Consider the following 72,089-nt stretch of genomic DNA (forward strand, 5'->3'; position numbering starts at 1 on the left):
GTTCAATGCTGTCTTTTGCACCTATACATTATACACTTTTACCTCATTTAATATGGCTTATTTCTATTTTTTTTCTATTTCCTTTGGGTTATTTCATTCAGGATTCTGTAAACTTTTCCTTTATCCCTTCTGGTTAAGTGTTTATTAAATATACTAGGCAATATTCTATATACTAAATGTGTTTTTGTATTTTATTATTTCATTATTCTTTTGGTTTTAGAATATACCTCTATTCCTACTCCTCTAACATGCTAGGTGGAAAAGCTTTCAACCTAGGTGAAAAGCAAAACTTTCTGGTTACTTCATCACTGTGTTCATAAACACAGTGTACTATCATAGTATTTTTAAACTGATTATGAACATTACCTGACCATTAATGTGTGTTAACAGAGAAATTGAGACTAAAATTCAGATTTGTCCCAGTTGTGATTGTTGTTTCAACGGTGCATCTCTGCACTTTGTCTGCAACTATTTGTTACAAAGTAACCTAAGTATCATACTTGGAACATAACATCTTAATTGAGTTTTAATAACATATTCTGTGAATTAAAGTGATTATCCAAGCACACACCATCAAGGTCAACTTCTGAAGCAACTGCTTGAGGTTTCTGGATGGATGGCTTTATTCCTTTGAAGCGTTTTTGTCACACTAAGATGTCTTTTAAAGTACCCTTTTTATACACTCTAAACCCCATATTCTTGTATGTAGATATGGATGTTTATGGATACACCAATCCCTAGTATACTTTGTCTGACTAAGTCTCAGTCCCAAATCAATCTGGCTACCAGAGCCAAAAACAAGGCAGGTTCCCAGCAAGAAAATGGTGTCATTTACATGTCTCCCATATTCAACAAATGCAACAAATACCCCTTTTAAACTCAGTTGTTGAGGTTTAGATAGTGACTACCTCCTAAGTAATCAGGAGCAATGTTAAAAGGAATATTCACTATTAATCCCTCCAGCCAGTCAGTCCACCCATTTGAGACTGAGTGTATTTAGCTCTTTGGAATAGTGCGTGTGAATGACTGAAAAAGATATCCCCTCACTTGTTCGATATGGATAGTATATAGGAAGCATTTTTTTTTTCTCCCCTGGTTCTCCCCTCCCCATTTCACTTTGAAAATTCCAAATCCAGAAAAGAAAATGCAGCTTAGTTAATGTTTCCATTTACCTTATTGGCATATTCATTCAAACTTGCCACAAGTTTGCTGAAATCAGTTATCAGAATTCGTATGAAATACTGAGCCAAAATTAAATCATATTATGACTTAGTATTTTTATAAGCCAGAACACAAATAATCCTGGATAAGTTAATAGTTGTAATTTAACTCCTTTGCACATAACAAGCTTTCATCTAAAAGATCCTTGTTTATATCATTAAATTTAAAACAAATTTAGGTTATATGTTTTACATATAGATTACCTTCTTAAGAATCTGGCTTTTCCAGTCAAAAGCATCACATCACCGTAGTGCAAAAGCTAGGCAGTGGTTTTGCAGATCTACTGCCATTCCATGAACCTATGCTGGAATTCCTTATTCAGCCTCTTAATAACCATTGTTCAAGAAAGCTCACCAATGTTGTGATCCATGCACTACCGGTAAATATATACTTATACAAAATTATTCTCCTCCTTCCGCAGGACCTCATGCCAAAATTCACTTGTTTTAACTAATGAGGGATGTTTAGATTTGAACTATTAAATGAAACTAAGGTCAGCATGTAAAATATATATTTGAGACCAATGGCAATTAAGCAATTACCACAATAGTTCAAGAGACACATAGTTGCAATAGTTTTCCTGTCTCATTACGTCTACTAACCAGTTAATAAGCAGTGTTAAATGCACTGTTTGCTGCATCTGAACACTGATTATTTTCTATTATGGATGACCATATAAATGCAGATAAAACTGCTCCAAAAGCAATTAATTGTACTATATACAAGACAAAGTTCCATTGATTAATTTGCTATATAGAAATCATTCAGTTTTATATTTGTGTTATTCCAAAACTGATATTACAATATTGTAAACAGAAGATAGGTTTTAGCATATAAATTCAAATATATACTAAGTTCAAACCAGTTTTTATGGCAAACTGTCAAATACAATACAGACATTTCCAAGGTGACTGTACCATTTACAACAGAGTTGGTTAAACTCACAATAGTTTAAAAACTTATAGCAGAGCCATGGGCATCGTTAGAGACACTTGGGGAATTATGATAGTTTTTCCCCTTTTTCCAGACTGACAGAACCCTGGCAGATATTGGATCAAAATGCTAGAAAGTGATTTGTCTTTTTCCTGAATTGGAAAACTGAATTAGTTTGTAGTTTTATTTGTGCTTTAATGCTCACAGCCATGGTCAGTGATCAGGGTCACTTAGATTTAGCTGTAGAAACATTCATGCAAGTGAAAAGCATCTCAAATGTAGTACCTGTAATTTTAAATGTTCATGCTGAAGAGAACCATTTTCTATAATGATGTTCCTCTAGCAAACAGTGCATTTTAGCTCCACTAAATTGAGGCATAAACATTCTATCCATTGGCACTAATATAAAATGCATTTACACTTGGCAGCCCATTTCGCATCACCAAATTAGATATACAAATTCCACTTTGAAATTGACTTGGTGCATTTCAAAAATAGCTACCAAGACCACTAGGTTAGTAAAATAAATTAAAATTAAAGTATAGGAAGAGTCTAAGTAATAATGAGTAAAAGCTTCAATAATTTCTATATTTACTGCTGTAGTTTCTCCAAATCTAATTATATCCTATTTTCAGAATTATGGTCTTGCTTTCAAAATTCAAAAGAACAAAAACTTAATCTTAAATCAAAATTTCAGAAAGCTCCATACCTACACTCCAATTTAGTGCTATACATTTATTTTATTTTAGCCATGATTTAATGTTCTGCCAATTGAATCTAAAGTTTTTTCAATTTATCTTCCATGTTTTTGTACTTAAACTATCATTGTTGCTTAGACTTCTTCCCTGTTAGCTCCAGAGAACAGTAAAATCTACACAAAATTTTATTGCATTCATACAAGAGAGGGAACAACAAGGGTGAAATACAACAAATACTATGATGCAATTTTACATTTATTAAACTACAGTTCAAAGCACAAATTTACACATTCTAAATATACTAACATTGCTAACGAATTCACACTTGTTTCCCTTGATATTTCATATATCTGGGGAAAGACAACTTTACAAGACTTTCTAACAGAAATCCTTAGTATAAAAACTGTACTTGTATGTATGTAAACTGTTTAACAGAGAACCCAAGTGATGGGTTTCCATCTCAACTAAGTCATCCATTTTGTTGCATATTTTGTTTTAACTATTGAGGGATTAAATGATCTGACATTTCGGGATGTTTATTATGTAAGCTTTACTCCCCCAGTGAATTTAGTTGTAGCTGGTTTGCCTGGTCCCAATTGATTTCAAGTTTCAATAATTCATTCAAGATTGTTCCACTTTTCCTTCACTCTGGAATGTTGTGACCAGACAAGATTATAGACGAGCAACTGCAAGGCTAAATGTAGCATTAGTGCCTGTTTAAGCTGCAATAGAAAAGCCATCTTCAGAGCTCAGCTGAATGCAAGAAGGCACAAAGCAGAAATTCTTCATCAGTGTGTCAGAGATAAATCCAGCATCTTGCATCTCACACCTGAAGTGAAAATACATAGATTCAAGGAACAACATTGCAATACAGCAGGGTAAACATTCTTATTCAAAGAAATTTTGGAATATTCGAGTGATATTGTGTTCCAACTTTAAGATGGACGTTGTCTTACCTGAACGTCCCTTTTCTGGGCGCTGCGTACACTATCCATGCATGGGTTAATCCTTCAGTGCTTGGCAACAGCTGAGTGAAAACAAAAGGCTTTTGTTCCCCTTTCCGGCTCCCAAGCCACGCCTCTGGTCCCATGATCCCCCAGTCTGAACGAAGGCGCAGCAGGAAGGAATCCATACTATAGGTAACTTATAACTCAACTTTATTAACTCAAATCAGCTTAAGGAAAGAAGGTAAATTCAGCCATAACGGTGGCAGGCAGCCCTAACGGGCGGGATATGGATAGTGTACGCAGCGCCCAGAAAAGGGACGTTCAGGTAAGACAACGTCCATTTTCCTGTGCGCTGCTCCCACTATCCATGCATGGGATATACCCAAGCTTAAACTCCCTGGGTGGGGAGCTGACTGCCTCCAGAGTCCTCTTCTGTCAGTACTTTCTGCAGGACTTTGCGGCCAAAGGATGCCTCCGCCGAGTTGTACTCATCAATCTTGTAGTGGCGGATGAACGGTGTGAGGGACGACCACGTCGCCGCTCTGCAGATGTCCACGATCGAGGCTTGGGTGGACCAGGCCGCCGTGGTGGCTGCACTGCGCGTCGAGTGCGGTAGGATCTTGTCGGGAGTTGCTATGGCATTCAGGTCATATGCCAGGGCGATGCAGGCCTTGATCCATCTGCCGACTGTGGCTGCTGATATCTTCTGACCCATGGACTTCGGGTTGAAGGCAACCAGGAGTCCCTCTGTACGGCGGAAAGGAGCAGTCCGTCGGATGTAAGTACGGATGGCACGTCGCACATCTAGGGTATGCCACTTCTCCTCTCTGGGGTCACGAGGTGAAGGGCAGAAGTCCGGCAGTATGAGCTCCTGAGCTCGGTGGAACCATGAGTTGACCTTCGGGATAAATGCCGGATCCAGGCGCAGGGTCACCGCGGATTCGTGGAAAATGCACAAGTCTTTGCGGACTGACAGGGCTGCTAGCTCTGAGACCCTCCTTGCTGAGGTGATTGCCAGCAGGAAGGTCACCTTAAGCGATAGGTACTTCAGAGATGTTGAATCTAGGGGCTCGAAAGGGGGTCCGGTCAGTGCCCGCAACACTAGAGGTAGATCCCATGAGGGGTATCGGTGAACTGTGGGGGGTCGCAGGTTAGTGGCCCCATGCAGAAACCCCTTGATGCGCGGGTGTTGCGCGAGGGATTGGTATGGAGGGCACGCGATGATTGTTGACAACGCCGCTGTCTGTCTCCGTAGGGTTGCGGGGGCCAAACCCTTGTCTAGGCCGGCCTGTAGGAACCGCAGGATGTCCTGAATGGTGGCTGATGTGGGGTCGATGTGCTGTTGGGCGCTCCATCGACAGAACGCCTGCCATGACGACTCGTAGATGCGGGTCGTAGCTGGGCGTCTGGCCGCCTGGATAGTGGCAACCACCTCGTCTGGTAGGCTGTCCTTCTTCAAGATGACCCGTTCAAGTGCCAAACGGCTAATTGGAGCCACTGGGGCTCTGGGTGCGTGACTGCTCCTTGGCACAGGACGAGCTGCTGTGGAGGGATCAGCCATGGCTGTTCTACGGACAGTGCTACAAGATCGGCGAACCAGGGTCTCCGGGGCCAGTTCGGGGCTACCAGGAGTAGGTCGGCTTTTTCTGCCAGTAGCTTCCGAATGAGTCGCGGGAGCAGCGGGACTGGTGGGAATGCGTACAGGAGACCCTCGGGCCACCTGCAGCGCAGCGCATCGTGGTCCTCCGCTTGTGGTGTCGGGTAGCGTGACACGAAGCGGGGAAGCTGAGCGTTGGTCGGGGTTGCGAAGAGATCTACGACCGGGCTTCCGAAGCGTGAAGAGAGTTCTTGAAACAGGTGAGGGTGGAGCTGCCACTCCGCTTGATCTATTGTTTCGCGGCTGAGCCAGTCCGCCCTCACATTCGCTGCCCCGGAAATGTGATCTGCTCTGATCGAGAGCAGGTGTCTCTCTGCCCAGCTGAACAGCTCCACGGACTCCTTCATCAGGGTACGGGACTTCGTGCCCCCCTCCCTGTTGACGTGTGCCTTGGCCGAGATGTTGTCGGTCAGGATTAGGACGTGATGCCCCTGCACCGTCGTCTGGAAGCTGCGGAGTGCCAGTCTGATCGCTCGAAGCTCTAGGAGGTTGATGCTGCGTTGACGTTCTTCTTGCGACCACCGACCTTGTGTGACTAGGTTGTGGAGATGGGCTCCCCACCCCTGAAGGCTGGCGTCGGTGGTTAGTATCAGCCGGTCTGGCTCTAGGAAGCTGGAGCCCTTGAGGAGCGACGGTGACGTCCACCACCCGAGGGACCTGCGGACCTGTAGAGTGAGGCGAACCTCCCTTTTGGAGTTGGCCCTTCCCGTTCGCTGGAACGGAAGGAGGAACCACTGCAGGGGCCTCGAGTGTCTGCGTGCCCACGGTACGATGCCGAAGCAGGATACCATCTTCCCGAGGAGGGTTGAGAGGTGGCTCAGAGCAACTTTCCTCCTCGTCAGGCACTGCCGTGTTAGGGTTCGGATGCTTTGGACTCTGTCCGGTGATAAAAATACCTGCCCGCTGGCCGAATCTATCTGTGCCCCCAGGTGGAGAAGTCTGGTGGTGGGCATGAGCTGACTCTTTGCAAAGTTTATGGTGAAGCCGTGATCCTGGAATACCTTGATCACCATCTCCATGTCCTTGTAGGCTTGGTCGGGCGTGGACGACAGGACCAGAATGTCGTCCAGATAGCATAGCACCCGGATCGGGACGGCCCGGAGCTTGGCCGCCACCACCGCTACCAGCTTGGTAAAGGTGCGCGGGGCCGAGGAAAGTCCGAATGGCATCGCCCGATATTGGTAGTGACGGCCCGCGTACGTGAACCTCAAGTACTGCCGGTGAAGCGGGTGAATCGGCACGTGCAGATAAGCCTCCCGGAGGTCGACTGATTGAAGGAGGTCGCCCTGTCTCACTCCCGCAAGAATGGTCTTGAGGGAGTGCATCTTGAACCTGTGGTATTGTACCGACAGGTTCAGGCGCTTTAAATTCAGTATGCCCCTCCAGCCTCCGGAATTCTTGGGGACCAAGAAGAGGGTCGAGTAGAATCCTGAGCCCCGCTGGCTGTGCGGAACGGGCTCTATGGCCTCGACCTCCAGGAGGTGGGCGATCTCCTGCGACATCAGGTCCTGAAGCTCCGAGGATCGAGGGGTTGGACAACTGACAAACCGGTGGGGCGGCTGGCCGGAGAATTCGATGGACAGACCTAAAGAGGTCGTACGCCTTACCCAGGAGTCCGAGGTCGATCTGGCCCATTGTTGATGGAAGTGGATGAGCCGTCCCCCTATGGGCCCCGAGGGCCTGAAGTCATTTTCCCCTTCTGGCGGGCTTAGGGCCGGCCCCGCGGAAGTTGCGTTTGGGCTGTTGGTGTCTTCCTCGGTCTCGGAACTGTTGTCTGTCGTTGAATCTGTCTCCCCCTTGGTAATGGGAGCGGTGCGAGGAGGACCCCCTGGGTCCGGCGCCTGCACGAAAGGGCTGATGGAGCGGGTAAGGCGTGTACCTGCGTTCCTGGCGCCTGTAGGTTGAAGGGAGGATCTTCCTCTTGTCCTTCCCTTCAATGAGTAGGGGTTCCAGCGAGGCACCAAACAGATCTGGTGCTTTATATGAGGAAGCCGCCAACTTCCATTTGGCCTTGAAGTCGGCTTTCCAAGGTCGAAGCCAGAATAGCCTCCTCGCTGTAAGGGTCGAAGCCAGCGCCCTTGAGGCGAACTTGGCTGAATTCAGGGAGCTGTCGGCGGTGTATTCGGTAGCAGCTATTATCTTGTTTAGATCCTGATGCAGTCTAGTGTCCTCAGGTGGGAGCCTGTCTTGCAGGTGCCGAAGCCAGATAAGCGAGGCTCTGTTGAAGAAGGACGAGGCTGTCGCGGATCTGATTGCCCAGCCCACGGCCTGGTGCGCTTTGCGGAAGGCCCATTCCATCCTCTTTTCCTCCGCCTTGAGCGAGTCTAGAGGGTCGGTAGAGATCAGGGAGCTGGCAGCTAGGGTAGCCACTGGTTGGTCTACTGAGGGGAGCACCAGCAGATCTTCTAACTCTGGGGCTGAGCAGTAGAGTTTTTTATCGAGGTTGCTGGGTGTTGCCATGGAGGCCGGCTGCACCCAGGGGTTCTGAATCACCTCTGTAAATAGCTGCGGGCAAGGGATGTAGTCCTTCTGCGGCTTTGAGGACTTGAAGAGGGCGTCGTGAGGGCCCGCCGTTGAGGTGGAGGGCACTGCGATATCTCCTGGCACTCCAAGGTTGGTTGTAAGTCGTGCCTTGTGGAGGAGCGACTTGAAAAGGGCTGGGCGGAAAAGACCTGTAAAGGCCGGGGTGTCCGGCGCTAGTCCTTCGTCCTCCGATAGCTCCATCTCCTCTGGGCCCTCCTCTGCTTGGTCTGATTCGTCTGAAGAAGAGTCCCGACTTCGCTCTGGGAGGGGCTGGGGCTGAGGATGGACCGGCCGCGCCTGACTGGGTGCGGTTTGTATGGGCACCTGGGCCGCCTGCTGCATTGTTGCGGTGAAGAAGGATGATAGGGCCGCCGAGAACATGGCCTGGAAGTCCACTGGGGGTGGCAGGCCCAGTCCGCCCTGACCCTGTGGGTCTACCCTTGAGGGTGTGGAACTTGCCTCCCTGGCCCGGCGGTGCTGACTTGGCGCGGGGGAGGCTGGAATCTCCCATCCGGCCCTTGACGCTGTCTCGTTGCGAGGCGTTGTGCGAGCGGGCCCAAACCCCTCCGGGGTACTGGGGGTGAGTGTGATGTCGGCCACAGATGTTAGTCCCCGTTCCGCCTCTCTTGGGGAGAGGGGAGTAGGCTCCCCAGGTGCAGGGTCCCTGGACGTGGTTCCTGCAACCGCCTTGTGCGCCCTCTCCCACTGCCGCTCTAGGGTGTTATGCCTCCTCGGGGCGTCCCTATCCTGGAAGGGTAGGGAGCCTTCTGAGGCCGCCTTGCTGGCCGAGCTGAGGTGCCTCTTTTTTGATTTCTTTTTCCCCCTTTTTTCGTTTGTGCGTGGGGGGCTTAGCTCCAGCTCCATGTCTGACGATGGGGGGGAGTGAGACATGGCTGAGGCGGCTGGGAGATTGAATTAGGAGCCTTGTCCTGCAGCTCACGGGTGATCGCTGAGTGAGCGCCCCAGGACCTTACCAAACCTCTTCAGACGGTGGTGGTAGAGGTGGTTTGATGCCCCTCCAGCTGTGTGGGGAGGGGGGGGTGCAGGTCTGTAGCTGGCTCCCCGTGGGTTGGGGAGGCACGAGCTAGAGGATCTCGCCCAGATGGCGGCCCGAAGGTCCACCAATATGGCGCTGCCACGTGGTGCAAGGCAGACCTGGCAGCGGACTTACAATGGCGGCCCGAGGGTCCGGCCAGACGCCGCGCAATCCCTTAACGAGGGGCTTTCCGTAGTGCAGGGAGGGCTGCCTCCTTCTTCCGGCGCTTTCCCTGTCTCGCGCCCTCGCTCCGTTGCAGCCCAGCGACGCTCCGACTTCAGCGGCGGCTTCGGATCTTCGCCGCGTGGGCGGCCCGCGCTTCCGGCTCCGCCGGCCAGCTGATGAGCGCGGCGCCCTCTATTTGAATTTCGGCGCGTGGGCGGCCGGCGCTTGGGGCTCCGCCGGCCAGCTGAAGAGCGCGCCGCCGCTAGCCTCCACGTGGGCGGCCGGCGCTTGGGGCTCCGCCGGCCAGCTGATGAGCGCGCCGCCGCTAGCCTCCACGTGGGCGGCCGGCGCTCGGCGAGCGGATGATTCCGGCGTGGGGCGATGAGCCACAAGCTCCCTGTAGCTTAGCTAGGAGGCTGGCGAGCGAGCGTGTGAGCGCTCTGCCCCACTCCCCCTCCTACGCTCCAATCGCCCCACACAGCAGTCAAAAGAAAAAAGAAAAAAGAAACAAAAAACGCGAGGGGGAGCTACTCAAAAATAACACAACAACCTAACGCTCAAAGGAAAGGGGAAAGCCAAGAAGTTTATAGAATTAAAAGGAAAGAAAGCCCCCACAGACTCACCAATACCAGCAATCTGTGGAGCTCAAAAAATCACTACAGTGTTTGCCAGCAACTGAGTGAAGACTGGAGGATCATGGGACCAGAGGCGTGGCTTGGGAGCCGGAAAGGGGAACAAAAGCCTTTTGTTTTCACTCAGCTGTTGCCAAGCACTGAAGGATTAACCCATGCATGGATAGTGGGAGCAGCGCACAGGAAAATGAGTCATGCAAAAGCTGTCAAAAACCAAGCAAATCTATAATTATTTCCAGCCATTATGCCAGGAAGTCATTTTTATTATTTATTTATTGTAGCATATAGAAATAATTTCCTTCGAAGGAATTTTTTTTTTGGTATTTTGTGAAAAGTGATTCCAAGGATAGACTTGTAAGATTAGCTAAATGTGTATTTAGATAATCCTAAATTTCAACTTGTTTCTTGTGAAATCAGTGAGGCCAAAAAAGCTTACCTGTGAAAGTGAATCATGTTTCAAACTGAATGGAAATGTAAAGAACTCAGCATTGTAGTTACTATTCTAAAGCTGGAATCTTTTAAAAATTGATTGCTACAAAAATGCCATACTCTCCTCCCAATATAGCTTACATTGTTCAAATGTAAAAGGTGTAAAACATTTCATCAGTTTATTTAATACATGCCATATATGTATGGGGGGGGATAAGGGATCCTGTCCAAAAATTGAAATATAATTGAGGAAACACATCAATTATCATTTAACTTTTGATGTAACAATGCTAGAAATCTTTTATTCTCACATAACAGAAATATACCTTCTTTTAATTTACCAACAGCAGCACAATAACATAATGTAAGCTTACCAGTTACGGATTGACATTACATAGTAAATGGGTGGCCTCTGGAAATCATTAAAAGCAGGTTGTTCACCCAAAGAACCAGAACCCATATTGTCAAAGAGCAGCCAGTCTCCAATATTCAGCTCAGGGAGTAGACAGCTTTCCACAATTTGATCAAGCTCATCACAGGATGGACCCCAAAGACTGCTTGCAAACAGAGGCTCATCTTCCTTGTATTTCTAAAGAAAAACAATTCTGGCAGTTATATATTACTCAGAACAGCAATTGTTGAGCAACTTACTTATGACTAGTGCAAATGATAGCAAAATGTAGTCCAAAGTAATTTACTGAAGACTTTTGCCTGTAGCATATAAGTGTGCCCTTACCTTGTGAACCTCTGGAATAGTAGTCAAGTTCTCAGATAGCTTGCTTCCAAAAGAACCATAAACCCCATCATTCATGTAATAAAAAAAAACTGGTTCATCGTTCTGCGTTTGTTCCACTGTAAAATAAGCAACCAAATACAAACTGCATAATAAATTTCAATTTATGGTGGTGCTTTGTTTTTAAAAGCTATAATGAATGCATGTTACATGAGTACGAAAAGAGTTAAGAGATTTAGAAAAAAGCATGAACTTACCCAAATATATAAAAAACATTTTACAACAAATGGTTAGGTAACGCATATAAAACTTATTTGTTGCTTAATACTATCTGATCACAAAGATGGGTTGCTTTTTTTCAAGTGGTCTTTTGTACATTTGCATTTATGGGAGCCACATCTCCACAAATTCATCATTAGAAACATCTGATATCAGATTTTTAGGCAGGAGGAATATGTTATGCATACTCCCGGTTCTTGTGCTTCCCCATAATAGTACTAAACCCTTTAGGTGTTGGTCAGGCTGGTCAGAAAAGGTACCTGCCAAGTGCAAGAAGTAAATGCACAGATAACTAGTTGAAAAACATAAGTAAGCAACTTATTCATCATCATCTCTGCATCCTAATATAGGCAATTGGCAAGCTTACTCAATGTTGGGCAAGAAGAACTGAAAAGAGTACAGCCCTCCCAAACAGTGTAGTTACCTGTGGTCTGTATATTTATCAAATAATGTTCTATAAAACTGGATGGTTAAAATATTGTGACTTCTTTTCATAAGCCAGTATAGGGAACACCATGAAAGGCGACAATACAATCCTGGTTGGCTTTTCCCAAAATGTAAAATTTCTAACCAGAATCCCTACTTCTGGAAGACTATGTTGCAAAAATATCACAGGCACAACATAGCTAAATTAGTTGCTTTATTGCAGAAAACAATTAAGCAATATAGTCATAGAAGATCTCACCAAGTGCAATACACAAAAATCAGGATATGTCTTTGTTTCATTCCATACAAAAACATTGCTCACTGGAATGTATTGATTTAGGAACCTTGAAATGTCTGTAGTACAACAGAAAGAGATCCTGGATCCATTGGGTGGAATACAGAGAAGAATTTCCGTAAGGTAAAGGGATTCAGATAAGCAAAATGTGGGGAAATCAATCCACTGAAATATGTGACAGTGCAGAATTGAAAACAAACTCAGCCAACGCAAAAGGTGGTACTTTTTCCCTGCCAAGGTTAAATTGCAACCTAAAAAAGACCCAATGATTTTAAGTAATCTCATGCTAGAAAATAGCTACTAACAAAAATACAGGTTTGAATCATCATGGTTAAGCCAAAGCAAATGCTTATTGTTACACAGTACTTCTTTCTCACTGAAAGGATGGAATCTGGGATTATTATATAATTGTAGGGAAGATTACAAAGGCAATCTGCTAAAGACATTACAAACTCCTTGGCTATGCAAAAGTTGATGCAGATAGTCTAAGGCATAATCAATACCAAGAAATGGAACTAGAGAATGACAATTTAATGCCCATTTTCTTTATGGTGTTTCATAACTCTGAATATTTAAGACTGATGAGATTGTGTACTGATTTGTTATTTCTTGAGATATCACAAGACCTATAAATAGGCATGTCTGCCAAGGCCTCCACTCCTGCCAAAACAGTTGTTACAACACTATCCTTATATTTTTGGATCTGTTACTTCAAGACATCTAGGGCATACACAAAACCCCCCACATTCACTATTTTATTTTTGTTCTCCAGTAAACATAGTCTATAAGTGGCCATTTTATCCCACAAATAAGAATGGTAAAGACTCAACATGCACAAAAAAGGTCAGCTGCAGCATAAATTTAGAGTCCTGTGGCATCCGACTTTGTCTTTCTTCCTTGTCTGTCAGCATGAAATGAGGATAGTTATACTGATAATCTTGCTTCCACTATAATTAGTAAGGAGGGAGTTCTGAAAAAATGACTATAATCACCCAAAAAGACAAAAGAGGCTTTCTAGTCTCCCAAGAAAAAAATAGGAATATTTTTGCCATAGCTATTAAAAGCATTTAATCAAACTAAAACTGCCAGAGCTTCTGGTGAGGGTCATGGCAAACTTGACATCCTTGAAGCAACAGGAATGGCATTTACAGTGGAATCAGCAGCCAAACTGGTCCATGCAAATCTTTCCAGATAAAGGAGAAATTCTGAGATTGCTCACTTGCACTCCAGATAGCTGCTCCTCGTGAGTAAATACACGAGTTGAGGTTTCTAGCTCATAAATTGGGCAGCTGGGAGTTTTAAGGATTTCAACCAAGCTCACAGCCTATTATGGAGCCCATTATACAGACACAAAATTGAGCCAAACCTCATTTCTTAATCACTTTTGGATGCAATTAATTTGCAGCTTAAAAGGGATTTTCTAAGCAGCAGGATAAGATTCCATTTAGTGAATTCCAATAGAAAAGGTTTTAAGGACTTAAAAACTCTTGGCAAAAAGCTAGCAACAGTTATTGTAAAATATAAAATGGGTAAAGGGAGAAAGATTGTTTTTGGTGAAATTGCTTTTGAATAAATATGGAATTAAATTAGACAAATAAACCAGCCCTTTATGGGAATGTTTTTTATTTACTATTACTGAGTGCAGGCAATTGATGGATTTTACAAAAGAGAAGATAAAGATAATGTGAGTCAGACTTATAGCTGACTATAGCTCGTAGATTGTAGATAGCTATGTAGATTGTAATGCTAATTTTAACTACGGAATGCCATTAGAGAAGAAAGTATTAAAGGCACAGTATAAGGACAGAGGGAAAGTTTTCCTTTCCCTCTCTCGTTTGAGACACTTTTTGGATTACAATATTATAACGGCAACCAGAAAAGTGGCAAGAATGAAGGGGAAGATTGCTCCAACAAGCTGCAGAGAGAAGAATTACACAGGATTTGCCACAGAAAATGTTAAAGGAATATTAAATTAACTAAATCACTTGATACTAAACTGACAGCTTTTAAAACAAAATGGATGAAAGATTTGCAAAGATGAAAGACCCTGGAAAGTTATAATTATATAGTAAGAGATGAACTTATAATTGTATTTATAACTGCTGCAAAGGAAAATGGAGGCACATTCTTTTTTTTCACTTTTAGCTTTCTCATTTTTTCTTACTTTATATTAAGTTTATTTTTTAAAAAATATCTTTAATAAAATTATATTTTAAAAACCCTGAAAGATCTGCAAGACAATAAATATCAAGGACTTATCGAACCCTGAATATTTTCAATTACTGAGTCATCCAGCATGGTCAGCTGTATTTCCAGCCAAGGGCACTTGTCCTTTACAGCAATTTCTCCATATAGAGGCAACTCTCATATGAAGGAAACTGTGTTGATTGCATATAGTGGCATCTGATGAGGAAAAGGAAGGAGTATCAGATGATACAGAATCAGATTACTTTATGAGGATACATATGGGTCAGCCGAGTTTCAGTAATTCCAAGGCAGTGATCGCAAAGATGACACAGGAACCTATTACAATAGGTACAGTTGTGATTTTAATACTGCTGATCTTGAGCTACATGAAAAATCACAGATAGTAGACCAGATGAAGTGGCAGTAATTGAACAATGCTTATCAAAGTAGTTGTGGGTTTAATAGGGATCATGAAACTACACAAGTAATCAAGTGTGGAGTATAAGGATGAGGCAGAATAGAAATCTTCACAGCAAAATCAAGAAGCCAGATAAGCAACCTAACGATATGAATGAGATCCCTAATTATAGATGAAAAAGATCCAAGCACCGGAGAAGACAACTTAAGAGACCATTGTTCAATTAGCTACATAACTGCTTCTTTTATTTTGCTTTGCTTCAGAAAATATTTGAAAAATCTTTCTGGGAACAGGCCAGTACAAATTTGATATATGGCTATCAAGGCAACCGAAAGTTTCAAAGAATGCTGTTGAATCAGATAATCAGTCCCCATCTCTATCCATTCTAGAAGCAAGGGCAATAGAAGACCAGGCACACTAGCAGACATATCACTTCCAAGGAACATTTTCTTCCAAAGGAAAGGTCAAAGCCAGGAAAAGTGCTTAATTACCAATGAGATAGCCTCTGACAAGGAAGACAAGGGATAGCAAACATTAGGTGGCAAAAGCTAACTGTTGTATTTCAAGGAATTTGAAAAGAGCTTGAGATGCTATAGTCCAAATAATTAGCAGAAGTTTTGCTAAGAGTTCATTGATGCTGAAGAACAAAAATGAAGGTGTAATAATTTGGCAGGGAGGATGAGAATGAAAAGACAAAAGTAGGCAACAATTAAAAACAAACAGAATTTTCTTCCACTGAAAAAAAGACACAGAATAAATGAATGCTACTACTGCTGCAATGAAATATAGAATGTCTCCCAGAAAAAATGTCCTCAGGTACAGAAAGTGCTTGAGACTGCCACTGCCAAAGTGATGCATACATAAAATGCAAAGATGAAGAAAAATTATTTTACAAGGAAATTATTTACAGATTTAAAACTTTCAGCCTGAACTTTTTCCAAGTATGACCTAATTTTCAAGTAACTAAAGAAAACAATTTAAGGACTGTTTTCTTATTAAGCTAAGTAAATGGGCCCTTTGTTCTACCAATTACCTCCTACAAAGCTACTGAAAGAAATTTAGCTTTCTGGAAAACTTCCTATAGATTGATTCTGTCATTCCTTTATAGATGCTTATCTTAAAATACTGGTACTCTATAAACTTGGACAATCTAAAAGGGGAGTTGTATTTGACAAGCTAGGATCCAGAATAGTGATTAATCTTTACAGTTTTTACACCAATTTAAATATTTGCCAGATTTTGCTTACATTTATTGAGAAGACGGTCACCAGATTGAACAGCTTTCTTTGCAAAAATATTAACTGCTAGAGTAAATGCTGAAGAAACATAATAACATCCAGGCTCTGCAATCACAGTTACACCAGATTCTTCAGGAAAGTAGGTACCAAGCAGCGGAATGATAACACGATTAATCTAAAAAATAAAATATGAACATTTGAAAATTCTCTGCTAATTTGGAACAATCACAACTTGATAAAATTGTGGAGTCCTTGGTACTCTGAGCTATGATAAGATAAAAATATATACGCTCCCTGGTGGGAAATTAACTGAAGAAAATATGACTATCACAACTTACTCTTCATGAAGAAAACATCGATCAGTGGTTATTAGTATTATGACTACATGCTAGATAGATCCAGCATTTGAGGTGGAGAACATAGTTATGTGACACGGTTGTTGCTTAAGGCAGTAATTGATTACCAAGATTTTGTCTGCTCCTTTCAAAGTTGCAGCCCAGAGATTGCACCAAAGCCATGCATGTTCAACAGAGTAGCTTGCTGCTTTACCCAGTCATTCTACACACATTGTTTTAAAGAGATCTCAGAGCAATACATGGCAGCTACCTTACACAATGTTCTTGCCAGCTCTTGGCTATCAACCATTATTTAGCCATATATAACTAGCAGTTCCTGACCCTGAGCAGTTTTAATAGCAACCAATTATTCTTGGGTTTTTTCTCAACAACCATATTATATAAACTTCTAGAATGATTTTCCAATCAGAATAAACAAAAGTTGGAGCCCATCAACAAACTGATAAAAAATAATGGCTTCCCTTTCTGGCTTATTCTACCTGTACATTGTTAAATCACACCAGTTTCACATGTTGTAATGATGGAAAACAATGAGATTCTAGTTACCTTTGAAATAAATGTGATACAAGCCAATGGGAAATATTAAAAACTCTATCACACAACTATTTATAAAACCATACTACATTTTGTCATACTGCAGCAATTCTAAAAAATGATTCTACAAATCTTTTGCTTTTTTAGCTGCGATAACCCACACATCTTGAGTCCAACAATTATTGTCCACAACCAGATTTACTTCCTTTTTGAAGGTGCTATAAAATTAGATTTTGTTCATACAAATTACAAAATACATATTATTTTATTTAATGGTTGCATTTTGTCCAGAGTCACTTATTATGAAAATGCGTGGCCATACAAATTGGATAAATAAGCAAACAGTCCATGCTGTACTGTAAGTGAAACTTCAATATTTGTTGATAGTTGCCAAAGTAACCTTATAGTTTACATTCATAGTACTGTAAACAGAAGTTGAACTGAATAAAATGACAGGCCAATTTCTATAAGAAAAGAATCTCCTTTATTGGAAAAGGATCTAATTTCATACCTCTTCCAGATCAAGTTCATGATCAGTGAAACCACCACCAATGTTCAACATATTCAAGGTAAAGCCAAATTCTTCCTAAAATAGAAATGCAGAAAGTTTGCAGTTTATAACACATTATTCTTTTCAAATGTTTACTCTTCATATATATAACTCCTCAACTAAGTACCGTTACATTGCTACAAGCATTATTATTATTATTATTATTATTATTATTATTATTATTATTATTATTATATTATTGGATATACATCAATATTATATGAACAGTGAGGCATCTGGGTATCATTCATTTAAATACAGATAATAGTAATACTAATATTTGTTATATTAATCATATTTATGTAATCGTGGTATTATACATATTTGTATTAGTGTGTGTTCATTGTTTAGTTATTTTTGTGCGCCATTCTAATAACAATCACAATATCATTTAAGCCTACATAGTGATATCATCTTTCAACATCTAATCTTTACATCTAGCTATTACTTTTAGTATATTATATAAAAATATGTATAATGATATTCCCCCTTGATCTTGTTTCTACCTCTATTCTAGCTCTCAATAAAGCCAATCTTATATTAAACAGCATTCCCTTTCTAACCATCATCTCTTGTCCGCTTTAGTATTTCAATTCTTATTCATTTTTTGACTTGCGTTCCAAACTCCTCCCTTGGGTCTTTATCTCTGTCTACATCCTTCCTACTTAACATAAATATTTCTTCCATCTCTGCTCTCTTTTGCTGCCATACCTCCAGAGGATCTGCTCAAGCCCCTATCTTTTCTTCAAAAATATCTTTCTTTATATCCAATCCCATTTTTTGATCTCTTAATATATATTGTCCAGTGGTGAAATCCAAAGTTTTTTACTACCGGTTCTGTGGACGTGGCTTGGTGGATGTGGTGTGGCTTGATGGGCGTGGCACCCACCCCATCATGGGAAGGATACTGCAAAATCTCCATTCCACCCCACTCCAGGGGAAGGATACTGCAAAATTCCCATTCTCTCCCCATTCCTGGGGGGCAGATATTGCAAAATCTCCATTCCCACCCCACTGGGGCCAGCCAAAGGTGGTATTTGCCAGTTCTCCAAACTACTCAAAATTTCTACTACCAGTTCTCCGAACTGCTCAAAATTTCCGCTACTGGTTCTCCAGAACCTGCTGGATTTCATCTGATATTGTCCCTTATTTGATTCATAAGTCTTTATTGTCCTCTCCTGTTGTTTTCTCCTTCTTCTCTTCTTGTTTTATTTGTTGATTTATCTGTTCTGTCTCTTCCTCTGGTCTTTCTATTAATCTCCTCTATTTCCTGTGTTTTATGATCTTTATTCATTGTCCCTTGTTGAACATTTTCTGATTTCCCCATAATGTCATGCATTAAGTCTTTTATCTCCCTGTGGTTCTTTATCAATATCATAAGTACTTTGGAGCATCAACACCATTTCTTTTTGAAATCCACTCATCTCCCCCTGATGCAACATCTTGTCTTATTTTGATAGGTCCAAATATTGCTCAATAGCCTGTCAGTAGTCTGTCACCGCCCCAAAGACAAAATGTCTATGATCTCAGAAAGCCAGTTTAGAAACCATTTGCTCAATATTAAGAGTTGCTCCTCAAGGGAATGCAATAGTTATAGTTGTGTCCTACAGTTAGTCAATTAGTTCCATTTAGGTAATCCAGGAAATTTTCCAAATGTCTCCTTAAATCCACTCTGTAAATTCAGTCATATATCTTGGCATTTAAAAATTGCTTTCTTTAGATAAATCGCTTTCCATAATCTCACAGTTAAACCTCCAAAAACCATGAAGTAGACAGATATACAGTAGAACAGTAGATAGCACAGCAATCCTCCAGGTGTTATTTCCACTTTTTTTTCCCCTTTGTCTTATCAGTACTTCATCAGCAGGAGTTTATTATATATTCCATTCACCAGTAGATGGCGCCTTCAGCTTAAATTTCAATTTTGCACAAAATCTGACATTTATTTCAGTTTTTTGCAAATAGTCAATATTCAGACAAATAATTCCAGCATTTTAAAATGTCTTACCAAAACATTGCCAATAAAGAAAATTCAATCTTTCTATATTTTAAAGTTTTTGCGCTCTCTCTTTAGTTTCTTTTCTTTCAGGTCTATAATTTTTCTCTCTGTAATTATTCGCCGCTTTGACAATCATTTCAAAGAGTCTCTTTTCCAGGGTTTATTTTCTTTGGGGTTAGGTTCTAGGTAAAAAAAGAATCACCTCCAGTTCCAATTACTGTTCATCTATACCGCTCAGGCACATACTTTGTTTCTTCGAAAAGCCCCAGCTTTTCATCGTTGGATGGGAGGGAATCCCTGGGTCCAGCTGGAGAGCCACAGCTCTCCGCGACCTGCAGAGTGCCCTTCCTTTCTTTGTCATCCTCAGAGGGTGACTTTAGCCCCTTGGGGGGGCCCTCCAACGAGGAGGATTCGGTGTGAGTTCGCGGAGCCCCGCTCCTTACATCTGATCTTGACGCGATGTCAAACCAGAAGTCACTACAAACATTTCTATAGTTTAAAAAAAGAACTAAAACTTAACAGATGTCAAATAAAAAGAAAAATAACTACCTATATTAAGTATGAAACTAATATTGTAAATATTGTAGCTTGGATCCAACAAATGGCTAGTGGAACTCCAGTCACAGCATACAGGTTTCTCATTTCTTACTTTCTATTGTACTACTTCCTAGTGCACCCTGAAAACCATTTCTAAGGCTTGGACAACTTCCTGAAAGATCTCACTTGTGATCTGTGACTTTATAACAGGAAAAACATCTTCTTTTGTGCACTCAGATGTGCCTTTCAAAATAGCTATCAACCACTGAAACCAGTCATTGTAACAGAAAAAAACCCCATGTTTAATGTAGAAATGTGACATTACCATAAATTTTAAATAAAACAAATTAACATTTAAAAAAAGTTTCTTGTAGGGAAGTGTAAAACTTTCTATGCTCTGTGCACACAACAGCCAATATGGTGTGTGTGCATTTCTGAACTGGAGCATAACCATGGCCTACACCAGCACAAAACTCTCATATCCAAGCCTAACTATTTTAAGATGGGAAAATGAGGAAACGGCAAAACCACTTAATAGCAAAGAGGAAACAGAGAAAAGAAAAGCTTGGAAGATCCTGTCCCCCAATAGCAAGATATGCTGTACTTGAAATCTAGGGTAGTGTGGCACAGTGACTCTTAGAACCCTTGACTTCAAATATAGTATATATAGCTGGGAAGCCAGGGAAAAGGGCAGGCAGGCTGATAGTACGCCTCCTCCTTGTATTTGCTGCCACTATAATATCCAACTAGTCCAGTCACTTGAGAGGGACAGGAAAACACACAGGATATACTGCATTTTAATTCAAACTGACAACAATTAAAACGAATAAGAAAGAGGCCATGTGGACACGAAGGAAGCAAGCCATCCCCTACTAGTTCCCTTAAACATCTCTTGAATATTTTTTTTTCATAACACACTCAAAATGTTTCTGTTTTAGTTTGGACAAACCATGAGTTACTCAGTCCAGAATGGTACAGCCAATCTTCCAAACACATTTCTCACTCTGGACAAATTCCTAGCTTTTTATATCAAGAAGATCTGAACTTACAGATACATATACTCAAGTTTTAGTGTACTTACAGCCATATCAAATACACAACGAGCATCAGAAATAGCATCTTTGTATGCTTGAGATTCCATGCAAGGGTTTGACACGTGAAACCTTTTATAAAAAAAAAAGAACTAGAAGTTACATGACGTAACTTTGCATTGTTACAAAGAAGTTTTAGCTTACATTAAGGTACAGTGTACAAAAGATATCTTTTAATTTCTCAAATCCATCAAATAATGTAATAGCTAAAATATTAATAAAAAAAGAATATTGTGTAAACATAAGTTAAGAAGTAATTAAACTAAGTATCAGTGTGGGTATTGTTTTTCAGTATTTTTTTTTCTCCACAATTCAGTTGAGCATTTCTCCTTCTCTCACAATATGAAGAAATGATCTGGTACCTTTTCACAACTACTTTACAGGTATACTTAACTAAGATAATTGCTTCAGCTACACATAATTTTCACAGTGGTCAAGGCCATTTTTTCTTTAAAAAATAGCTTTTTTGGGAAATAAATATTCTTTATTTTTATTTAACCATTTCCACTTATCAAAGCCATTCTTCTAAACTGCTAACAAAAATTGCTGATCAAAATATTTTATCTTGCAAGTAAATATGAAGATCATATTTACATAACACATAGTATAGGTCAGTGATGGTGAACCTGAGTGCCGAAAAGGGAGCACGCGTGCACCTGGGCCACAATCCAGAAGAGGAGCTGCCTAGGGCACTTGCGTGCACCTGAAAATGAACTTCTGGTTTCAGCCAGCTGCTCTTCCGGGTTTCTGATGTGCATGTGCACGCAACGATCAGCTGGCCAGCGTGCATGCTCACGCAGGAAAATGGAAGACCAACTAGAAGATCTTCTTGTTTCTGGCACTGCCGCATGCAAAAAAGCCAGCTGATTGTCACGTGCGCATGTGCCCCAGAAACCCAGAAGAGGAACAGGCAACACCGCGTGTGCCAGGCAACATGGCTCCACATGCCACTTCGGGCATGCGTGCCATAGGTTCACCATCATGGGTATAGGTGATGAATTGCCAAGAAAAAAAAGCTTCATTAACAAGATGCATGAAGAATGCTGAAGAATAATTGAGACTAAATGTTTTAATCCCAAATCTAATAGTTTGCAATTTTTCTTTATAAATTAACTAGCTTTGAAGCAAGAAACCACTTTTCTTTCGGTACCATGAATGCCTTCAATTTGCTGCTATATATAAAGTACATTTCTGTAAAAAATTAGTATACACAAAAAGCTATATAAGTGATTCCTGCTGTAAGTGCTTATTTGCAAGAGTTTATCCTATGAAGGAATGTTATGTGCATTTTCTCAACATACATTGAAATTTTTGCTCACCCTTGCAGTCTTAATTTTAATTTTACATGTATTCCTAATGCTTTCTTTCAATACTGATGACAGGAAGGAGTTGAGAAATATTACAGGTCTACTCACTTAACACCAACTATTTGGACATTCAGCTCCTTAGCACATTCCATGAGATGACGACAATTCTTCAGGGTAGTGCCAAACTTCATAGTCATCTCTTCATCTCCATTTATGTCTTCTGTGGCAATATGAAGTAAGAGCCTAAGAGAAGGGGAAGATGATTGGGGCACAGTTGGTTTACAGCAGCATCAGCACATGTGAAGCCTGAAGACTGTCAGAAGCATGTTGATTATGATGTCATTACTCCAATTCTCTCGACGACGAGTCATGTGAACCTAATAAAAACAATCCTGTACAGAGAGAAAACTACCAATTAGGGCCTAAAACATGGAGTCAGAAAAAACATGGGGGGGGTTGGAAATGCAGCTGCTAAAGACTGTTGTAGCAGAAAGTCTGTTGAAGGCTGCAATGAAAAGCCATTACACCATAGTACAATCATAATCCAAGTTCCTTTAAAAATATATGTTAAATATGGTACACTGCTGGATACTGAAGCAAACTGAAGAAAGTATCTTTATACATTTCCTATAATTATGGACAAATATGAGTGCTTACTTTCACTAAAACCTAAATAAACTGGTGGAAATTCAAAATTTCTATTCCTTCCGGTCTCTAAAAGAAAAGATCTATTTGCAAACTGAGTATCAGTTAATAGTCAGAATTGCTCTTAGACATTGGAGTAATATATTTATTGTTGCAGGTTTATCATAATCTTCTCCAAGAATTGGTGTATATGTACCTCCAAAAATAATCGTATTGTCTGTTTTCCTATTAACACAGCCTACATAAGTCACTACATAGGCAGTTTGCCAAATATAATTTTTGGAGTATTATAATATTAAAAGAGTGGTCAACAGCAAATACAGATTTTCCATAAACTCATGCAACCAAATAATGTCCACTATTCTTTTTAATTCAATTGTTTGATCTTAAAGTGCTATGCTTCAATATCTATCAGTAACATGGGACAAAATAAAACATACCTGACATTTATAAATCATTATCTGAATACATAGCTACCCTGTTTCCCCCAAAATAAGACATCCCTTGATAATAAGCCCAATCAGGCTTTTGAGCGCATGGCAATAAGGCCAAGAGCTTATTTCAGGGTTCAAAAAAAATAAGACAGGGTCTTATTTTTGGGGAAACATGGTATATTACAACTATACTTTTATGCAGAACTTGAAATTAGAAAAAAAAATGTCTCTATTGCCAAACTCATTTTTTGATCCTTTGTATAACAAAAGATACTTTAGGAACTCTATACAACCAGAGCAAGGCAAGTAAGACAAGCAGGTTCTTTTTTTTAAAAAAAATACTATTTCCAATGATCACATACTTACCTCTAAAAGGCTTATCTCTTTTAGATAATCCTTCTTTCATGCTGCTGCTATCCCTGTAACCTAGAAGCAAGCTTGATGTGCATTGGTGGTGCAGCACCATAATTCTATCACACAGTGAGCCATTCCAGATTTGTTCTTGATTTTCCCCACTGAAACTTTCTGGATGCTAAAGGGATCTTGAGGCAATTTTCACAGATGGTCATCTGATCAGAAATTCGATTCATGCCAGAGTCCCAAGCAATGTAGGGATATATACATATAATATAAATTTGTTTCTTATTCTTGACTGCCTACATAATCTTGACAGGAACAACTTCTGTGTCAAGGAGTTTTAAGGTATGTTGATAAAGTATTATCAATAAAGATTAGTACTTTTTAAAAGCAGTTCATAAAAAGAAACTGAATGGATCAAAAAATTACTAAATTCTTAATAATCATCCATTTTAAAGTGGAAAATGTAAAGAGATGCATGGTAGAACTGTAAGTAAATATTACTATACAAGAAATACACTTTAGAAATGTATCTTTTTTTACTTGACTCCCACATTAAAATTAATAAATTTAAGCTTACTTTGCATTTGAATGGTTTCTAGCAATTTTCTTTAATTCTAATTCATTATCACATGTCAAGATGTTTACTCCAATTTTTGCTGCATATTTTATTTGAGAAGCTTGCTTGCAAGGACTGGTGAATATAATGTTTTCAGGAGAAACACCCAAGTCTTGAACCAATGCCATTTCAGTCTGAAACAGAAAATATATTGTTTTTAAATCACTTAATCTTAGAAACAAAATTTTAGAAATCAATTGATTAAAAGTTAAGAATAAATAAATTTTCAATCACAAACATCAACTCATCCATGAGCTTTGTAAAGAAAGGCTTCTAAAAACAAAGTGCCACCATATAGATAAAGGTTCCCCTCGCACATATGTGCTAGTCGTTCCAGACTCTAGGGGGCGGTGCTCATCTCCGTTTGTAAGCCGAAGAGCCAGTGCTGTCCGAAGACATCTCCGTGATCATGTGGCCGGCATGACTAAACGCCAAAGGCCCATGGAACGCTGTTACCTTCGTACCAAAGGTGATCCCTATTTTTCTACTTGCATTTTTTACGTGCTTTTGAACTGCTAGGTTGGCAGAAGCTGGGACAAGTAACAGGAGCTCACCCCGTTACATGGCACTAGGGATTCATAACCGCTGAACTGCCAACCTTTTGATCGACAAGCTCAGCATCTTAGCCACTGAGCCACCATATAAATTGCCTTATATCCAGAGGCCAATTAATCTGTAAAACTTTAAGAAGAAACATTTCCTCAGATTTATGTCGGTGAGGTAAGCATTATCTAGAAACTAAGAGAATGAGAAGAGGAACATTGAAGACTTACTTTATTTGAGCATGCAAACCCAGTTCCAAGAGCTGATAGTATCTCGAGTACACCAGGAGTAGAATTACATTTTAGGCTGTAAAACGGCTTTATTGGTGCCATCACATTCTGCCAGTGAATATGTTGCTTGATCAAGTTTCCCAGATCGCCAATAAAAAAACTATTTTTTCCAGTCTATAAAGGAAGTATTTTAATCAACAGTTAACAATGAGCAATCTTTAGTGACTAACCAACAAATTTAGAGAACATTTGTCATTTTCTCTTACTGCCTCAAAATGGTTGGGTTTTTTTCATTTTATTTTAACTACACATAACTCATAAAAATATGATTTATCAGAACACATATGAAGCTGTTAAGATTTATATATGTAAAAGTAAATATAATGGGAATGGGATGTGATAACAGCTTACAAGGGTATGTTCATAAATGTAGTTGTCAATGACATCTGCAATGTTCATTCCTTCATCCAGTAAGCCAATGGAGTAGTTTGCATCCTCAAGAAATCCTTTCATCTCAGCCGTATTCCGCAAAGCCGACAGTCATAAACCAAGAAACACAAGGAACAGGCCACAAAGCCTTAGAGCTGGATCCTTAAATTATGCAACAAACTGTTAAAAAAAAAAAGTAATTCAAGCCCATTTTAGTTTGGATTATATATGGATAGCCCCTTCATGTGGAACATTACTGTTCTGAAGAAAGATATTATAGACTCATGTAGCAAAAAAAGGATTTAATATCTGTCCCTTCCAACTTTATTATTCTATGTCTGTATCTTCAATTTTTAGGCTGTAGAAGAAATATCACATACTTAAAATAACTACCATAGATAATGTTCCAAATTCTCAAAATAGCTATTTGCCTTCAAGAAAATAATCATTTGAGTTAAGGAGGCATTGATAAGTGTAACAAGGAACTTTAGAACCAGGTGGTCAAGCTGTCAGCATCTTCTTAACTCAAATTGTAATTGTGCAGCCGTAGTGCGAGTTCAGAAAAACTTGCAGGTTGAAGTTCTGACCAGTGCAATACATAAGGCCACTCTTGTTTCAAAGTACTTTTTTGGCTCCATTTATTTAGAAAAATTGCATATTCTCAAAAGAAAAGAAAACAATATTACTCTTTGTTATTATTTAAATTTCTCATTGGGGATTTAAAAAAATTAAAGTCAATCTACTTTAAAAATCCAACCCCCCTTATTGGGAGAAATAAAACGTTCCTCAGCTTTAGCTTCCACTTTCCCAGTCTCCTAGCTTACTATTGAATGATGTAGCCGTCTCCAGTGGTTTTGTTTCTTCCAGAAATGTAAAGGTCATCTGCATTCACAATTATATAATTCAGATGCCTAACTTAGATAACAGTGATTAGGCTACAACCACAATCATCCTACATAATATAGAAATAGTCTCTTTTCTATAGCCATCAATGGAAGGAGAAAGCTGAAAACATATTAATGGGGCTTGAATATACAATCAGACAAGGCAATGGTAATTAATACTCTGTTGCCAGTAAATTAATATTTAATTGACTTTTCCCTCAATCATTTCAGAGTAGAACTTGAACAGAAACAATGTGGTAGGTCAACTCGAGCAGATACTGCATTTCCAGAATGATTAGCAAATATTAGCAATCAAGTTATTCAAGACAACCTTGGGAAACTTTGCTATTATAGTAGCAGGTATTTAGTTTACTTTTGTTTGGACAAGAAGAGCCAGCACTAACATAATATGATTACTCAGTCTTATGAAACAGTTAAATAAGCCCATATCTCATAGGATCTTACAACATGTTTTTTCTTGACAGTTTACCTGGGTGTTAATGATTTAACAGAGATGTATCAAATATTTTGCAGACAAACTATTGTATAGCAAGCTACAAGATTATACCTTTTTTCTTTTGAAAAAAAAACATTTTGTGTTTAATGTTGAATTTAAGGATTACCATCCACTTTAAAAATATGTATTCAGATAATTTAGTTAACAGAGCCAGTTTGGTTATGTTTTTATGGCATCAAGCTAGAAACATGGGAGATCATGAGTTCTAGTCCAATCATAGGCAGGAAGCCAACTGGCTGACCTGAGGCTAGTCACTTTTTCTCAGCCCTAGCAAGAAGACAATGGCAAACCATTTCCAAAAATAACTGCCATGAAAATTGCAGAGACTTGTCCAGGCAGTTTCCAAGATGGGGCACAACTGAATGAAAGAAACTAGAGAGTTGGGTTGATATAATGATTTAAGGCACCAGGCTAGAAACTGAGTTCTAGTCCTGCCTTAGGTAAAGATTTCCCCTATCCAGTTCAGGGGGTGGTGCTCATCTGTTTCTTAGCAGAGGAAGCCACCATTTTCCAAACCATCTGTGGTCATATGGTCAGCATGACTATATGCAGTAGTGCATGAAAAGTCCCAGTGAAGTGGTACTTATTTATCTACTCACATTTACATGCTTTCAAACTGCTAGGTGTGGGCAGAAGCTGGGGCAAGTAATGGGAGCTCACCCTATTGCATGGTGTTCAGGTCTCGAACCTGGGCTGCCATCTTTCCAGGTGATAACCTCAGCATCTTTAATTGCTGAGCCATCGCACTCCTGCCTTAGACATGAATCCAACTGGGCTACTATGGTCCAGCCACTTCTCAATCATCAGAAGACAATAGCAAATTATTTCCAAGAATCTTGCAATGAAAACTGCAGGGATTGGGCAAGGCATTTGCTATGAGTCAGGAAAGTTGTCAGATCAAAGTATTATGTGTATGTATGTGCACCGTAAGTCTACAGTAACTAAGAGACAATTAAGCAGGGCTGTAATTGTGTGGACAGGAGAAATCCACGAACGCCACTATGCCTAATAGTACTAGCAAAAGATGGACCCACATGGTGTAGTCTCTGCCAAGGTTCAGGGATACTGTAGCTGCAGCAGCTTCATGGCTAGATGTTTTAATGTTCTTTACTGGTTTTAATATTTTTATTGTTTTAAATGTTTTTTTAAATTTTTAATAGTAATAAGTTTTGAACTTTAATATTAATAAAAATGTACACTTAGAAGACTGTTGATAAGGCTATAACACTAATTTTTGAAATAAATGCAGAGTTTTACTGAATTATGACCAGTTAAGATTATATCAAAATTTGACAACAGAGAACAACATTATGTGATCAACTTAAAAATAACATTTGATTTATTGTTGTTCAGATAGCTGTGTACTGAGCTTAGAAATCAGCTATGATCAACACTTACATGGACAAGTTAGGAGATGGAACCCTACTATCATCAGCTAGGTTCCCAAGGTGGCTCAGCGTTGAAGTCGAACTGTTCTCGATAAAGCACTTCTCCTAAACCCTCTGGATAGTTGTAAACTTGATCAGAGAGCTTGCCCTATGAAGAAAACCAAATATTCATAGTCAATTCAGAAAATCCAAGTACACAAAACAAATATTCCCTTATGTTGATTCTAATACATTGGCATGCTATTTAATTAAAATTGTTCAATTCACAAGTTTCCCAAGGCCCATTTTTCAAAAATAAATTTCAAACACCACTATACAGCTTCAAACATCTGGCCCAACATCATGATTTCTTCCCATGTCCTCACATAGCCCCCCATGTCATAAAAATATCAGGAAACCTGACTATATCTATCATCTGTTTCAAAATTTATGGTCTAAAGTTATCTCATAAGTCTATGGAAAAAACAAACACCAAAAAATACATTTTTGAGGTGAAATGAAGAACTGAGCAACAGTATCTATTCTGAGTCATAAACATGTTTGTTTTTAATAAAATTTGACTTTTTAAAGATCAGTAAATAGGAGCACATTCTTGCCCATATTGGCCATGTATGCAAATTCCACAAACGACTAATTTATGATGCAGGGTAACCAAATCCTATGGATACCAAAATCCCTCCAGCAAAATTGTGCAGTGGATATATTGGGGATGGTATCTAAACTACTATAAAATAAAATATAGCAGGATACAGAGCTTAACTAAGTTTAAGATTACCAAGATTTGAGCAAAAAATAACCCATGTGAACACACAGGAATCTATGTTTGACTAATAAGCGTAATGAAAAATCTGACTAAGCAAGCAAGACTAACGAAAGAAGCACTAGTTTATTAAAAATTGATAATGGATAACAACTGGAAGTATATGAGGAGTGAGATCTAATAATTAAATCCAGATAGACCATTTTGATGGAAGTGGAATGAATGTGACTGGCCATCCATTTTTGCAGTTCCAACAGGTAAATTCCATAATAGAAACTAGTTCAATCATTTTTAGTGAGAGCAACTGGGCAGCAAAGTTAGGTTTATACAGCCAATTTCTCTCCTGTCTGTTACCTGTAAACGAAGCATTACTAACTAAAGCAGCTGCTATCAGTTGTGCCGTACTGATGCAAGCTTTTACAGGATTTTAGCATAGGCTGACATAAATAAATTGTGCTTTGTGGATGGGACAATATATGTTAAATGCCAGAGGATCCACTGCAATTCTGCTAAGGTAGTGGTAGTCCACCTATCTATCTCTGTAGTGTAATGATCCAACAAAAGGAATGGGTTGTAATTCCTCTCTCTGGTAGCAAATTATGTTCACACAAGCACCACAGGAATAGGAACACTAGGTGGAGGGATGATGTGAATGAAGATTGGTCAGTGACATTACATAATTCTTTTCATTATTCTATTTTCAATTAACCTTCCTCTTTTGCCTATATTGATTTCACATTGGAGCCTGCCTTTCCTTTCTCCCATTCAATTATAAGACATTCTCAACTGTGCTTGGCTTCCAAGTCTAGGCAAAACCAGCCGGATTCTGTACTCCTACCTGCTAAAATGTTAGTAATATTCTTTGAGCTATAAATGCAAATGTAATTAGAAGAGGGCAATATCTGCAATATCTGTGGAAGGACCTGGAGATCATTCCAATGAGGAAAGGTTGCACTGACTAGATAAAAGCTCAGAAAAAATTATATCTATAGCTTAAGCTATTAATATGAATAAATATATCCTATCTAAACAGAAAGATGTGAGCAAATGGGCTGAAAATAGGTTTAGATTTAAACATTTGGAATAATCATATGCACCACCACTGAGTCTCCCTCCAGTTCCTCATACTGCTTTTGCCCCCATCATAAAAGTTTTGGATAGTCTTCCCAATTCACAATGGAGGTATCTTCAAATTTAGGCATAGAACATATACTCTGGCTGCCTCAAAGTCTCCCGAGTTGCTTTCTTAGTTGATGGAATCCATGACAGAATTAACATTAAATTTAATAATAAATAAACATACCATAACATACTTCTATCAAAAGCTCAAATATTGAATCATATCATATGGTTATACAGTAGAATAGAATAGAATAACAGAGTTGGAAGTGACCTTGGAGGTCTTCTAATCCAATCCCCTGCCCAGGCAGGAAACCCTACACCACTTCAGACAAATGGGTATCCAACATCTTCTTAAAAATTTCCAGTATTGGAACATTCACAACTTCTGCAGGCAAGTTGTTCCACTTATTAATTGTTCTGTCAGGAAATTTCTCCTTAGTTCTAAGTTGCTTCTCTCCTTGATTAGTTTCCACCCATTGCTTCTTGTTCTACCGTCAGGTGCTTTGGAGAATAGTTTGATTCCCTCTTCTTTGTGGCAACCCCTGAGATATTGGAACACAGCTATCCTGTCTCCCCTAGTCCTTCTTTTCATTAAACTAGACATACCCAGTTCCTGCAACTGTTTTTCATGTGTTTAGCCTCCAGTCCCCTAATTATCTTTGTTGCTCTTCTCTGCAATCTTTCTAGAATCTCAACATCTTTTTTACATTGTGGCAAGATCCTTCTGTATCTTAAGCCTATCTTCCGGAGTGTTGGCTATTCCTGCTAGCTTGGTGTCATCTGCAAATTTGATGAGTTCCCCATCTATCCCCTCGTCAAAATCATTGATGAATATGTTGAAGAGTACTGGGCCTAAAATAGAGCCTGGGGTATGCCACTACATACCTCCCTCCATGTAGATGGAGTTCCATTGAGGACTACACGTTGAGTGCGGTTGGTCAGCCAGTTATGAATCCATCTGGTGGTGATGCTGTCTAACCCACATTTTTCTACTTTATCTAGTAGTAGGTTATGGTCTACTTTATCAAATGCTTTACTGAAGTCCAAGTAAATTATATCAACAGCATTCCTCTGGTCCACTAATTTTGTCACAGTCAAAGAATGCAATAAGATTAGTCTGGCATGATCTGTTTTTGACAAACCCATGTTGGCTTTTGGTTATTACTTTGTTTGCTTCTAGGTGTTCGGTGAGTCGTTGCTTGATTATCTTTTCCAGAATCTTCCCTGGTATTGAGGTCAGGCTGACAGGTCTGTAGTTTCCTGGATCTGTTTTTTCCCCCCCTTTTTTGAAGATGGGAACTGCATCAACTCTTTTCCAGTCCTCTGGCAGTTCCCCTGTGTTCCAGGATCTTTGAAAGATATAGTTCAGTTGTTCTGAGATCTCGTCTGCCAGTTCCTTCAGAACTTTGGGGTGTAATCCATCTGATCCTGGTGATTTGAACTCGTCTAGGGTAGACAGGTGTTCACCTCTCATTTTTTTCTCTATTTTAACTTGTGTTCCTAATCTGTTTTTTGTGGTGCTGTTTTTGATAGGTTGGACTGTTTTTTCCTTTTGTGTAAAGACAGATGCAAAAAATGAGTTAAGTAGTTATGCTTTTTCCCTGTTGCTTGTCACTTTCTCCCAACAATGGGCCAATTGTTTCCTTGACTTTTTTCTTGTTTTTAACATGTTGGAAGCTTTTTTTGTTATTTTTTACTTTTGTCGCAAGCCTGTGTTTATTGTGAGCCTTAGCTTTCCTCACTTCATCTTTACAGGCTTGGGCTATTTGCTGATATTCTGCCTTAGTTATGTGCCCCCCTTTCCACTTTTTATACTTGTCCTTTTTGTCTTTCAATTTGTCAGAGAGTTCTTTATGCAGCCATGCTGGTTTCTTTTGAGCTCTATTATTTTTCTTCTTCATTGGTATTGTGCTAGACCGGGCTTTTATAATTTCACTTTTCAAAATTTCCCAAGCTTTTTGAGTTGTTTTCCCCTTGAGAATTCTCATCCATGGAATCCTTCTCAAGCTCTAAGTTTATTGAAATTAGCTCTCTTAAAGTCCAAGACTTTAGTTTGACTTTGTTCTACTACTTGTGTTTGCATAATGTTGAATTCCAATATTGCGTGATCACTTGCTGCCAAGGTTCCTGTAGCTTCAACACCTTCTATCGTTTCGTCTCTGTTAGTGAGAATTAAGTCCAATATGGCTGATCCCCTTGTTCTATTCTCTACTTTTGGGAAACAAAGTTGTCTGCTAGGTTTGTTAGGAACCTGTTGGATCTTCCACTTGGTGCAGAGTTTGACTCCCAGTTGATGTCAGGGTAGTTAAAATCCCCCATTACTATTGTGATGTGCTTCCTACATACCTTAGTTAGCTGACTAGCAAAAAGTTCATCTACTTCCTCTGTTTGGTTGGGTGGCTTATAATATAGACCTATGGCAATGTCATTTCCACTCCCCCTTCAATATTGACCCAAATGCATTCAAGATAATTTTCATCATTGTTGTGCTCTATTTCTGTAGACATGTAGTTATTTCTTATATATAGTGCAACCCCACCTCCTCTTTTATTTGGTCTATTTCTTTTAAATAATTTATATCCCTCTAGCTGTATGTTCCATTTGTGGGTTTCATCTCACCAATATCATATCTGCCCTCATTTACTTGAATTTCTAATTCACCTTGTTTATTCCTCATACTCTGTGCATTGGTGTATAGACATTTGAGTCCATTTTGATTGACCCTGTGTTTACTGTCTACATAACATGTGTTGTGCCTGACTGCCCCTTTCTTGCCACCTGTTTGATTAATGCACATGGTATGGCACTCGCTATTAAATCCTTGGTTTTGCTTGACAGCAGGGCTGATAATCTTACCCGCATAGATCCAACATCTATGTTACATGCTCTGATAACCCTATTAATTTTGGATTGCTGGGGACAGAAATGTTCTGTATCAATTCTCTGTCCCCGCTGTTCAGTTTAAATGTTTATCCAGAAAATCTGTGAATTTATTGCTAAGTAACTCAGTCCCTTTCTTTGATGGATGCAATCCATCTCTTTTGTTTGTTTTTCATTGGACCAGTTGCAGACATCATGACTAACAAAACCAAAGCCTTCCCTTCTACACCACTCCTTTAGCCACACATTAAACTCTGCTACATGCTGGCCTTTCTCTTTTCGTTCCTTTTATTTTATTTTTTTATTTTATTTTATTTTATTTTATTTTTTTATTTTATTTTTTTATTTTTTTATTTTATTTTATTTTATTTTATTTATTTTATTTTATTTTATTTTATAACTTGTATGCCACCCTCTCTCCCAAAGGACTCAGGGAGGCTCACAACGATAAAAAACGCATAAAAATCAGTATTCAAATATAAAAAACCAATACAATCCCCTTTAAAAACCCCTTCAGTCCAATCCGGCCAGGCCAAATAGCCATGTTTTGAGGTCACGGCAGAAAGAGCGAAGGTCAGGGGCCATCCGGAGCTCCAGGGGGAGCTGATTCCACAGAGTAGGCATGCCCACAGAGAAGGCCCGCTCCCTGGGAGTCGCCAGCCGACACTGTCTGGCCGATGGGACCCCAAGGAGGTATATACCAGTAAAACCTCTGAAAAGATAAGCCTCCAACCTATACTACTAAGTTCATACCCCAAGCTCTGGAAATCATTCTGCACAGAAAGTACATCCTTTTGGGACATATCATTTGTGCCAAGATGTATAATAGCATCAACATCAGTCTTTACTGGCATTCTTGATTATTTTAAGAATACGCCTCTTGTCTCTGCTGGCAGTAGCACCTGGCAGACACCTGATCTCTTTCAAAACCTCCATATCTTTTCCTAAATTTACATCCCTTACAACTGAATACCAACCAGAAGGTGGCTTCTCTTTTTGGATACCATGCTCTTCTTGTGTGACCGATGTGTAATACCTGGTTCAAACTTTCCCCTTTCCAAAGTAAATTCTTCATCTTGGACCACGATCCCGATTATTTGAGTTATCAGTATCACAACTACCTTGACCTGTCACTTTAGTGTCTCTATTAAGGTCAGCAAGGGCACTATATCTGTTATGCTGGGACACAGCAAAAGCTTTGTGTTTATATGGTTCACAGCTCTCTCCCTGCCAGATCCCACGGTTGTCCATACTGCCCTTCTCCTGCAGGATCTTTGTGGTAGAGGGGACTGATAGTGCAGCAGCTCAGTAGAATGGAATGGCTGAATTGGGCACTTAATTTCTACTTGGAGAGCACAGATTAGAGATTCCAGATAGGTAATCTGTCCACACAGACTACTAATTTGTTTACAAAGAAGACAGTACCCAAATTTGAAGAGAGTACTGCGAAAGACAGCTGCAAACAAGTATTACACTGAACTAAGCCAGTCATTTTGAAATAGAATAAAATCACAATCTCAAGTGCACTAACTCTGAATATATTATTGCTATTTTTGGTTTATAGTTATATGATTCTCCTCTGTACTCATTCTCAGACTCCCCCCTCACAGCCAGCAGCTCCTCCCCCTAGCTTCTGTGAAGTGAAAATATAATGAAGGTAAGTTTCACTCTACTTTTTCTCTGTACTCACTCTCAGACTCCCCTCTCACAGCCAGCAGCTCCTCCCCCTAGCTTCTGTGAAGTGAAAATATAATGAAGGTAAGTTTCACTCTACTTTTTCTCTGTACTCACTCTCAGACTCCCCTCTCACAGCCAGCAGCTCCTCCCCCTAGCTTCTGTGAAGTGAAAATATAATGAAGGTAAGTTTCACTCTACTTTTTCTCTGTACTCACTCTCAGACTCCCCTCTCACAGCCAGCAGCTCCTCCCCCTAGCTTCTGTGAAGTGAAAATGTAATTTATTATCTTTTTGGATAGTGATTTCAATGTAGAATCTTTAAATGTCAAATATATCTATGTAATGTTGAACTATGCACCAAAACTTTGGAATCTGATTGATCAGGATCTACAAGTGTATCAAGAATGGCAGGTGGCTAAAAGAATCATACCGAGAAATTAGAAATGTTGTATTATTCCAAAGGACAAGGAATGGTTGTCAGAAATGTAGGAACTACTTTTTGAAAACAGCAACATTCTCCAGCAAAGAATTCTATAAGATACATTACAATGAGCTTTTGTAATATTTTGTAAAGTTTTACAATAATATTTTCTCCTGATCATATTATGGTATGGTAGTTATTAGTAAAGCAATGACTAGATAAGTATAAAATATGAGGTACATTTTTTAGTTTAAAGATTATGTGTGGGTGTAATTTTTTTTAGAAAAGTAAAAGTCTCTTAAATATGAAATCTTTTTGACTAAATGTTCTATTGTTGTGATAGGAGAACTTTCAATGCCCATTTATGAAAACAATACACAGACTTTTTAAAAAATCATATATTTTTTAAAAAAATCAAAATGAATTATAAATCAGTTTACAAACTACAATTGTTGGATACACATAGCAGCCATACAAAAGTCACCTTATCCAGTATCCATTTCATATACATAAATATTACAACATGTATTTGTGGTGCATCCTTTTCATGGCAAAGATAAACATGTAACAGAAATGACATAGTCTTCTCAAAATGAGTTAAACATTTCAAAAATATAAGAATCTCTGTAGGCTCCTATCAATATACAGACAATTAGTGTGTAGTTTCGAACACAAAGTGGGACCTATTTTTCTTTTTCAGTTGTGATTCTTATGCAACCATTTATTATCAATAGAATAGTAAGAAGTTTTAGTATAACACTAAGATTCAATACTTCCAAGAAGTTTATTTAGCTGTACTGTATGAAGAAAATACTTGAAAATGTCAAGAGTTATACCAAGGTTTATACACAACTATGAAGCATTATTTGTGCATAACCACACTGTATGCTTAATTACGTACTATTAAAATTCACTCCCCAGATATGCTAAAGTCAATAAATGTTTCAAAACGAATTACATGAATGTTACTCTCTCCTTTTAGTTCCAGATTTAATTCCTTTAATATTTGTTTTTCACAGCAACCCTTAAACCTACTATTGTTAACAGAAGGGCTATTTTTTTTATCATGTTCTATATAGGTAATTAAGCTGATTTCTTAAATGTATTGTCTTTCTTCCTTCATTCCAAGTCATGATTAAGAAAGCAAGTAACATTTGAATCAACAATCTGTACTCCAAGCAAATTTTAAGCCATAAAGCTAAAGCTTACCTTTTTTGGGGGGGGGGGGGGAACAAAAATCAAAAGCACAACAATCAATTTTTGTTATCTTCCCAGATGGTTCAACTGACTTGATATTATTAAAATCCTTAACAGAAGATCTATTGTGTGCCATAAATCCTTCAATTTAATTAACCCATATTTGTCACTTTGTGGTTTGCTCTGAAGTTTGTTATAGTTCATCAGCTGCCAGCTTCTCTGTAGGTGGGTTAGGTTAATATGCCTGTTGTGTGATACAGAAGCTTCCTAGCTGTGCTATAAGTGGGCAAATGAAGAATGAAAGGGGACACCAATCCTACTGAGACATATGGGCTGGAGACATGTTATTTCATAAGCCATGTTTCACAAGCCATGGCAGCAACAGTACTATTGACACCACAGGAAGTAAAGAACTGGGCAAGACCAGTCCAGACTGGAACAGACTCTCCTCCCCTTTCACCAAGATTATTCACTACCCAGCTGTGTTAGAAGGGCCCGCCCACAAGACTTGATTAAAAACACTCCCAGCTGTTAACTCACACAATTTTCAAATGTTATCGTACAGCACTGTGAAGCAGATGCAAAAATTGGACAGCTAATGATGCCATTTCTTATGCAACTGCTACACATAAACCCAAGAACTGTGCTTCTTAGTCTTTATTGGCACTAAAAAAGCTAAGTTTCATTTTCATTTGAAATACATATAAACAATACTTTCTTTTTAAAGGTGCTCAGCACCACACTTCATTTATACTTCCAGAGCATATACTTCCTATGTACCTGATAATACAAGCATTAACGATATTAAACGAAGAATGGAAGGGCCACTGTGTAAGTACAATATGCCTTTCTCGCATATATTTAATACTCAGAAGTTCTGATGCATGTTCAGTTAATAATCTGTAACAATTCTATTATACTGGGAAATGGGGAAGTAGGTGCTTTCCCCCATCAATTATTATAAATCAAGATTGTCAATTCTGATCAATATAAACAAGGTGTCAATGTAATGTATTAATATTATGACCAAAATAAAGGTCTTGTCTTGTGACATTAAACAGCTTCATTATTTTTTCCTCTAACCCCAGGGTAAGATGTTTGTCAAGTTGTATCATAACTGAGAAGCATTACAGTTATATTCATTTTTATCTATCCAATCTCTTCATAAATTAGGTCAGACTAAAGAAACAACTTTTAACAGCTAAACTAATATATTTTTCCAATGTTTTCTAAAAGCCACATTTTTTACAAGAAACCAACTGCCAATTACCTAATAAACACTAGGATAAGAAATGAGGAATTTAGTGTATAAATACTTTTTCCTGACTACGAAATAACTCTGTTGCTTTTGTTGGGCTATAATCCTATGCTCCCTAGCTTAGTTTTATTCAAAAAGAAAAAAAAAACAGTATTAATTCTGTATTCCCAAACTGGGATGTTTTCCTTTACATATGTTTAATAATAACTAACTTATACTTCTGCTTACTTACAACTGTATCAGGGTTGGTTCTACTTATTCCAAAACAAAGCAGAAAATGCAGTAACAGAATAACAGCATTGGAAGGGACCTTGGAGATATTCTAGTCCAACCCTCTGTTCAAGCAAGAGACCCTATACCAGGGGTGAAATACTCCCATATCGGACCGGATCACCTGATCCGGTAGCGATTTTTCCCTGTGGTTCAGCGATTTGGTAGTGATCGCCACCCAGGTGTCATTACTTCCTGGTTTTAAAAAGGAAGTAATGTTTTTGCGCATGCACAGGTGTGCGTGCACATGCGGTGTGTGCACTTCCAAACTGGTAAGGAAGGTAAGTAGATTTCACCCCTGCCCTATACCTAGACTAGCAGCTATCCAGTCTCTTCCTAAAAGTCCTGAAGAACTTAAGACATATTCTTTAATGTCATTTTGGCTTATTTTAATACTGCTAACTGTGGATTTCCGATCAACAGAACTGCTGTAAATTTTGTACAGATAGCAGAAACATTTTTGTGAACTTATTGAACCTCTTTAATTTGATATGACACAAATATCCCCAACAATTAGGGTGGAAAATACATGCATGTCTAATAGTTGAAATAACATAGTAACGGGCTTGTTTTATTTATTTTTAGTAAACGAGTCTTAAACGTTAGGATCCAAGAAAGGCTCTGATATTAATGCCACTCATTTTGGAAGAAAAACTGATGTAAAGGTGAGTACCTGCGAAATTGGTGTCACTTTATGTTGTCAACTATCATACCATACACTTGATACTCTAATGAAGGATAATTTCATGACAAAGAGTGGATATCAGATGCTGGTGCCTAAATTATGTCAAAACTATTTTTCCAGGAAAAGACCACTTCACCTTTCCAATGTAGTTTAATTCCCACACTTCAGACAACCTATGCAATTTAGTGACACACGCAGTAATCTGTGACAGGATCACCAACCCTTCCAATATCAGAAACAGAAGAATTCAGAGGATTCCCAGGGTTCAGAAGGGGAAGCCTTATTTTGGTGCCAACCAACAACATAAACCAGTCTAGCTTGAGCTCAACCTTGCCATGCCCGCACCCAGAGGTGGTGGGAAGAAAGCTTTGCCATGTTACCAGCGGTCCTCATTCCTGTCACAAAATGGGGGCCTCAGTCTCCTGAGGCCAATCTCCCCAACCCATCCTGAGGAAGACCTCCCGACAAAATAACGTTCTTCCCGGGCTTAGGAGGGACCACGCCGGCTTCTCAGGGGACCAGGGATCGCCTTTCTCCCAACCTGACAACGCCCACCCACCCCTCGACCCCGGTCTGGCCGTCTCCACCCGCCTCCCCTTCAGTGACAACAGGCTAAAACGGCTGTTGCTTCTTCAGCCTTTCCCTGCGAAGTGACCCAGTTCTGAGGCAGCCACACAAGCGGCGGCGGCGGCGACAGCTTCCCACTCCCTTCCACAGAAATCCGCCATGTTAGAGCCGCCGCCACCGCCAAGCCCCTCCGCTATGTTCTCCTCCGGGCGCTGCGCCTGGATTCCCGCTTCTCGGTTCCCCTTCGATTCTCCGCTCAAATGCCCGGCGCCGGACTAGACCGGGCGTCTGCCCCGCCGCAGACAGCGGGCCCTTCTCCGCCCACGCGAGCGTCCGCCATGTTAGAACAGAAGCCGCTTCTCTCCCTCCGACACAGACATAAGCACCGCCGACCGCTTTTCCCTCCCTTCAGAAGTAAGAAGCAAGAGGAGGCCAAGGCGCAGCCAGATGCACCCACGCCACGGCACGAAGCACCCGCGCTCCCCGTCCTCAGACACCAGCTGGGACGCGATGTCCAGCAGCCAGCCGCCGGCGGTGCTAAAAGCCGGCGGTGCTCCGCTTCTAGAAAGCTAAAATGCCTCCTCGGGAAGAGGGCGAACCAAGGCACGACCGCCTCCCCGCATCTAGTCTTGGTCGGCGGGAGAGGAGGCTCTGGAGGCGGCTTCCTCCCGAGAACTTCGCGCCGATGTCACAGGGCAGCCCTCTCCGATGCTCCCCAGAAGGAAAGTGGGTGTCCCTCCCCCCACTCCTCTCCCAGACACCTGTGAGGGATGTCCGCACCCACGAAAACACACAGACACACACGCCGCCTCGAAGGTTCTTTCCCTTTCCCGCCGCGTTTGGAGGGCAAGTTTCAGTCCCCAGAGGGGCCGCCGCCGCCGCCGCCTGCCCTCCAGGGTACCCACCCCGCTACATCTACGCAGACACACCTCGAAATCAGGCCCCGAATAATCGCATACTCACGTGGGACAACGGCCCGAAAGATTTGGTAAATCGTCTTCTCTTTTTAGGCGGAATTTTTAAAGAGTGATGTGGGAACCTACAGCAGAAATACAGGAGGCGGCAACGGCGCCTTCCAGGGCCATAGGCTGCGGGGGCGACCAGAGAAAGAGCGCAAATCTGCGCTGAGGCGGCGGAGCAGAAGCAGCCGAAAGAAGCGGCACCTCGCGGGAAAAAGGGGATGAAAAATGGGAGGCGACGAGAGACCCGGGCGGCCAGAGAGACGGCGGGACGGCAACCAACACGAACACCGGGCAGCGGAACACCGCGAGAAGGCAGAAGAGGAAGAAAGGCCGCAGCGAGGCGGCATTTATAAGGAAAGCCGGGCCAGAGGAGGGGCTCGGAGCCACGCGTCACAAGCGTGCGAGGAAGGAGGCGCCGCTTCCCCGCGGAGCACCAGAGGCGCGCCTGCGCGCTTCCTCACCTCCTTTCCTCCCCCCGCCCGGCGCGAATTTTTCCTGCAAGGAAGACATTGCGCATGTGCGTCGGCGGGGTACGAGGGACGCAGTTTCAAAGGTTCGAACAGGTTGCGAAGGGTAGGAGAACTCGGTTTAGCTTCGCGGAGCGCGTCCGTTGCGGTGTCCTCGCCTTCTTCGAAGTGGTGACAGTCAGGGTCGAAGAAGAGGCGATATCCAGATTAGCACAAGAGGTGCTTATATCGCTTTCCAGTTAAGGAGATGCAAGTGAATCTTTTTCCACGCGCTCTGCCTTGTTTTACAGAAGCGCTTCGGAGTTGCCCGCTTATGGGCTCAAACCCAACCGATGCAGCTGTCCTTACGATGGCATTTCCACCGCAGGTGCTTTTCACGCCCATGCCCATTTTTGAGATGACAATCGGGTGTCTGGCCTGTCCCAGGAGATGCGCTCGGGCAGTGGCTGTCGCTTGAATTTGGACGGCTGGTCTGTCTTGTATAAGGAAAAGCAATCCTGTTCAAGATTGGTTAAAAGAGGGGACGTATTCCTTCCATACTCGTATATAGAGGGCAGTGAAGCAATTTATCTACCAAGTAGATTTGGACTCCTAAAATCAGGCAAAATTATTGTAAATGCTGGCAACTGGGGGGAAAAATTGCTCCAGATTACAGCCAGCATACTTTTTAAATTCAAACTGTTCAAGTTACAGCCTGCGCTGTGTGACTCCTACTGTGGTGCATTATTTCAGACTCTTCACTTTCCAGGCTTATCATTATGACTCTATCATGGTATCAGAGACTGCCTTTCTAGTACATTTATAAGTGACTTTCTGAATACAGTACATTTTACTGCTAGATAATTATTAATAGATCTGAACGACGTTAGCTGTCCTGGAATAGGCCAGTATAAATATACATGGATTTGCCAAGAATTTATCAAGCTAAGACCTGCCTAATTGCACCTATTTCTTGGGACACAGTATGTGCTTACTGAAAGTGTTATTTAACTGAACTGTTACTGTTTTTTTTCCAACAAAAATTAAAAAAAAAAATTTTCTGAAACAATTTGTAACAATAACAGTGTAGGACAATTAACTGCTAAACTAACACTCAGTGGGAAATATTGCAAGAAAAAACAATAATCTGATACAAATGAAAAGAGAATACTACCCTGTTTCCCTGAAAATAAGACATCCCCTGATAAAAAGCCCAATCGGGCTTTTGAGCACATGCACTAAAATAACCCACCCACCCCCAAAAATAAGGCCTCCCCGAAAATAAGCCCTCCCCGAAAATATTTAAACACATGCACAGCCAGTCCCCATCATTTCCTCTAGTTAGGGTTAGGGATACAGAGCTGGAAATCAGGTAAAATGCCAAAAGGAGCCCCGTCTTGCTCCATGTGCCCCAAAATAATAAAACCCCCACCAAAATAAGGCCAAAAAATTTAAGACAGGGTCTTATTTTCTGGGAAACAGTAGTCTTAAAAATAATGTTAAGACCTATTTACTGTTTAGAAATGCAGAAATTGTATAACTTTTAATTATAAAAAGTTATAATTGCATAACTTTTAAAACTTTATTATTAAAGAAATCATACAATTAAAAGTTCAATCTTTAAAATATATGTCATGACTTAAGATATATATTACAATTCTTTTGTATATGAAACAAATAATGATATTGGAAGCTGCAACTGGCAAAAGAAGCTGGTTTATAGTTCCATTCCTATTATTTGGGTATTCAGAACAGCACAGTTTCTTACACATACACATAAAAATATGGTTTCCACACCACACTAAGCCATAATATAGTTTATTTACTTGTAAGTCAGCATATTGTGTGTTCCCAGCCTATTTTGGTTAATTCAATAAACTGTTATACTAATTACAGGTTGCCAGGATGTGTGAATGCAAGAAAATTATTGTACATTCTTGTAAGTGTGAACAAAAACAGTTAAGAAAGTAGATTTTGAATGAAAATATCTAAAGAATAAAGTTTAACAAGCTTTTTCTCATCTTTTATTTAACTTAGATTCTTCTAATAACATTTCCTTTAAAAAATGTCAGAAGTGCAACTCATGCTGCTTCTGTGTTATTTCTAGTTTGGCCCCAAGGCATTTGGCTTTCCACCTGAACATCATACTGTAGTTGCTTTGACAAATCCCAAGCTTGATCTTTGCCAATATTTACAGAACAAAAAACAAGACAGAAGATACTTGAGAAGAAACATGTGTAACAACCTTTCAGGAGTAACTAAGGGTCATCTTAGTACAACAAATGAGTACATATTGTTCAATAATAAATATTCCACATGGAATTAGAAAAATTTATATAAGGAAAGGAAAGCATACAGTTTTTGCTCAGCATAATTCTAACAATGGTAATGGTGTTTGTGTGTACCTCAGAAAAAATATAACAAGACAACATAAGTGAAGTAAAATAATATATAGCAAAATAACATGGGAATTTTATCACAAGAAAATATGAAATTAGCAATCTGTAGTTTCCAGAATAAACTGCAAAGTGGGAAATATCAATATTATCTCCTAAGTCATAGGATTCCAAAACTTGCAAAAATTAAAACAAAAAGGTGGAGGGAAAATATTTATGGAAGGAAAAATAATAGCCACAGAGTTCAAAATGTTCAATGAGAATAAGCATAAAATAATATCAAAAATTTGAGATGGTTGTCCTACACAGAGACCACGTTTGTATTCCGATTTATTTCTCATTTCCAAATTTAAACATCAATGAGAGTAGCATCCAAAAACTGAACATTTGGTATAGATACAAAAAAAAAAAAAAAATTAGTGAGGGAAAGATCCTGACTTATGAAGAAATCCCCAAACACTCTAATTTAGAGTGATGGAATGCTGAATAACAGGGTGGGGAGGAATGGAAAATGGAAGTTTTGTGAAAGAGAATGTGGTTGGTTGGTTGGTTGACTGACTATCTGGAGAGGTAAAATAGGAGCTCCAATATCAAAATATTATGCTATGTTAGATTTTCTGTCAGGTTCAAAATAAAATTCTGCTCTGGATGCCAAGAATGAGACTTCTTCCCTATTATCTTTTACTTGGGGAAGGCATTGTTGCCTAATCACAATTCTGATTTTTTCCCTAAGGGTAACCAACTTTCCATTCGCAAAAGAGGAAGAAATAGTCAAAACAAAGGCAAAAACAGGCATGTTTGAAGAGAACAGTTTAATCTATGGTTGAGGGCAACTGACATATAAAATGCTGCAGATGTAAATTGCAGCAGGTGTAACGGAGAAAAGGAGATAATAAAACGCTTGAGTTTATGGAAAAAAATAAATACTGAAGGAAATGTGACTTGAAAGTTTAAAGCATTTCACCACTTTGCATTAATTAAATTTCAAGAATACAGATCAGAAAAGCCTTGCTATGTCTGGGATAGCATAAGTAGAACATCAAAGTGACTATACTTTGTATTGTTTTCTTGGCAACAATATGGAAATGTTTAACCGTGCCATGACTGACTAGATGCTGCCACTAACTGTACTGTAACAAGTAATATAGGCTTACAGCAAATAATAAGGTGGGGGAACTGATTTTCCCTAACCTTTAAGCATGCATCCTGCATACACGCACCCCACACTCTAGCAATAAAATCCATATTTGAAGTTGGAATCCAGCAAGATTTTTAAAAAAATTAAATATTTTATACAATACCATGGGGGAAGCATGTGCAAGATAACATAGGTATTATATAACTACTAGTAGATTAAATTGCACATACAGTAGTTGTAACCGTTCTGGTTGACTCTTTCATGAAAAGTTAGAACAATGTTTTTTATGCCAAAATGTGTAGGAATGTGTGCTAAGAATGTATTTAAGACAAATAGAATTTAGGTTAATTAAAGGAAAAAAATGCCAGCAGTAGTTGACCCTACTACTGAAGACAGGTAAGAGTCAAGCTTGGCCTAAGGGAGTTTACTATTTTTTTAAAGAAAAACACGTGTTCAACTGTAGATTTTAATTTTTAAGAAAATTGCTATAACTTGTTTGTTATAGTGTTGCATATAAAGAGTAAGTCCCTCTTACTTGAGCCTGAAAGATTATGTTTATATTTTTAAAAAATAATTCATTTTTCTATTTATTTTAAGAAATGCTTACTTGATTCTGGAAGAAGAGAAGACCAAAATGAATAAAAATGGTTGGAGAGATGATCCTAGGCAGATTGTATTCTGCAAATAAAATTTTCTAAGTCTTCTAGGTTAAGAAATTATTTTGTTGAGATTTCTTTAAGGTATTTTGTGAATGGAACTGGCACAAATACAGACCTTTTATCTCTAATAAAAAGGAGATATTACAACAATAAAAGGAGGGGAAAATGACATCTAACAAAGGCTTTAAAATATTATAGGACTTCACTGAACCCTAATTTCTTCACCTGCATAGTAGTTTCTTAGTCACTTACTCATGAAAAATTTCTAGAATTTTTCAATTTCACTTTTCCCCAAAAAATTGTGATTCTTGATTCGGGTTTTTACTTTATGAACTAGGTTTACTAATAAAACAATGAATTGAAATGTGAAAATTTACACAGGATATAGACATACAGTAATGCAATTATGGCAAACTTTAATATAGTGAATATCAAACTCTTACCTTTTAATGAAGAGGGGGCAGTGAGGTTTTTTTTGCCTCTGTCAGATATCTTAGGATCACACTTCACAGAGCAAGGAAAAGAAGTTGCACCTTTTAAACCTTTAGACTTTCTCCTCCCTTCTGCGTAAGCAGAGCCATCAGTTCCTTGTTTTAATCTAATCACTGCAGGAGAGGAAAACATCTGGGGGTGGCAGGAGCACCTCCAAGGCTGCCCACCCCTCTGGCATCCCTACATCAACTTGTGTTTATTTTCATGGAAGAAGTGGCATGTGACAAATATGAATCACTCTCTATTCTATTTGTTTATTTTAATGCTCTTTGGCCCCATAGGGGTTCAAAAGACATTCTTAGAAAATAAAAACTCTGTAATTGCAATCTTGCACTTTGCTTGAAAATATATCCACCTGCCTGCGGGGGAGGGGGGGACGGGACAGACAGACAGAAAGATCAGATGCAGAGCATATCCTCAAAGCTTAGAACAGGTGGAAGAAAGTAACTACATCAGTTTACCTTCTAGGATGGTATGAGACAGGCCATATCCACTATGGCAGCCATTTTGTTAATTTACAGAAATCCTCACAAAACAGCTATTTTGTAAGAATTCCCCAGCATGTGTTTCAATTTCTAAATAAGCCATCTGACCAACCCACCCCAATTGGCTACCTTTCTTTTATAAGAATAAATAGATAGTTTCTTATTTCAAAATATCAGTTGCTCTTTGACGTAGTGGGCACCAGGGGTGAAATCCAGCAGGTTCTGACAGGTTCTGGAGAACCAGTAATGGAAATTTTGAATAGTTCGGAGAACCAGTGGGCAGAAATTTTAAGTAGTTCAGAGAAGCGGCAAATGCCACCTCTGGCTGGCCCCAGAGTGGGGTGGGAATGGGGATTTTGCAGTAACCTTCCCCTGCCACGCCTACCAAGCCACACCATGCCCACCAAGCCACAGAACTGGTAGTAAAAAAAAATGGATTTCATCACTGATGGGCACCCAGGCAGCCGATTTAACAAGCTTTCCTTCAGTACATAAAGCAGTACAAAAGTATGCTGGCATAACATGCTGAGCTCTAATCTGCCTCATCAAAAAGTGATCGCCTTCCTGACTTTAAATGTGGAATAAAGAAATGGATTGGTGGATTTCTTGGAAGCTAAAGAAGCATCCATCAATCACTGCCCCACCTATAGTTCAAACAGGGGGAGGAGTTGAATTTTAACCAGATGGATAGAGCTATGATTTAGCCATCTATCAACCCATAATTCATGGGGTGCACTGGGAATTATCTTCTGTTTTGCTGGAAAATCCTGGCAACCTTCTGGATCATCTGTAGTGCCTGATTCACAGAAATCAATGTAGTATATAGCGAAACTTGGAAGAACATGGAAAACACTTTAAAATCAAATCAAGTAAAGAGATAGCCTCAGGGTAACCTCAGGCTCCAACAAGATTACATCATTAATTTGTATTCCTAAAGAATTCTTAATGAGACATTTCTGAGATACAAAGAGAGGGGCCTGAAGTTGACGCCCCAATGAAGTTAATAAAAAAGACAGGAGCTCACAAGCAAAGATGACACTTTCTTCTCATGAGAATAGCTGCACAGATACTAGTGTAACTTCTTTTTGCAATTATTATTCATTCTCATGATAGGACCCTTAATGTTCATGTTGAACAACAACAACAAACTATCCTGAACCACATTTTAAAAAACTGAAAGGGGGAAAACCATGCCTTTTTGCTTCTAAATGTTTTTTTCTACCATTATTTATTATGGGCATTCCTTCCCACCAATACATGGAACTCACTCTAGTTGGCAACCTACCTGAAATGTAAAGGCTGTTGAGAATATTAATGTTTTAAAGAAATATAGTCTAGATCAGAGTTTTTCAAACTTGAGGCCTTCAAAGGGTACCCCGAGAGACTAAGGGGAAAACCTTCCTAAAATAATTAACTTAAATGCTGCCAATTTTCTCAGAATCAAGAATTCTGAGAATTTTTTTTTGCTAATATTGAAAACTCTTGGCCTAGATTAGTGCATGTATTATGTTTTCAAGGAACAAGATATTAATATGCTGACAAGATTGGGTTGATCTAACCATTGGGCATCTACTTATGCTCAAATCCAAGATGAAGCCCAAATTGAGTCTTTGAGGGGGAAGGTAATCCTCTCTAGTACAGGCTGAATCCCTATTGCCTCAATTTGCCTCTAAGCTAAGCAACTCTTTATTAAGGCTCATATGTTTATACTGTCCACTATCAACATCAGAACAGAAGTAGACCTTGAATAGCTTTTTCATATTTGGACTTAAAGGAGAGATATAGTTGGAAGTCATCCCCATCACTACTAGTACTGAACTCTCAAACTCTGAGCAACTTATCTAGGCATGCATACTATATTTATTTGTACATATTTGCATAGAACTCTTGAGTATCTATGTACTTCAATTATATCAGGCCTTCTCTGTACTTTCAGAAGAGTTCTTAAAATGGAAGCTAAGGTATTCATTTTTGGGTACCCAAAATGTCAGGTGCCCAATTCCTGGATTGTTATGCAAATGTTTATGCTTTGCTGTTGCTAGTTATAAGATTTAGTGCAGCTTTCCCTAATCTCTGGCTCTCTATATAGAATTCTCCTGCCAACATGGTCCCTGGAAATAAATTATCATATTTTTGACACACTATGCTTAGATCCAGCTCTTTCGACAAGTCCAAATACTGGGAAAGGTGAAAAGAAAGAAGATAACTAGCAGTGAGGTGAACAGATTTAATAATGGTCTGCACTTAGTTCAATCACTAAAATTGACACCAGTTTGAAGGCACATAATCTGGAAAAAGATAGTTTATTTGTTGTTTTACTGTGAAGGGTTGTACAGTGTTTTTATCTACACTATGCAGCATTGTTATTTTTATTTTTTGAGGTTGTTTTAAAAAAATTGTTAGAAACTGGGAGAGGATTTTACCGATAGCATAAAAATGTAAGTAAATAAGAAAAAAATACCCATACATGATTACACATTAATCGGGGATTATAGATGAGACATAGTACCTTGTACTTTCATTTGAACCAAGTACTTTCTGGATCAGTGCTTATCACCAACTCCTATATTATCCAGTACAAAATTTGCTATTATAAAAATATTAGAGAAATTACACAGAACTGGGTATGTGTCTAGTAGTTGCAACCTTCTTGATTTGGTGGTGGTTGACATCAAACCTGCTTTTCCAGATTATATTCTGAACAATTTAAAAGGTATTACAGACATACCATATATATATAACTCAATCAAAAAATAATTAAATATAGTGTAGTAAGCATCAGAAATCTTGTGGAGCCCCAGCTGCCAATGTTACCCCAGAAATTAAGCCAGATCTGTTTTTGTTGTTGTATCATCTGGCAATCCCAGAATGATAATTTGGACTTCAACTTCGCCCTCAAAGTCCAATCCACCCATATCTCTGGAGGAAAGTGATGCTGAAGAAGCATTTCATAATTTTTGGAAATTTGGGTCAGAATGAACCAGAAGCAACTCTTGTTTAGTCTTCATGTCAGGAAATAAAGACAACCTGTAATGTGTGCGTTCTGCTATGTCTATGGCCTGAATCCTGCAAGTGCAGAGTTTTGTCTCATAACTGCCCTTGGAATAACTCTTCCTATAACCACTACAGATAATTGTTTGGACCCTGAAGGTAGTAATGGCTTTTCTTAGATAAAAGGTTGATTTACGAAGAACCAGGATAAATGAAATAGTGTTAGTTCCACTATTTATTTAGCAGGCATGCTAATTTATTACTAACATATCTTTCACAGTTACATAACTAATTTTTTCCAAGTACTTGAATAATATGCTCTAATCCAAGACTGATTATTGTTTGGAGTTACATAACAGAAATATAACATTTGAAGAAGTCTGATCTTTTGCAAAGAATTTTTTTTAATACAATGATGTTCCTATGCAGTTAATTATGCAGAGACATACATAATCAATTACACTAACTGCACCAAAAAATGGCTTTTTTCTTCTCTTCCAACTTGTTTACAATGCTGTTATGCTTTCCACCTTCGCTCCTTGTTACTGTGTTCATGATTGTTATATTTTATATAACATTTTTCTTATTTCATTGTTAAAACTTTTTTATCAATTTACTAATTTTTTTTCATTTTGTTTTCTCCATAGGGTGTGTTAATTTAAAATAACCAAAATAATATTGTCTGTCTTTTGCTATGTTTTTGTTTCACTTAGTGGCATGCTAACTGATTGGGCATTTTGATTAGCCTATTTGTTTTGGGTTTTTTTTACATTGACTCTCTCAGCCAATATATATAAAAAGATAGATTCTACAATGAATGAAATATGTCGGAGTCAAAAATATTTACACTGTAGAGAAATAATAGCATAATAGTTAAGACTGAATTCACGTATCATCTGAACCCATGTTACCATTTGTTTGATCTTAACTTACTATGGAAAGCTGTTGTAAGGTATGGTTTATGGCATAATGTGTGTCAGTTAAAACATGGCTTGTTCAACAAAACATGGCTATGTATGATATAGTACTCAAACCAATAGAAAACTTGCAGATTAATCATTGTCATATACAGACGATAATCACATCTACTTCATCATCTGGACTGTTCATGGCCAAGGCAAGGGAGTTTCCATGATTGCCAAGCTAGTTGCATATTTCCCCCCCCTCTTCTACTGTATTTCAGTGCTTGCCAAAACAATTCTCTTTGTTTTATCTCTCTTATCTTTTCCCTCCTATTTCCAATTTTTGGCTGATTCTTGCTCTAGATGTTTTATTTGCCTATACCTTTTACACCCAAAGCTGCTCTGGCTAATTTCAAGTCAAGGAAAAAGCCATTGCCTATGTCTTTTGTTTTCATCCAAGCAAGAATGTTTCTCATGTTTCTTTCTTGTGTTTCTGTAGACACCTTTATTTTTGACATGTGCTGTTAATCTATTTCCCAAATAAAAGCATGCTTAATTCTTGAGAACTTGCCCCCCAGCAAGTTATTTGCAGCACAGTGCTACAGATGTGAACGCAGAAACAGCTAAGATAGACTTCATAAAAATGTGTTGAATTGCAGCCCTAATCCCTGTTGCCTGAGAATTTTTGCATTAGCAATGTTTCAGCTCAAACAGTAAACCTAAGACTCCATCTGACTAGTCACCGGTTTCAGATCATATTTTAGGAATTATCTAGGTAGAAGAGAATGTCCTCCCAAGCATGTGCTGCTTTGAAATGCTAGTCTGCTTATGTTGCTTGAAACCCTTTGGCCACAGTTGAAAAGGAAGCTTGATCCCACAGCTGCTATGTCTGCATTAGTAGTATACTTTAAGAATGGACTTCATTAGGATTGAAAGTGGAATTTTAGAAGCTGTATCTTCTTGCACAAATTCATTCATCAAAACTTTTTTTAAAAATTAAATAACGCTACATGATTAGGTGCCTATAAAACTGGTCTTACTGATTACCAAACTTAGATTGTGCTTTGCTGCAATCTGAACTATGTACATACTTCCCGTTATTAATGTGAGTGTAGACGGCAGCAACAGCAGTAGTTACACAACTGTTCTCCAACTTTGGACTACAGAGATTACACACTTCAATCAGAGTATTTAATTTTATGGGTGTGGGGGTTGGGGGTCATGAGAAGTTGGCATCAAGTGTGTCTGAAAACATTTTTGTGATGCTTTGATGTAAAAGGACTTTTTTGTAGATAACTGTTGAAATAGAGAAGGAGAAGCACACATGAACCTCTTTAGGAGCTTTCAATTATTCTTGAAAGTAATTTGATTGAAATCTAGCACCGTTTTTAGGCCACTTCTTCCTGTACTTCCAGTTCAAGCATCTTTAATCTAAGCTCCATCTCTTCAGTACTCAAAAATAAACAGAAGGATGCAATATTAAAAAATTCATTACCTCTTAGTGAAGCAGTAGATAAATGATTCCAAAATGCTTTAAGAACTTGCTATAAGCACATTCACTTGTGTTAAAGGTAAAAACTCCATGTTTGTAGTGCATGCATTCAAACAAATCAATACATTACAAATAGTTATACTCCAATAGCTGCTTTTGATAATCCATTGGGTATGGATTTTCACAATATTTATGTTTGGTTCCTATGGCTACCTAACCCCAAACCTTCCCTTCTGCTTCATATATATGTTAAATAGTATAAGGAGGGATCTGAGCCTTGTGGTGCCACACATAAGGAAGATCATAGGCTCTAATATTCTTCTTATTAACAACAAGTATTGCCACTCAGGAAGGAACAAGACTACTGCAATACAGTGTTTCCAACTCCCAAATCTTGCAGTCTGTCTAGAGGAATATTATAGTTGATGGTATCAAAAGCAGGGAGTTTTCTCACAATACAAAGAGAGCTATTATCTGATTATCTAAATCCTGACTAACCTAATTCACAAGAACAATCAATACCATTCTTGTCTGCACACCCCATTTGAATCCTTAAGGAGAAAGCTCTAGAAAATCAGCTAGATTAAAGAGGAAAGTAAATGAAAACATTTACTTTAAATGTTTAAAGAGGAAAGTAAATGAAAACATACAAATATTCCATGGACAAATGTAGCTGAAAAAAAATAAGATTTACATTTGTTATTAGAGCATATGATATCAACTAGATTCTGCTCAAGGAAAGTGTCCTTTACTGGTTTTAGTTTCAAGTCTATTAGTTTAGCTCAGGATTTTTAAGAATTGAAGTCTACCCATCTTAAAATTACCAATTTTGAAAAACTTGGGTTTGATTTACATTTTGGCCTCCCAATTATATGCATTTATTCTATGTCATTTAAAATGAGGTTTGCTCCCAAGTAAGCAAGCATAGGATTGCATCCATCATCTGATAATCACAGGCCTTTTTTCTTTTACATCAACCTTGCCCTAAGTAGCATCCTGCAGGATAAACTGTTATTTCTAGCGCTCATTTATCATTCTGGTCAATGTCCCTCTGATGGTCAACTCCACACCTTTAAAGGGGGTTCAGAAAAGAATAATTCGGCTAAAAGCCTTGAGAAGTGTTTTCTACATCCAGAAAGGAAGTCATCACGCTTTATCACTAGCTAGTAAGGAGTCATAACAAAAGACAGCTATACTTATATATGTTGCAAACTTCACAGTTATCTGCTGTGTGAACTAAGGTCCTTCTAAAAATCTGATCTCCCAACATTGGAAAACTCTAGGTAACTTTTGCCCTGTTTAGCAAGGGGTGGGAAACCAACATTGCTGTATTATATTAATTAGCATTCAACTAGAGAGGATGTTAATTTAACATAAGGTAGTCCTCAACTTACAACCACAATTCAGCCCAAAATTTATATTAAATGAGAAATTTGTTAAGTGAGTTTTATCTCATTTTACAACTTTCCTTGCCTCATTTGTTAAGTGACTCACTGCAGTTGTTAAATTATTAACGCAGTTGTTAAATTAATCTTGTTTCCACATTGACTTTGCTTGTCAGAAAGTTGCAAAAGGGGATCACAAGACCCTGGGACACTGCCCTTTCAGTGCCGTTGTAACTTCAAATGGTCATTAAATGAACTGCTGTAAATCAAGGACTACCTGTATATGTTAGTCTTTTTTTTCCTTTTTTTAAAAAAGACACTTTTTCTTTGTAATGTCTTTTTTAAAATTCTTTTGTCCTTTTGGCATTTTGTATTTTTAATCTTTAAACAAACTAAAAATTTTCCACACACACAGAAAATTCTAGGTAACATAACCATTGAGATGTGGATTGACAAGTTCTCTGCAATTGTCACATTAGAAAAAAAAAATCACAATTAAAATAAGGAGATATCAGAGGCAGGAACAACAACAATCTGGATGGATTTTGATTGCTCTAGTATAACATTAACCTAGCAATATGGGCTATAATATTTATATCCTGAGATTGACTAGCACAAAGCCACCCAGCTAGGTTTTCATGTCTAAGGTAAGGCGGGACTAGAATTCACCGTCTCCCACTTTCTAACCTGGTGCCTTAACAAAACTGCCTCTCATGCACCGTATACTTTACATATATAGTAAATTTTTACAGTACCTGTCTCTTTACTCACAACTGTAGAGTTTTTCTGCATTTTCTAAATCTTTCCTTCCCTATATATTTTGGATCTAAGTTAATGAAGTTACTTAATACTGTTTATCATACTTTCTTTTTTTTAACAAAAAGTTTTTTTATTTTTTTCCAAACATATAAATTACATCCTTTCGGAACAGAACATTGATCCGGTCATCACTTTGTTCAATTTTTAACAAAATCTTTAACAAAATTTTATCTATACTATTTTGCCATAGCACTTATTTCTAAATCTTATTATCACATATTCAACTAGTACCATCTTAAAAAAAAACCCTAACACATATTTACTTAATCAAAAGAATTACCCTTTTATTAACCCCTTCTTTTTTTAAAAAATTGATTTATATGCCGCCTTCTCCGGAGACTCAGGGCGGCTTACAATGCGTTAAGCAATAGCCTTCATACTTTTCTATATTTATACAAAGTCAGCTTATTGCCCCCACAAACTGGGTCCTCATTTAACCTACCTTAGAAAGGATGGAAGGCTGAGTCAACCTTGAGCCTGGCAAGGCTCAAGGTTGAATTCTTGATTAATTGAATTGAATTCTTAATTCAATTAATAACTCATAATACAATTCTTACCCCAAATCCTCACTATTAACAATACAGTTCAAACATATTTATATATCATTATACTCATTAAATCTTTATTCCATTATTACTCTTTATCAAATTTAAATCTTATCTTTTTATAAGATAAACAAGATATATAAATGGTATGGTTTGATACATAGAATTTAGGATGATTGGGAAATTGGGTTAAAAAGCATTATTTGAACTCAGAACTATGTTTAAATTGCTATATTTCTAAAATTAAAAAGATACCATTCTTTAAAAACAATAAAAATGACCTCCAACAAAGCAAACCAACCAAGCAAGCTTCTCTTTCTCCTAATTTATTGTTTTTAATGACTGGCGTATTTAGATGAGGAAAAACGCACCAGGGAACCACATCGCCCCCCCTCCACCCCCCTTATTCCCGCCACAAGCGCCTCTGAGGCGAAGCGGCTCCGCTCGGAGTCTCCACCGCCACAGCCACCAACGCGCTCCTGTCACGGGGCGGCCGCTCCACTGCGCCTGCCCAGCTCCTCCTGCGGGCCCCCCCTCGTGACGCCCGTCACGTGTGTTTTCCGTCCCTCCCGCAGAGCTCGCCGGTTTCCTCGCGCTCGTTCCGCCTCCGCTGCGATTCGGGCCGGTCGCGGCTCCTTTACGCCAGCTGCGCTTCGGGCGGTAGGTAGAGGGGTTTTTTTTTTTCCGGTCGGTTCGTCCATAGCGGCCGCTCGGCCGAGGAAGCGGGTCACGGAGTGGAGGGAAGCCCTCGACCTCGGTCGCCTCGGGGAAAGCAGGAAGCGAGCGGGGAAGCTTCTCTTCCGCGGGTTGGGAAATGCATCGCGGGCACGAGCCCGTTGGCGAGGGCAGAGCTTTCTTGGCCCGCAGCAGAGGCCGTGGGATAGGTTGGACTACAGCTCCCATCATTCCCCACCAGCCAGGACTCTTTAAAGCAGTGTTTCTCAACCTTGGTAGCTTGAAGATGGGTGGACTTCAACTCCCAGAATCCCCCAGCCAGCAGCGCTGGCTGGGGGATTCTGGGAGTTGAAGTCCACCCATCTTCAAGCTACCAAGGTTGAGAAACACTGCTTTAAACACTTGGAGAGGGGCTGGATGGGGAAAAAAAGGCTGCTGTGGATCATCCGACCATGGAATGACTAGGTGGCTCAGTGGCTTAAGACACTGAGCTTGTCGATCAGAAAGGTCGGCAGTTCGGCGGTTCGAATCCCTAGTACAGGTCTCCTGCGTGTGAGCAAGGGGTTGGACTAGATGACCTCCAAGGTCCCTTCCAACTCTGTTACTGTTACTGAATCTCTCTCTCCATTGTCGCGTCTCTTGGCCTTTGCACATCTTCCTGTGCTATGGCCGGCTCAGCCGGGGCTGGAAAGTTGACCCCTAACGGGTCGTGTTTGGGTCGAGGTTGGGTGGCTTCAAGTAGAGAAATTCCGGCCGCAGGGCTGGTGTGGCTTCCCTGTGTGTAATATTTGCGCATGGTAAACTGTTCCCAGTGAATTCTGGCTAAGACTCTCTTGCCCCCACTAAGGTCATCTTTAATTTCATGAAATATGCAATGGTCTCCCAGGGCATCGAAGATGAACTCAGTTCTTGGTTGACCAACCTTGAATCCTGCATTTTATTGAATCGCAATATGGGGAATGGTACATCTGAAATGTTTGGTGGGAGAGAGGGAGCTTTCTAATCTTGTCCACAGCCTGGGATATCTTGGTCTCTCAAACCAAGTCCTGATTAGGCCTGAGCCTCTTTTTCTTCTGAAGCTGCACAAGGTCAGGCTGGTGCTACAGGTTTAAAGCAGGATGGCTTGGTTCTGTCACCTTGTCACTTGGATCGGGATGGCTTGGTTGGTAGTTGCAGAGAAGAGCAACTAAGACGGTTAAGGCCCTGGAGACTAAAACGTATGAAGAACGTTTGAATTGGGTATGACTGGTCTAGAGAAAAGAAGGACTAGGGGTGACATGATAACAGTGTTCCAGTATTTGAGGGGCTGCCAAAAAGAGGACGGGGGTCAACTTATTTTCCAAAGCACCAGAAGGGAAGATAAGAAATGATGGAAACTATAATCAAGGAGAGAAGCAACCTGAAATTAAGGAGAAACTTCCTAATAGTGAGAACAATAACCAGTGGAACAGCTTGCGGTCAGAAGTTGTGGGTGCTTCATCACAAGAGGATTTTAAGAGGAGACTAGATAGTCATTTGTCTGATATGGTTATAGGGTCTCCTGTTTGAGCAGGGGGTTGGACTAGAAGACCTCCAAGGTCCCTTCCAGCTCTATTCTGATTGACTGCTTATCTTGGATGGTCTGAAATATACTGCAAACTGATACGATAATGCCTTTTGTTAAGTGGGTGTACTCACACATTTTTTGTATAAATAAATTATTTCTCCTCTCATTTTGTTGATTTGATTAATTTACTTAGTCACCTGCATTATTTATTGAGCTCTGGAAACTCAAGGCAATGTGCATGGGTATTGTGAGGTAAATCCTTTATTCTTCCTTGGATATTGTGATTTCTATAAACGTTAATGATATTTTAATCAGGGCAGCAATAATTAATATTAGCTAGATTAGAAAATCATTTGGAAGGATGAAGTGGAATATAGAGTCCAGTATTTATGTGCGGATTCCCAGTAATCTCACCAATTTGCTTAGGTTATTTTATGGTTCTAAATTTCTAGAATTAAGACAGAAAAAATAAATCTGCATATTGTCTTTGCACTAGAATAATAATGACTCTCTGTTACAGCTTCCTCTTTTCAAAGAATTGGGCTGGGCAATTTAGAGTTCTCTGGCAGTGATTCCCATTCTTCTCCTTTTTTAGAATTATAGTTCCTTAAATAATAGCAATGATAATACAGTTTAATTCTTGAAATGGTTTCAGTAGTATATTTTCATTGATGTATTGTTATATTAATATGGTTTCAGTAGTATATTTCCATTGGGGGGGAAAAAAAGGAAATCAACCCTTCAATTGCTGAACAAAATTAGATTAGAATTCTTTATTAGTCAAGTGTGATTGGAAACACAAGGAATTTGTCTTTGGTGCATATGCTCTCAGTGTACATAAAAAGAAAATATACATTTGTTAATTATATAGAAAAAAAATGGAGTCTAGAAAAAAACTGGTGCTGATGGCTCAAAATGTGATAATCCACATGAATTTCAGGATAATAGCATTTTTAGCAAATGTGAAAAATTGCACAATCAAGGAAAACTTTCCTTGAGAATTCCTGCCATTTAAAGACAATGGAGAATTTAAACCTATGCGTTCAAAATGAATATTGTTGTTTAGTTGAATATTTTCTTCTTAACTCCCCATCTAAAAAATTCACTCTATTTTCCAAAATAATCATTGCAGTAACGTGACCAAAATGACAGAGTTCTGGCTGATTTCTGCTCCTGGGGAGAAGACATGTCAGCAGACGTGGGAGAAGTTATGTGCTGCAACTATAAAAAATAATAACCTGTCCATCAATGCAAAATTTAACATTCCAGATTTAAAGGTATAGCTGAGTTTTTTTTCTGTTCAAAATGTTACTGTTTAACTTCGTATTGCAATTTAAATTAAGGGGTTTTTAAGATAATAGTATGGATAGATCACATTCATTTTGATAAAGTATATTATACAGCTATAGTAATTTATATTGAAGATATTAATTGTAAATTATTATTTAACTCACAAAGTGCAAGTAGGCAGTACTGTAGAGCTATCTTATTGGGCTGTGTAATGCTTTGTATTTGATTTGGGAACTAATCAAATACAAAGAACTGGTATAAAAATTGCAGATGTGGCACTTGTCATTCATTATAGCAGCGACGTCTCTTTCCAAGATTGTGGTGTTGCTGTAGAGAAAGTTGAAGCTTGAGAGCATTACACAAGTTCAATACCAGTAAAGAGTTCCTTTATTTTCTAAAAATAATATAATTTATCTCCCTGGTTACTGTCATATGTATAACATCCATACATGTAATCAAAGCTATTTGCTCTGACCAATTCAGCAATTCAACTTTTAACTATACACACATACTATGTTTACATTGCATGTTGTGCATTATACAATACAAGAGAACAGTTCTATGCTTAGAGCTGAACATATTACATACATAGCTGTCTATATAATTCAGTAGTGTTTAACTTAGTGTTGGCGAACCTTTTCAGCACCGAATGCTGAAATGGGAGTGCGGGCGGGGGGGTGAGCACTAGAAACCACAAGAGCAGTTTCCCGGCGCGCGCAACAGGCAATGGTTGCCCAGAGAGATGGCTCTGTCTGCCACTTCCAGCACGCTTGCCATAGGTTCACCATCATGGGTCTAACTCAGAAGGTTCCAGAATTTGAGACAAGTATTTCTTACAGCCTTGCTTCCAGAGTTAGCAATGGAACCACTGACCTTTTGTTGATACACTATGTGCTTCTCCCATCTGGTTTGCATTAATGAGCACTGGATTTTACTAATATATGAAATAGCATTTTTATCCTGTATGAAATTGTTTTAAATTTGATGAAAGTTTTCAGTGAAGTAATTTTTATTATGTTGGATTTAGGCATAGTAATAAAAAAATCTGTAGGTTGCCAGCTGCTACACATTTTTGAAACTGAATCCTATTGTACTGAATAAGAACTTGCTTATGATAAAATGCATAGCCTTCTCTTTTGGCTCAGTTTCTTTTCTGTTTATATTTTTGCATTTTTTTCTAAATAATTCTTTCCTTTCTTAGGTTGGCACTCTCGATGTCTTAGTTGGTTTATCTGATGAGCTGGCTAAACTGGATACCTTTGTGGAAGGGTAATCACTACTTTTTCATATATCTGCACTTTATACCTTCTGTATAGTTATTCTGTGTCAAACTCAGTATGACATTCTAGCCGCTGTTGTTTTAGTTAGTTAGTTAGTTAACCAGTTAGTGACAGTAAATATTCCTCCAGGTTATACTGGTAGTCCTTGATTTATGACCACAATTGGAATCAGAATTTCTTAATAAGGCATCGTTAAGTGATTTGCACCTAATGTTTTCCCACGGGTATACAGTAAATCACTGCAGTTGTTAAGTGAATCACACGGACATTAAGTGAATCCAGCTTCCCACATTGACCATTTGTTGGAAGCTGGCTGGGAAGACCATCGTATGATCCCGGGACTCTGCTACCATTGTAAATACATGTTGGTTGCCAAGTGCCCAAATTTTGAACACTTGACCTTTGGGATGCTATGACAGCCGTAAATGCAGAGATCAGTCATAAGTCGCTTCTTAAAGTGCCATTGTAACTTTGAATGGTTGCTAAACAAATGTTTGCAGGTCGTGGACTACCTGTACAGTCAAATAATATATTTAATAATATCTCATGATTTGTACTTTGACACTAGGATTGGAAACAGTTTCAAATGAAAATTTCTGATGCTTGTTTGAAGTGAAAGGTAGCAGAGTTATTTGAGTACAGTGTTAATTTGGAGAATCGAGGAAGTTACTGAAAACTTTCTAGTTTATCAATATGCCAACTTGAAATGTTTGCAGTTTTGTTAACAGACTAACATTTCTGTGCCTGAGGCTGTCTCTTGCACTAGAAGTTTCAACTGATATGTTTAGGATTCAGTCAACTGTAGGAAGTGAAAACAGAATGCATAAATGGATTAAATATTGTTTAAGAGGGGGATAGTAGAACTGAAGAAAGAACAGACATATTTATTGGGACAGACAGCAGTTCTTAATAATAAACACTATCTGACATATTTTAAACTATGGACCTTAGAAGAACATAACAAGCAGCTTCAGCCAAGTTAGACTACTAGGGCCATCTAGTGGCATGTCTTCATAGTGACTGGGAATATCTCTCCTGCAGTGATCCCCAACCTGGGTGGCCCGAAGGACCGGTTTTGTGGAAGACAATTTTTCCACGACCGGGGAAGGGATGGTTTTCCATGCAGTCTAGATCCCATGCATGCGCAGATAAAACTTTGCTCACTCACCTGCTGCTTGCATGGTCTGGTTCCTAACAGACCACGGACTGGTACCGGTCGGTGGCCCAGTGGTTGTGGACTCCTGTTCTCCTAGATATCAGACAGAGATGCCAGGAATTAAACTGGGAGGGTGATTGTCTTTTGTAATGCAAAGAAAAAAAACAGTAAATATATATATTCTTTAAGATATAAATCTTAAATCTTCCCCATTCTGGTCTTCAGTGTTGTCAAGAAGGTGGCACAATATATGGCTGATGTGTTAGAAGACAGTAAAGATAAAGTTCAGGAAAACCTTCTGGCCAATGGAGGTAAATTTTGTCTTGCTACTACAATGTATTTGAATACTGAGGGTTGAATATATAGAAGACTATCCTTCAATTCTTATGTAGAAAATAAATCGGTTCAATTGTTGTGTGGAAAATAAGTTTTGAAAGAAATATTTTTGTATAAAAGCAACACAAACATAATAAAACAGTCTTTATTAAATCTTGTGTTTGCAGTGTCATAAAGAGAATCCTAGTTCATAAAAAAAATAAAATAAAGTGTCATAAAGAAAATCCTAGGGGCGCAGTGGCTAAAGAAGCTGAGCTTGTCGATCGAAAGGTCGGCAGTTCAGCGGTTTGAATCCCTAGTGCCACGTAACGGGGTGAGCTCCTGTTACTTGTCCCAGCTTCTACCAACCTAGCAGTTCGAAGGCACGTAAAAAATGCAAGTAGAAAAATAGGGACCACCTTTGGTGGGAAGGTAACAGCGTTCCGTGCACCTTCGGTGTTTAGTCATGCTGGCCACATGACCATGGAGATGTCTTTGGACAGCACTAGCTCTTCAGCTTTGAAACGGAGATGAGCACCACCCCCTAAAGTCGGGAACGACTAGCACATATGTGCGAGGGGAACCTTTACTTTTACCTTTAAAGAGAATCCTGAGAGTCAGTTTGGTATAGTAGTTAAAACAGACTAGAAACCAGGAGACTTTTCTGCCTTGGGTACAAAGCCAATTGGGGGACCTCTCAGCCCTGGGAAGGAGGCAATGGCAATGTACTTTTGAAAAACATCATCAAGAAAACTGCAAAGACTTGTCCAGACAATCTCTGAGACTTAGACATGATTGAACAGAAGAAAAGGAAAGAAATGTATAATATGGAAGTAATATAATATGGAAATAATTTAAAGCATATAATGCTAATTCAGTTTTTCCTCATACCTCATAGAGGAAGCATCCCTGAACACAATATATTTGGTTAGATATGTATTCTCCATGATACAATTCAGAATAGATCTTCAGAATTCACCAAACTAATTTCTAAAAAGTACAGTGCCAATATGATAATCAAAAGTCAAAAAGGACTTTTGTCTTTAATTAGACAAAGCTAAAACTATAAAACTATAGATGAGGCAAATTCTTCCATTCTCTCTACATAGACATAATAAGAATTTTTCCTCGTTACTTCTATGGTAATCTATATATATCAGTGTTTCTCAACCTTGGTAGCTTGAAGTCCACCCATCTTCAAGCTTCCAAGGTTGAGAAACACTGATATATATAAAAGCCAAATACCACTCACTCATCATGAAATCTCCACAACCGTAAAGCCTACAAACCTGAAATTTGGCACATATGTTCCTCTTGGCTTCTAGGTGCTCGCTAAGAAAGGATTTTTCGAAATGACCATCAGAACATTAGTATTTCATATACAGTATTATATTCACACACACTGATGCTAAGGAGTTAAACGTTCTACTCCCCCTCCCCACCTGAAAAGAACTCTGTTCCAACTGCCAGTTGCCTTATATTAACACGCTCCGATGCTACGGAGTTACACATTCTACATTAAGTTTCAGACTTTAAGTGTCAATTTATCATGCCTGATCACATAGTTTCATAGCGAAGCACAGTGTCCAGTTAGTATACTCTAATTGTATGCAAAAATTCTTGTGTGTATCAAAAATGCTCTTTAAGGTGGTTACATTGTATTCTGTTCCATCTTTATTTTAAGTAATTATTTCTTAAATGTATTTAAGATCCTCATATTTTTTGGTAGGATGTATGAGTTTGCTTATTTAGCTCAATATTTAATCATTTTTGCCCAGTTGATTTGATCACCTACATAACAAGATTCCAGTGGGATATGGCCAAGTATCCAATCAAACAGTCTCTGAAGAATATTTCAGAAATAATTGCTAAGGTAAGATTATACACATAAAAGACTATGGAGCTAATTATTAATACAAAATGACTATTTTTTATTACATAACTTATGTACCATAAAATGAAAATATTTTACATATTCAGGATTATTTTTTTTCCAAAATACTTATATCACATATAAATTTGCATAATTTTCCTGGGAGTAAATGCTATTGAAATATTTAAAAATGTATAGATCTTTGGTATGAATTTTAGTACTTATTATTTTGTTCAGTTTTTCTATAGATGTGTGTTCATTTGCCTAATTAAATATATATAATTTTATATTGCTGTGCTACCTCAGATGATTAGTTATTTCATTTTTTGCTAACTATTCTCCCTTCTGTTAGATGTGAGATTTTAAAACTGCAGTACTTACCACCAGACATGTGCAAGATCTTGGGATTTGGGGAATGGAGAATTCTGAAAAAATCCAGAATGTTCTGTAGCCCCTCTGTATTTTGTCAATCTGCTAAATTGATCAGGAAGCAGAGAAACAGAATATTGAAGTGTCCTGAGGAAGACTCCATTCCTGAACCCCGTACTGCAGTTCATGAATGGAATCCTGTTTGCTAAAACAGTGAAAATTGCATGACGATTTTCAATGTAATTTTTACTGAAATAATTTGGCCTTGTTTCTTAAATATATATCTAATATGTAGATTTTTGAGGTACAAAAGCTTTTTTCAGAGTGATACCCTCAAAGTACACTTAAAACTTTGACAATGTGTGTTTCCATTGATAAGAGTTTTAATCCAGAAACATCAAGTGGGTAAACTTGTTGCAAGGAAACACTGCAACTGGTTTGTTGCTTCTGTCTGACAATAGTTTTCTGTAGACATTAAAGTAGAAAAAAATCATAAAATACAAAAGGTTTTGAGCATAATACTTCTTTTTTTTAATTACAGACTGCTCAAAAGCATATTTCCTGGTAATATTTCCTGGTTCATTTCTAAAAACCAGAATCAATGAAGTTCAATCTATTAATTTGAGTGCTTTGTCTCATTTTTTCCTGTTTATTCTTTCCCTTTTTATTTGGCTGCTTGCAATTAGTTTTAGGTTTTATAGACATATTTAATTTGGGTGTGTCCTTACTTCTAAGACACAGGTCCTAATTAGTTTGTTTTGTTTTTTTCCTCAAAGGGAGTGACTCAGATTGATAATGATCTAAAGGCAAGGGCATCTGCATACAACAGCCTAAAAGGCAACCTTCAGAACTTGGAAAGGAAGAATGCGTGAGTTGTCATCTTGTTTTGTAAGATTGTCTCAGAGCTGGGTGATCAATTTGATACATATTCAAATTCTTGAAATAATGCACATGTGGAGGAAACTATTCTGCCTCTTGAATTTTAAAACACAAGTTCTGAATAGGAATGCAACCTTGTATACATAGATGGTAAAGGAGCATTACATGTTGTGTTTGCTTTATAGAATGTCTTTTAACCTCACTAACCTCATTGTAATCAAATCTAATCAAATGGAAGTATAAAGATCTGTTGAGTTTCCCAGCATGTACTATAGAAAGTGTTACATCAATAATGTTAATTTCCCAAAAGAGAGAAAAAGGGAGATCTGTGGAAAGTTTCACTCTCCACCTGAATCGCACTTGTGTCATAAGCACTGGGCACTTCCAGGTTGAACTCCACATGAATGAATAGTACTTATATTCATTTAAAGATTGAAGTAGAACACTCACTTCCTCATCTTCTTCTTCTACTTTGACAGGGGAAGTTTGCTAACAAGAAGTTTGGCTGAAATTGTGAAGAAAGATGACTTTGTACTTGATTCTGAGTACTTAATTACATTGTTAGTAGTTGTACCAAAGTAAGTCAATATTTTCTTTCCTAAAAAGACAAGAAAAGTCCAAGAGGAGAAAGAGTTTTTTGTTCATTGAAAGATTTAAATGAAGTTGTCACATATATAAATGAAAGGCATATATGAAAATGTGGTACATCTTTTAAAAATAGTAGATTGCCCCCAATTTCAACAGATGGACTTTGAAAGGATTTATATGATCTTAAGAGAAACTATAGTACAGTGATGGCTAACCTTTTCCGGACCGAGTGCCCAATGCGCGCCCGAACCCCCAAAATGCAATTCGCGCGCGGGCCCCTGCATGCACCCCGCACATGCGCATGCAGCTCCCCATATACACCCTACCCCACGCATGTGCATGTGGCCCCCGCATATCCCTCATGCATGGACGCATGCCCCCTGCATACGCCCCACCCCCACAATTGCACGGCAGAGACCCAAAGATCAGCTGGCCGGTGGGAGGCGCATGCGGAATGGAGCTGAACTGGGGCGACAGCTCACATGCCATCAGAGAGGGCGCTGCATGCCACCTCTAACACACATGCCACCTCTGGCACACATGCCATAAGTTCCCCATCACGGCTATAGTACATGTAGTCAACACTTAGTGACTATAATTGGGACTGACAATTCCATCTGTAAGCAACATAGTCATTAAGTGAATTATGTGATCGTGGCTGACTTACGTCACTTTCACTTTGATTGTTAAGCCAATCACCAGTAACTGTTAAGCACGATGTCACATGCCTTGACTTGTGACTTATTGCCAGCTTCCTCATTGACTGTTTGTTGGAAGCCAGCTGTGAAGGTTGCAATTGGTGATGGTATGACCATAGGGATGTGGTGAATATCTTACGTTCAAGGATCAATTATAATCCTACTTTCCCAATACTGTCATGAGTTGGAACAATTGCTAAATGGGGTGGTCATTATCTTTAACCAAGGACTATTCATATAGAGCAATCTTTTAATTAATCATATAGTTCCATATAAATTGAAAATATCTTAATAAAATATACATCCTTAAATAAGTCAAGTAAAATCATCTCAAAGTGCAATTTCACTTACTGAGCTGCTTAACTCGTTTAGCTGCTAGTTTGTAGAATTTACCAAAATCAGTCTGAATTTTGCTTCTTAGAACTTTATTATCTTGTCTAACTCTACATTTTACCTAGTAATTTCAGTAAAATATCGGTAATTCTAATAATGAGATTGTTTCTTTTGTAATAATAGTGTAATCAAAGTATATTGTACTAGTGTTCTAGCGGAATTGTTAGAAGAATACTAATGGTGTTCATTTTTTTAAACAAATTGAACATTTCTATTAAAACAGTGTTACTTTAGAAAAACACATTTTAAAGCTAATAAGAAACCTAGACAGAAATAAGATATTGCAGATTTTATTTATTTATCATATTTTTGAACCACAAAATAGCTGTTAATATAATTAGTGCTTTTTTTAATTAAAAAAATGTAATCTTAAAAGGAGTTCAACTAGTTTCAGTAACATTTCACAGGTTTTCCTTAACAGTAGAAAAAGAAACGTTTTCATTGAGAATATTACATTGGTGTGTGTATATGGCAAGAGAAATCAGGGAGCATGAAACTTCCAATATATAAATAACAAATGAAAGTGTTTCCTATCCCTGCAAACTCTTTTAGCACACCAAAGCCCTTTTCAAAGGAGGGGCATGTATCAAAACAATAGTCATGCAGTTTTGATGAACAATTGATGAAATTTTATGGCTGGAAATGAAAACAGAGTCTAGAACATGTAAAAAACAGCTTTTTGGAAACTCATTAGTATATGCAAAAAGTTATAAATACAGTGGAGTAAAGGACTTGATTCTGTCCTACACACCTGTGTTAAGACTGGGAATTATTGCTTTTTTTATTTCAGGATGAATTACACTGATTGGATGAAGCAGTATGAAACTTTGACAGATATGATAGTCCCTCGATCCACCAAGTAATCTTTCACTTTTCATATCTTTTTAATATACTTGATTCTTGGAGCAATAGATTGGAGTACAAATCAAAATGGACTGAATATATGTTTTAAAGATTCCATGTGTACAATAGTCTAAATATTTCTTCTCCCTAAAAATTTTCCTCTCTGTTATTTGATTTTGAATTGAATTTTTCTACCCAAACCATACCTTGCAGAACCAATGCTAGTTCTCTGTACTCAAATACGCTTGTGTGGAGGCTTTTTGTTCTCTGTTGATGTGTAGCTTGATCTGTGAAATTATTTTGCTTTACCACAATGCCCCCCCAACCATTGTGCTAAACTATGGTTTGTTGAATAAAATATAATCTGAAGTATAGCAATAGCAATAACACTTAGATTTATATACTGCTTCACAGTGCTTTACAACCCTCTCTTAAGTGGTTTTTAGAGTCAGCATATTGCCCTCAACAATCTGGGTCCTCATTGAAATGACCTCGGAAGGATTGAAGGCTGAGTCAACCTTGAGCCTGGTGGGAATCGAATTGCTGAATCACTGGCAGCTGGCAGTCAGCAGAAGTAGCCTACAGTACTGCATTCTAACCATTGCACCGCCACAGTTCTTTAGAGTATATATTAACTCTAAACACAAATTACACAAAACCCAAAACAGCCAAATCATCACATAATTAATGCAGTCCATCAACCTAGTTATGATCTCAATTGTTCTAGATGATAGCAGTCTATCATTTGCCAGAGGGAAGAGGGCATCGATTTGTTCTCCATATTCTCCACCTGAGGGTAGTACAAGAAGCAATGAGTGGAAGCTCAGAAGGAGATTCAGTCCAAAAAAGATTACACAATCATTTGTCTGAGTGATTTGAAGACTCCTGTCTTAGGCAGGGAATTGGACTACAAGACCTCTAGGATCCCTTCCAACTATATGATTCTAAATGGCTTTGGTAATATTCTTTATTGGATAAAATATATTGGTGAAATAGTACCGAATTGCACAGAATTTTGTGAATGCAGATCAAGAAGAACTCACTCTAACCATTTCCCCAAAATCATGTATTTCAATTCATGCTTTTCATTCAGTAAATGGGGCTACCAAAAGCACTTTTGTGTTGGACACTTAGATTGGCACTGAGTATTTTCTGAAATAATGAAGTTTGTGTAGCCATTGTTTGTTGGGAAGAATGGGCTTCTTGTGTAAAATACACTGTCTTATGGTACTTCTGTTAAAAGGATAGCGTAGTAGGTGAACTGCAGTTACTATTCTCCAATCGAACCATACTGCCTTAAACATATTATTGTAAACTAAATGTTACAATATAATACAAAACTCTAAATCAATTTACCAGTTTTGAATTACAACTTCAGTTTTTATTCCAGTTTGTGGCTTCATTAAAGCTTTTCGTCTTATGGACCCTCGCATCTTTTATTTTGCAGCGTTCTTTCTGAGGATCAGGATAATTATCTCTGTAACGTCACTTTATTCAGGAAGGCAGTGGATGAGTTCAAACATAAAGCAAGAGAAAACAAGTAAGTGCAACCCTGCTTTATTTTCTTGTTAAGGAATAGCTGCACAGAAATTTACAAATTGCACTTCTTTCCCTGTACAGATTCATGGTCCGTGACTTTCAGTATAATGAAGAAGAATTGAAGGCAGACAAAGAGGAAATGAACCGGCTGTCTACTGATAAGAAAAAACAGTTTGTAAGTTCAGTGATATTTTTGCATTAAATACAGAAGTAACTTTTCAGAATTGGTAGTTTTATTGCTGATGTTCTTTTTAGGTTTTTTCACATAAGCATGGTACAACGACTGGTTAACAAATAAGCTCTGTTACAGTAATTACTAAATGTTAAAAAAAAAGTATTTAACAAGAAGTACCAAGAAGCTATAGTTTAGGTGTAGTACTCAATCCCATTTTTGTTCAGGGTTATTTTTCCATCAGGGAATTATAGTTGACCTACAAAACATAGAATGAATGATGCAAGGGCACAATGGCAAATGAGGAAATGAGTTTAGATATTAAATGCCAGATGTGTTCTTTTCTAAGTGCTAAAAGAACATGTAGGTATTATTTAAGAACTATTATTCATAATCTTTTGCAGTTTGTGGTGAATTTTTAGAATAGTTTATTAAATGATGAATCCGTGAATGTCTAGGAAAGAATACGTTGATTACTAAGAAGCAACTTGACTTTATCAAGAATCAGGTCATCTTTCTCATTTTAAATAGAATTATAGTCAAGTAGATAACAAGAATAGCACTTTTTAGCAAAGCATTTTACTAGCTTTCTAACAGATCCTTACTGACAATTTCTTAAGCCATTGAGTTGGACAGTACTGTTCTAGATTGCTAAAAAAAAATAAAAATTCTGATTTTGGCTGCTAAACAAGTTCTGACAAGGATAACTATCATCATTACAGTAAGTGTTTGATTTACAACCACAGCTGGGCCCAAAGTTTCTGTTTCTAAGCAAAACAGTTGTTATGTGAATTTTGCCCCATTTTATGATCTTTCTTGCCACAGTTGTTAAGTGAATCACTGCAATTGTTAACGTTAGTAACACAGTTATTAAGTGAATCCGGCTTCTCAATTGACTTTGCTTGTCAGAAGATTGCAAAAGGGGATCACATCATCGTGGGACACTGGTCGTCATAAACTCATGCCAGTTGTCAAGCGTCTAAATTTTGGTCACATGACCACAGGGATGAGGACGATCGCAAATGTGAGAAACGTTCATAAGTAATTTTTTTCAGTTGAGCAAAATGGTTGTAAATTGAGGACTACCTGTATGAGGGTTCTTTATTTTCCAAGGCTGAGACACACTTTAGTATAGCAGATAATTGTATGCAATGCTTAATTGTGGCACACACCTATAAACTGTTGCTCTGGGTTAACTTCACCCTCTTTGGAATTACTAGTTGATGTAGCCATGCATATAAGTCTTTAATGCTCAAATCTTAAAGTTTGTAAAATAGGAAATACAACATCTGCTCCCTCCAAATGTTCTTACACTTGTTGGGATTAAAAGATAAAGGTTCCCCTTGCACATATGTGCTAGTCATTTCAGACTCTAGGGGGTGGTGCTCATCTCCGTTTCTAAGCCAAAGAGTCAGCGCTGTCCAAAGACGTCTCCGTGGTCATGTGGCCGGCATGACTAAACGCCAAAGGAGCACAGAACGCTGTTACCTTCCCACCAAAGGTGGTCCCTATTTTTCTACTTGCATTTTTTACATGCTTTTGAACTGCTAGGTTGGCAGAAGCTGAGACAAGTAACGGGAGCTCACCCCATTATGCGGCACTAGGGATTCGAAATGCTGAATTGCTGACCTTTCAATCAACAAGCTCAGCATGTTAGCCACTGAACCACCACGTCCCTTGTTGGGATTAGGTGCTGCCTAAGTGTGGTTACTCCTTTACTGTTCCAGGCCAAGATATGCTGCTTGCCATAGTTTGTAATTCTGGCAATTGACTGATAGCCCTCTTGCCTCCCTATAACAGTTGCCAATTTCCAGATATCGCTTACTGCTTCCTTGTCTGCTTCCTGTCTTCTTACCTTCTTTTCTGCCACACACCCACATATACACTTAATCCTAGAGTTCTTTTGTAAGCGAAGGGCCTGTGCTTTCTGTGCACATCTGCACGTTCTTGAAAATATCAGGGTGTGGCTTAATTAGCCAAACAGCTAAAACACTTGAATGGATGCTTGTGAATAAACTGATTGGAATGATTGAATAAGCACATGTCATCTCATGTTTTGACTATTAGAATCTTTTGGGAAAAGGCATGAGCTGAACTGAGCCTTGGGGAGGTTCTGCACCAGCTGGAGCCTCCGAGTGCTCCTCAGGGGGAGCCCCATGTAGAGAGCGTTGCAGTAGTTCAGGCGTGACGTGACCAAGGCACTTTGGCCACCAGATGAGAAGAGAGTATTCATTGGAAAAGACCCTGATGTTAGGAAAGATGGAAGGCAAAAGGAGAAGGGGACAGCAGAGGATGAGCTGGTTAGATATTGTCATCAACGCAATGAACATGAATTTAGGCAAACTAAGGGAGCCAATGGAGGACAGGGGGGCCTGGCATGCTATGATCCATGGGGTTGCAAAGAGTTGGATATGAGTTAGCGACTGAACAACAACAATAGAAGTCAGAAGCAATATTCAAAATAACTCTGGCAATTTTAAATATAAATTTATGCATCTTGGTACAAATAATACAAATACAAGGTAGGGAAGACCTGGGTTGATAGAGATATGATTAGTATCTTAATCAATACAAATTGGATTTGATGCAACATTGTGTTTTTTTAAAGAAAAAGCTAATAGTCATAGGCTATAATAAGAAGAAGAATATCCAGGCCATGAAAAATGTATTAAACTATTTTGCACAGAGAAATTACAAAATATACTGACTGGGATGTTGAGAATTCTGCAAGTGAAGTCCTTTGAGGAGCAGGTGACTTATTTATGCAGAAGGAAAAATTAAGAGGACATATAATAATCTTCAAGTACTTGAAAGATTGTTGCATAGGAGATAACAACAGATTCCTAAGATTACATCTGAAACCAGTGATCAGAAATGGCAAGAAAGTAAATATTGTTTTCAGCCAAACATTACAAGAAATGTTCTAACAACTTAGTTGTTTGAGAGTATTAATAGTGATGGACACTAACGCTAACAATTCTTCATGTGAGATGAATGATATGCTATCAGGGATACTTGCATCCTGCATTGCCAAGAATCTGATTCTGTGCAGGATTATTCAGTTGAGATGAGGTGATGTTCAGTTTCACTAGTCCTAAAATAGATACTGCAGTGTTTGATGTTGTTAAATATTTGAGTTCTGAATAATAAAGTGGCAAAGTATAAATGCTTAAAATATTAAATACATTGACTGTGCTTAATTAGTTCAATTATTTTGATATGTTCTGGCCTATTATTTGAAAGAAGTGTATAACTACAGTTTTGCGCACTCACATACACATTTTAAATATTCAAGAAAAAGTCTTCTAATGTTTACAGTGTCTGCTTGCTTTTCTCTGTTTAATCACAGGGGCCTCTGGTCCGGTGGCTAAAAGTGAATTTCAGTGAAGCTTTTATTGCATGGATTCATGTGAAAGCCCTAAGAGTCTTTGTTGAATCTGTTCTAAGGTATTTATCTTTGTTGCCAAATACAGTTATCTGTTCCTTCAGGAATTACACAACAATTTTATAATCTCAGTTTAGTAATTCTTGGTAGATGAATTCCTTTTTAAAAGTACCAAACTCCGTAGATGAAATGAATTCTCTAATAAAAAAAACTTTGCAAGTCACATCTACTGTATATAAATAAGAATGATATAAGCCCCTCACTATCTGAACTCATACAGTTCATCTTAGCTTAATGCAATTGTGAGAGGAGAATTAGTAACTTCTGCTTCAGGCATAGAATACTGCAGTTTAGTACGTCATCCTAGCTATTACCCAGTTAGCCAATTTTATAATCTGCGATTTCATTATGCAGCAAAAGATTTAATTTCTATTTCTATAACCATCCCAAAACAAGTGACTTGGTGGCATACATCTGGGAGGTGTACATCATTTTAAAATGATTGTCTGAATAAGTCCTTAACCAGTTACATCAGCAATCTCCAACCTTTTGGGTACCAGGGACCAGTTCTGTGGAATATATACATAACATAGATACATACTTACATATATGGATGGTATAGTGTACTTACGTTATAGTACTCCAAACAATGCATTGAAAATATGTCTTAAATTGAAAGGGGAGAAATTTGAACCCAACACTAAAAAAAAATTGTGTCAGATATAATGATGTCAGTGATGAATGTTCTTCTTTCTGTCTGCCTCCCCCTCCACAAGTTAATTAGCTTTTGCAAAAAATGTCATTTATTTAGGTATGGCTTGCCAGTTAATTTCCAGGCTATGCTCCTTCAACCCAACAAGAGAACAATGAAGAAATTGAGAGAGATCCTCTATGATTTGTACAAACATCTTGATAGTAGTGCTGCAGCAATCATTGATGTAAGTAGTCTATACCATAATGAGGTTACCTATAGGTTTTGCCATAACTTTGAGTAGATTTTTTTCTGATTTCATATTGTTGAAAGGGATCACAGAATCCAATTCCCTGCCCAATGCAGACATCCAGATTAAAACATTAAGATAATGTTTTAAGATAATGTCTGTCTAGCCTCAGACCCAGCTTCAAGTATGAAAAGGTAGTGCTGAGATTCCTTTGATTTGAATTTTTATATATGTGAGACAAAGATGCAACCATTAATTTTGGGGGCTAAATTAACCCTATAATTAATATTTTTTAAAATTTTCAGGCAACCATGGATATTCCAGGTTTGAATCTCAGTCAGCAAGAATACTATCCTTACGTG

General features: G+C 38.8%; 2 protein-coding genes across 3 annotated transcripts in view; one reads left to right on the plus strand and one right to left on the minus strand.

Annotated features, from left to right (window-relative positions):
• Nucleotides 1–1,962: 1,962 nt before the first annotated feature.
• Nucleotides 1,963–40,255, minus strand: AZIN1 (antizyme inhibitor 1). 2 transcript variants are annotated; one of them, XM_034422141.3, is made up of 12 exons: nt 40,037–40,255; nt 28,248–28,385; nt 25,431–25,628; nt 25,020–25,193; nt 24,208–24,380; nt 22,300–22,434; nt 20,875–20,956; nt 17,219–17,293; nt 15,827–15,992; nt 10,978–11,093; nt 10,616–10,830; nt 1,963–3,681 (listed from the first exon to the last, which is right to left on the minus strand). In XM_034422141.3, exons 3-12 carry the CDS (start codon nt 25,530–25,532, stop codon nt 3,570–3,572), a joined length of 1,350 nt encoding a protein of 449 aa, XP_034278032.1. In that variant the 5' UTR covers nt 25,533–25,628; nt 28,248–28,385; nt 40,037–40,255; the 3' UTR covers nt 1,963–3,569. The 2 variants fall into 2 exon arrangements, with proteins under 2 accessions (XP_034278032.1, XP_087746948.1); XM_087890822.1 differs by having other exon boundaries at nt 22,300–22,583.
• A 14,043-nt stretch (nt 40,256–54,298) lies between these two features.
• Nucleotides 54,299–72,089, plus strand: part of ATP6V1C1 (ATPase H+ transporting V1 subunit C1) — an 18,335-nt gene continuing 544 nt past the window's right edge. The window contains exons 1-13 of the mRNA XM_034422142.2: nt 54,299–54,445; nt 57,139–57,283; nt 58,498–58,565; nt 59,958–60,043; nt 61,826–61,920; nt 63,066–63,157; nt 63,648–63,746; nt 65,638–65,706; nt 67,138–67,230; nt 67,311–67,404; nt 70,751–70,848; nt 71,598–71,724; nt 72,033–72,089. The exon at nt 72,033–72,089 is cut by the window's right edge and continues 544 nt beyond it. Coding sequence (XP_034278033.1) covers nt 57,152–57,283; nt 58,498–58,565; nt 59,958–60,043; nt 61,826–61,920; nt 63,066–63,157; nt 63,648–63,746; nt 65,638–65,706; nt 67,138–67,230; nt 67,311–67,404; nt 70,751–70,848; nt 71,598–71,724; nt 72,033–72,089 — 1,110 coding nt within the window. The 5' untranslated portion in view covers nt 54,299–54,445; nt 57,139–57,151. The remainder of the gene's footprint in view (nt 54,446–57,138; nt 57,284–58,497; nt 58,566–59,957; nt 60,044–61,825; nt 61,921–63,065; nt 63,158–63,647; nt 63,747–65,637; nt 65,707–67,137; nt 67,231–67,310; nt 67,405–70,750; nt 70,849–71,597; nt 71,725–72,032) is intronic.

The sequence above is a fragment of the Pantherophis guttatus genome, chromosome 3 (assembly GCF_059756535.1).
Source record: "Pantherophis guttatus breed Tessera chromosome 3, ASM5975653v1, whole genome shotgun sequence".
In the NCBI taxonomy this organism is placed as follows: Eukaryota; Metazoa; Chordata; class Lepidosauria; order Squamata; family Colubridae; genus Pantherophis; species Pantherophis guttatus.

Coding starts and splice junctions, on each gene's coding strand:
- AZIN1 (XM_034422141.3), bottom strand. CDS start 25,532: ATGAAAGGATTTCTTGAGGATGCAAACTACTCCATTGGCTTACTGGAT. Junction 24,381..25,019: donor GGTTTGCATGCTCAAATAAA/GTAAGTCTTCAA, acceptor TTTCTGTTTCAG/ACTGAAATGGCATTGGTTCA. Junction 20,957..22,299: donor GTCCAAATAGTTGGTGTTAA/GTGAGTAGACCT, acceptor TTTTTATAAAAG/GTTTCACGTGTCAAACCCTT.